The sequence below is a fragment of the Lactuca virosa genome, chromosome 2, assembly GCF_052849685.1.
Source record: "Lactuca virosa cultivar CGN04683 chromosome 2, Lactuca_virosa_CGN04683_v6, whole genome shotgun sequence".
Classification (NCBI taxonomy): Eukaryota; Viridiplantae; Streptophyta; class Magnoliopsida; order Asterales; family Asteraceae; genus Lactuca; species Lactuca virosa.
The window spans coordinates 65,510,092-65,582,180 of record NC_136427.1 but is presented as its reverse complement, the minus strand read 5'-3'; the positions used below and the strand labels follow the sequence as shown (position 1 = coordinate 65,582,180).

The 72,089-nt window shown below is 37.9% G+C and overlaps 1 protein-coding gene across 3 annotated transcripts; it reads left to right on the top strand.

Annotated features, from left to right (window-relative positions):
- The first annotated feature begins 39,449 nt into the window (after positions 1-39,449).
- On the top strand, positions 39,450-40,897 carry LOC145156368 (alcohol dehydrogenase 1-like). 3 transcript variants are annotated; one of them, XM_079075774.1, is made up of 5 exons: positions 39,450-39,867; positions 40,008-40,186; positions 40,272-40,354; positions 40,452-40,527; positions 40,837-40,897. In XM_079075774.1, the coding sequence occupies exons 2-5, from the start codon at positions 40,015-40,017 to the stop codon at positions 40,842-40,844; spliced, it is 339 nt and encodes a 112-aa protein (XP_078931900.1). In that variant the 5' UTR covers positions 39,450-39,867; positions 40,008-40,014; the 3' UTR covers positions 40,845-40,897. The 3 variants fall into 3 exon arrangements, with proteins under 3 accessions (XP_078931900.1, XP_078931898.1, XP_078931899.1); XM_079075773.1 differs by having other exon boundaries at positions 39,452-39,554; positions 39,668-39,867; positions 40,452-40,891; XM_079075772.1 differs by having other exon boundaries at positions 40,452-40,891.
- Positions 40,898-72,089: the final 31,192 nt, after the last annotated feature.

Genomic DNA, 72,089 nt, shown 5'->3' with positions numbered 1-72,089 from the left:
ACGGGAACGGGTAATCGGGTTATTGTTGATCGATGAAATTAATAAACTTATTTATTGTGGGTTGAAAACCCTATGTGCTCACCAAGCTCCCAAGCCTGGCCCACTCAGTTTCATGTATTACAGGTAGTGGCGCTCGAGCATAGATGTGATGTTTTGGATGAGGGATACGGATATAGGCCTGTAGATATGAAATAATGTAGTAAGGCTTATATTGTACTGTTTATGCTTTTGATCTGTATCGAACATGACATCCCGAGTGTTTTGATGAAATACATTTCCTTGGAAATGCTTTTGATAAATCTTTATCATATTTTTTTGGGACAAATTCCGCAACACTTTTATTTAAAATGTTACTCTGATTTTCAAACAAGCATAAACAAAATCGGTCTTTTCTGGCCGTGAAAATGGGGATGTCACAGTTGGTATAAGAGCATTAATTTAAGCGAACTAGGAATTTGTAGGATTTCTAGACTTAAACTTAGAATGCTAAGCGATGATGGTGAGATGTGAGCACTAGCTTATTTTAGGAATTATGCCTAAAATGCTTTTATGTGCCAAATGCTTTATGCCTTATGTGCTGTTAATTGTTCGGATCTATGGTCTGTTGCCGACCGGATCTGGAAACCTTATGTGTTTAGGATTCTAAACGTACAACTACGATATTAGAACTAACATGTAAACGTTTCGGAGTGATAAGGACGGTTTAAACGACTATCCTAAATAAAGATCTAAATTCACCTTATTCGGTGTATAGATCAAGATGGCAAGAACCCGCAGTGGGGCTGGGAATGCAAATGGGAATAGGAATCAACCCCTAGTGATTCAGCAAATACCTGTTGTAGCAGATGTTCCTGAGCCAATCACGATGGCCGGAGTGCAAGCGATGATCCAGATGATGTTGGATCGTCAAATAGAGGAAACCAGGCGTTTGCTCCAACAAAATCACGAGGAAGCTACCATACCAATCGTAGAGCCCGAGCTGAATGATGGGCCGTCTGAAGGAGGAAACTACAGTGGGACTGTTGGTCAAGCCAACCCACCTATAGTTAGGCAAAACCACCAGGATGGAGGAAATGACGGACGTGGATGCAAATACAAGGATTTTATGGCATCTAAACCACCGTGACTATCTGGAAGCCCGACGCCGGTGGAAGTCATGAACTGGATCTCTGAGATGGAAACGATGTTTGAGAGTTGCGAGTGTAGCAACAGGCAGAAGACCGCTCTCGCGGTTCCTCTATTGAAATCTGGAGTACTAAGCTGATGGAAGCTACTAGCTGATTCAATGCCCAAAGGAGAAGCGAGCAAGATGTCGTGCGAGGATTTTCTGGTGCAGTTAAAGATGCAATACTGCTCTGAGCAGGATCTTCTGGAGATCAACAACGAATTCCAGAATCTGGAGAAGGGAAGAATGAGCGTTACTGAATACGCTGCAAGCTTTACAGAGAAAATGAAGCTTGTTCCTCACCTCGTCCCAACTGAACTCTCCAAGGTTAACAAGTTTGCCCTCGGATTACCAGCGGACTTCGGTCCAATGGTCAAGAAAACAACCACTATGAAAGCCGGCATCTGGGCTGCTAAGAATGTGGAGACCCAGATACGAGAGAAGGGTCTGGAGAGAGCGGAGGTGGGAGAGAAAAGGAAATTTGATGGGTCGTCGAAATTCAGCAAGAAAAGCAAGTTCTCAAGGTCTGGCACGCAGAAGTCTGGAGGAGGTGAAGCCAAATGGTGCGACAAGTGCAAGAAGAAGCACCAGGGGAAATGTGACGGAGGAGTCACTAGTTTCAAATGTGGAAAACCTGGGCACTATGCCAACGAGTGCACGTTCACTAAGAAGGTCTGTTATGAGTGCAACGAGGAAGGGCACATTTCGAGAGACTGCCCGAAGAAAAAGGAGGCAGGAAGACCCAACATTCCACCGAAGCCGAAGGCAAGAGCCTTCCAGATGACGCTCGAGGCTGCAAAGGAGGCAGCAAACGTCGCTTCAGGTACCTTTCTTGTAAATGGATTGCCTGCCAATATACTATTTGATTCCGGAGCCAACTACTCCTTTGTGTCGCATAAATTTGGTGAGAAATTAGCATTGCCTATAGAAAAACTTGATAATGCCCTAATTGTGGAAGTTGCCAGTGGCAAATTCGTACCTGTTAGTAATCGTATTTAGAACATCGTCATCGACCTAAACGGAAATGAATTCCACGAGGCGCTGTTACCCATAGAATTGAACGGTTTCGACATTGTTCTGGGAATGGATTGGCTTAGCGCCAACGATGCTGAGATTCAATGCCGAAAGAAGATAGTAAGGGTAAACCCACCCGGAAGAGAGTCATTTATGGTGTACGGGGACAAACGCCGAGTAAATTCTGGAATCATCTCCCTGATAAAAGCCAGAAAATGTTTTTCAAAGGGATGTGCATCATACTTGACATTCGTAATCGATGCTAAGAAGGAAAAGAAAGAGGTGCAGAATATACCGGTTGTGTGTGATTATCCGGAAGTCTTTCCCGAAGATCTTCCCGGATTACCGCCTGATAGATAAGTAGAGTTCCGAATAGACTTGTTACCAGGTACAACACCAATAACGAAAGCACCTTACCGATTAGCACCGACGGAGATGAAAGAGCTTATGACGCAACTTCAGGAGTTGTTGGACAACGATTTCATTCGACCTAGTTCATCACCCTGGGGAGCTCCGATGCTATTCGTGAAGAAGAAAGACGGAAGCATGAGAATGTGTATAGACTACCGAGAGCTGAACAAGGCAACAGTGAAGAACAAGTATCCATTGCCAAGGATTGATGACCTATTCGATCAGCTGCAAGGTTCGAGCTATTTCTCAAAGATCGATCTTAGGTCAGGATATCATCAGCTGAAGGTGAGAGAGCAGGATATCGAGAAGACTGCATTCAGAACAAGATACGGACACTACGAGTTCTTGGTTATGTCATTTGGACTAACCAATGCTCCAGCTGCATTCATGGATCTGATGAACAGGGTTTGTAAACCATTCCTCGATAAATCCGTGATAGTGTTCATCGACGACATTCTCATCTACTCGAAAAGCCAGGAGGAGCATGGCCAACATCTACGAGAAGTGTTGGAAGTCTTGAAGAAGGAGAAACTGTATGCAAAGTTCTCCAAGTGTGATTTTTGGATCCGAGAAGTCCAATTCTTGGGTCATGTGGTTAACCAGGAGGGAATAATCATCGACCCATCAAAAATTGAAGTTGTGATGAAGTGGGAACGTCCAAAGAGTCCCACAGAGATTCGAAGCTTTCTAGGATTAGCCGGATACTACCGACGATTTATCCAAGGCTTTTCTTCGATAGTTGCTCCATTGACAGCTTTGACCCACAAAGGAGCTACTTATACATGGAAAGAGAAGCACGAAGAAGTATTCGAGAAGCTAAAGAAGAAATTATGTGAAGCACCGATTCTTTCTCTACCCGATGGAGCTGAAGACTTCGCGGTCTATAGTGACGCATCTGGAGTCGGGTTGGGTTGTGTTCTGACCCAAAGAGAAAAGGTGATAGCATACGCATCTTGACAATTGAAGGAGCACGAAAAGAACTACCCCACTCACTATTTGGAGTTGGCAGCGATAGTTTTTGCTCTAAAGATATGGAGGCATTACCTCTATGGAACGAAGTGCAAACTTTTCACTGATCATAAGGGTCTCCAGTATCTCTTTAATCATAAGGAATTAAACATGAGACAACGACGATGGCTAGAATTACTCAAGGACTATGACTGTGAGATACTTTACCACCCCGGTAAGGCAAATGTTGTTGCTGATGCCCTCAGTCGGAAAGTCAATCTTGAAAGGTAAAGGCCAAGAGCGTTGAGAATAGAAGTTGTCTCGACGATTGTGGAAAGTATCAAGAAAGCTCAAGAAGAAGCTTCAGAAAAGAATGACCGGAAGGAAGAACGTTTGGGAAGGACGTTGGTATTCGGTACAAACCGTCAAGGACTGAAGGTATTCCAAGATCGGATTTGGGTACCTAAGACGGGAGGAATAAGAGATCTTTTGATGGAAGAAGCTCACAAGACCATGTACTCGATTCATCCCGGTAGCACAAAAATGTATAGGGACCTAAAACCCTACTACTGGTGGCCGACGATGAAGCTCGATGTTGCGAAGTATGTGGCCGAGTGTGTAACATGTGCGAGAGTTAAGGAACAACATCAGAAACCATATGAGAGTTTAGAACCCTTACCTGTACCCATGGGTAAATGGGAAGACATCACCATGGATTTTGTGACTAAACTACCCAGGACGAAGAACGGACACGACATGATTTGGGTGGTCGTGGATCGTTTCACAAAGAGTGCACACTTCATAGCTGCCAACGAAAGGTGGTCTATGGATAAGCTTGCAAATGCTTACGTGAAGGAAATTGTGAGGCTTCACGGCGTTCCTCTAACGATTTTATCGGATCGTGATAGTCGTTTCACGTCAAGGTTTCGGAGAAGTCTACAAGAGGAATTGGGTACGAAGTTGTGTTTGAGTACGACCTACCATCCGCAGACTGATGGTCAGAGCGAAATAACGATTCAAACGCTTGAAGATATGTTGAGAACATGTACCCTCGAGTTCCAAGGTAACTGGGATGAACACTTACCTCTGGTAGAATTTTCCTACAACAATAGTTTCCACTCGAGCATCAAGATGGCACCTTATCAAGCCTTGTACGGACAGAAGTGTCGTACGCCGTCTTGTTGGATTGAGGCCGGAGAAAAGCAGTTTATGGGCCCCGAGATAGTCCATGAGACTGCTGAGAAGCTGAAAGTGATCAGGGAAAGAATGTTAGCAGCTCAGGATCATCAGAAGAGCTATGCTGACAACAAAAGACAACCGATGACCTTCGAAGTTAGGGATTCGGTTTTGCTTAAGGTCTCACCGTGGAAGGGACTTATAAAATTCGGAAAACGAGGAAAGCTAAGTCCAAGGTTTATTGGACCGTTCAAAATTCTTCAGAAGATTGGGAACCAAGCTTACAAGCTGGAATTGCCCGAAGAACTCGATGGTATTCATAACACCTTCCATGTGTGTTATCTGAGGAAATTCACGGGAGAAGTTCCCGACATAATTACGATCTCAGAGTTAAGTATGGATGAGAACAAGAGGATGATTGAAGAGACCGAGGCAATTGTTGACCGTAAGACTAAAAAGTTACGACGCAAGATGGTCGACTTAGTGCTAGTCCAATGGAAATATTCGAATGGGCCGAATCTCACTTGGGAAACAGAGGATGACATGATGAGTCGCTATCCGCATCTGTTTGCTGAAGCATGATTACGGGACGGAATCATCCTAAGGGGGAGAGAATTGTAACGCCCGAGTTTCGGGGCTAAGCATTTTAGACGATGTAATAGTCTAGGTCAACTATTGTAACTCTTTTGATGTAATAAAGATGAAATATTTGAGTATTTTGTGAATTATGTGAATTTATGTGCTTATTATTTAATTATAAATGTATAATTAATAAAGAATAAAAATAAGCGTCAAAATTAAAGTATGATATAAGACCGATATCCTTACATAAAGTTGTAGTGGTCGAAACAAGGATTCCGGAGATATAAAGAACGCCGAAATCCGAGTTATAACGAAGAAGTTATGACCCGTCGAAGTTTCACGACGGAACCGGCACGACACCGGGAAACGTAAATAGTGAATTTACGATAAAGCGATTTTTAGCCTTAGCGATCTAATCGAAAGTCGTAGAAAACGTTAAACCGAGAGCGTCCATAAAAAGAACACCCAAATCTGACTTCGTATGAGGAAGTTATGATTTTTCGAAGTTTCGGCTTAGCAGTGTACAGCCCGAAGTTCGAATATTAGATCGAGCGGTTTTTAGCCGACACAACCTAAACCAGAATCGAAGATCTCGTTAATAGTAGCATAACGATAAAAAGGCAGACGAAAACGGACGTCGGATGAAGAAGTTATGAATTTTTAACGGACCAATCCTGTCCCGGCCTGTTAAAAATATAACTTTTAAAATAAATCAAAATTACCCGACGGAGTCTAAACGAAAGTTGTAGAGTACGTTCCCGCCTACGCGTGGATATAAAGAACGTCGACAACGGAGCTCGTATGTGAAAGTTACGAAAATTTAAAACTGAGAGTGCAATTTGCGAAATCTGATGCAAGACGTGATGACGTGGCTCAATCCTAGCCGTTTCTTGCTCCCCACGGTCTCGCATCTGATGAACGCCACGTCGCCTCGCCTTCACCCTACGTCTCGTGTCCAAGGCTGGTACGCCCAGCGTACCTTCGGACCAGACCCTCTTGCGAGTGCGAGCCAGCTGGATCCGAGCTGGTGACCTTATCCGAAGTTACGCCCCGCGTAACTTCCTGAACGCCCCGCGTAGATCCGAAGTTCGACCCCTATAAATACCCTGCGAGGGCTGCCGAGGAAATCACACCAAAACTCATTCTTTCTCTCACTACTTTGTCTCTCTAACCCATTTTAACCCCCTAAACCCTAGGAAAAATCCCTAGCACCCTAAGGAAGCCCCGAGGCTCCCGGAGTCTTGAGAAAAAGGGTCTTTCGGTTCGGAAACGCTGCTCCGAGCAAAGCCCGGTTTTCTTAAAATCTGTTGTAGGTGAGCTACGCCTACGCAATTTTTAATATAACTTTTAAATAATTATAGTAATGTTATTAGGTCCTTAAAATAATTATTTGGGCTATTATTATGAGTTATATTGAGTGTTATTTAACGCTTATATAATAATAATAATAGCTAGACTATTAATTAGTCACGGTTAACGTTAAAACTAAACTCTAGTAGTACTGATACTAGGTTTTGGTCAAGGAAAAATTGTTTTGAGATAACGAAGTGCTGTTCAAGTACCGAGTCACCACCTAATCAGGTGAGTGCATAGTTACTTTCATCTTACACATAGATATGAAGTATTTTATATAAATTACGTGCTATGTGTGCATATTATCTGAATACTTGCTGTCTATGTTGGATGAATGATTTTATACACGTTTTTCATGATTTAAAATGTATATGTATTTTATATCTACAAAAATGTTGGGGTAAAACATGGGTAGATGTAATAAGACGATGTGTGATAAAATGATGAGAGGCCTCGATGTTGTTGGTGATCCAGTCATCTAGCGGAGTATAGATGACGACCACAGACTTTTCTAGACAGTCCAGTGGAATGCTAGCAGGCTCGCAACCTGTAGGTGTTTGTGAACGATGTGTTCACCGGTGTACTCCATCCCCCTCATGGTTGCCTTTAGGACATTTATTGCTGAGGAACCCCCTTAGCAGTAGTGTCCATTCCGATGATGATCCTTAGGCTAGGTCCCTTATGATAGGTGTTTAGGGACGTAAAGTGAGGATAACGGGAACGGGTAATCGGGTTATTGTTGATCGATGAAATTAATAAACTTATTTATTGTGGGTTGAAAACCCTATGTGCTCACCAGGCTCCCAAGCCTGACCCACTCAGTTTCATGTATTACAGGTAGTGGCGCTCGAGCATAGATGTGATGTTTTGGATGAGGGATACGGATATAGGCCTGTAGATGTGAAATAATGTAGTAAGGCTTATATTGTACTGTTTATGCTTTTGATCTGTATCGAACATGACATCCCGAGTCTTTTAATGGAATACATTTCCTTGGAAATGCTTTTGATAAATCTTTATCATATTTTGTTTTGGGACAAATTCCGCAACACTTTTATTTAAAATGTTACTCTGATTTTCAAACAAGCATAAATAAAATCGGTCTTTTCTGGCCGTGAAAATGGGGATGTCACACACGGTCCATGATCTCTACTGGTTCTTCCACAAAGTTGAGGCTCTCATTGATCTCAATTTCATCGAGTGGGATAACAAGAGTCTCATCGGATAGACACTTTTTCAAGTTCAAAACGTGGAAAGTAGGGTGTACGTTACTAAGTTGTTGAGGTAGTTTGAGTTTGTAAGCTACAGGGCCAATCCTAGCAATAATCTCAAAAGGCCCTATGTACCTTGGATTTAGCTTCCCACGCTTTCCTAAGTGTATCAAGCCCTTCCAGGGTGAGACCTTCAATAGAACACGGTCACCAACCTGGAATTCCAAAGGTTTCCTTATCTTGTCAGCGTAGCTTTTTTGTCGGTCTCTAGAGGCTTTCAATTGTTCACGAATTTGAACAATCTTCTATGTCGTTTCCCGAATGATTTCCAGACCTATGAGAGTGCTGTCAGGCACTCGTCCTTTAGCTAACTGCGTATCACCCACTTCAGCCAAGCACAGAGGGGATCTGCACTTTCGGCCATAGAGGGCTTCAAATGGAGCTGCCTCTATGCTTGTGTGATAACTGTTATTGTAGCAGAAATCGACAAGGGGTAAATGAATATCCCATGCCTTTCCAAAGTCTATCACACAGGCTCGCAACATATCTTCCAGAGTTTGAATAGTCCTCTCACTTTGTCCGTCGGTTTGCGGATGGTAGGCTGTACTCATGTCTAGCCTAGTTCCTAGGGAACTTTGTAGCGACTTCCAGAATCTTGAAGTGAATCTACTATCTCTATCAGAGATAATAGATATGAGAACACCATGAAGTCGTACAATCTCCCTAATGTAGGTTCTTGTTAGTTTCTCCATCTTGTCGGTTTCTTTGATAGGCAGGAAGTGTGCGGACTTGGTTAGCCTGTCTACGATCACCCATATGGTATCGAGACCACCCGTTGTCTTGGGAAATTTGGTTATGAAGTCCATTGTGATCCACTCCCACTTCCATTCAGGTATTTCCGGTTGTTGTAGTAAACCTGAGGGTTTTCGGTATTCGACCTTAACCTTGGCGCAAGTAAGACACTTACTCACGAAGGTAGCAATCTCTGCTTTCATGTTAGGCCACCAGTATAACTTTTTGAGATCCAGATATATCTTATCTGAACCTGGGTGAACGGAATATCGAGTATTATGCGCTTCGGTCATGACCACGTCTCTGAAACCACCGAGCTTCGGTGTCCAAATCCGATCCATGAGGTACAAGGCTCCGCCACCCTTGACTTCCAAGTTCTTATCCATCCCTCTAAGGGATTCACCCGCCACATTTTCAGGCTTCAAGGCTTCTAGCTGAGCCTCCTTAATTTGTGTGGACAGATGTGAATGGATAGTCATAGTCAATGATTTGACTCTACGACCATAGTATTCTTTCCTACTTAGGGCGTCAGCTACTATGTTGGCTTTACCGGGATGATAACGAATTTCGCATTCGTAGTCATTGAGTAGCTCGACCCACCGTCGTTGTCTCATGTTGAGCTCCTTCTGGTCGAATATATGTTGAAGGCTTTTTTGGTCTATAAAGATAGTGCTTTTCGTACCATACAGGTAGTGTCTCCAGATCTTCAGAGAAAATATCACTGCTCCTAGCTCAAGATCATGTGTGGTGTAGTTGACTTCGTGTGTCTTAAGTTGTCTTGAGACATAGGCGATGACCTTCCCTGGTTGCATAAGAACACAGCCAAGCCCTTGTTTGGATGCATCGCAGTAAACCACGAAGTCTTTTATCCCTTCTGGGAGGGTTAATATCGGTGCGCTGCACAAGGCTCGCTTCAGTGTTTGGAACGCCTTCTCTTGTTTCTCTTCCCAGTCAAAGGTCACACCTTTCTGGGTCAATGTAGTAAGCGGTTTCGCGATCCTAGAGAAGTTCTGAATAAACCTGCGATAGTAGCCAGCGAGACCTAGAAATTGACGAATTTCTGTAGGCGTCTTCGATGCTGACCAGTTCTCAATGGCCTTTATTTTGGAAGGGTCCACGTGAATTCCCTCTTTGCTAACCACGTGACCCAAGAATTCGACTCTTCGAATCCAAAAGTCACATTTAGAGAACTTCGCATAAAGCTTCTCTGCTCTTAGGGTTTCTAAGATCTGACGTAAATGTTGACTATGTTCCTCCTTACTACGAGAGTAGATAAGTATGTCGTCGATGAATACAATAACGAACTAATCTAAGTAAGGACGGCACACCCGGTTCATTAATTCCATGAACACTGCGGGCGTATTGGTTAATCTGAAAGGCATCACTACAAACTCGTAGTGATCATAACGAGTTCGGAAGGCTATTTTGGGAAAATCTTCCTTTAACACTCGTAACTGGTGATACCCGGATCTCAGGTCAATATTGGAAAAGTAGTTTGCCCCTTGCAGTTGGTCGAACAAGTCGTCTATACGTGGTAGAGGGTATCGGTTCTTGACGATCAGTTTGTTTAGTTCTCTGTAGTCGATGCACATACGGAACGATCCATCTTTCTTCTTCACGAACAAGACCGGCGCTCCCCAGGGTGAGAAGCTTAGTCTAATAAAGCCCTTGCTGAGCAGTTCATTCAGTTGACCAGATAGCTCATGCATCTCGGCTGGTGCTAGTCGATAAGGCGATTTGGCTACTGGGGTAGCTCCTGGAACTAAGTCAATTCTGAACTCGACTTGACGTTGTGGTGGTAATCCTGGTAGTTCTTCTGGAAAGATGTCGGGAAAGTCACGTACTTCTGGGATGTTCTTTATGTCTTTCGTCTCTTGGCTCATATCGACTACATGAGCAAGGAATGCATGACATTCCTTTCGTAAGTACTTCTGGGCTTGTATACTTGAAATGATTCTAAGGTTCGTACCTGGTTTGTCGCCATATATAACTAGGGTTTCGTTAGACGGTAGATTAAGACGAACGACTTTCTCATAACACATGATGTCAGCACGATGAAGACTCAACCAATCCATGCCGATAATGACGTTGAAACTTTTAATAGAGACAGGCATGAGTTCGATTGGAAATGAATGGCTATCTAAAGTTAGGTTACATCCTATGTATATATAGCTAGTGCTCTCAGTCTTTCCGTTAGCCATTTCTACAGTGAATGGTTCTTTAAGTGCTCGTGGTTTTTGTTTAAGTAAGTGTGCAAATTTTTGGTTCACGAAACTCCTCTCCGCTCCACTATCAAATAGTATGCATGCATAAGAGTTGTCGAGGAGAAACGTACCAGTGACCACTGTAGGGTCTGCTACCGCTTTTTCATGGCCTTTCGCCAAAACCCTTCCCACTCCGCCGGCATTCCCTGCTTTTGGGCAGTTCCTTTTGAAGAGTTACCCATCACCACACCCGTAGCAGGCCTGGCCTGCTCCGGCACCAGGGACGTGGGTGATTGGCCTAGTCGGAGCTTTGCAGAAGCGGGCAATGTGCCCTTTCTTGTTGTAGTTTGTACACTACATTTCCCGGCAAGGTCCATTGTGGTGGAAGTTGAACTTGTTGCACTTTGGCAAGCTTCTCGCATACTGCTTCACTGACGCAGTGGCAGTAGGTGCTATCGTGGCATGAACAGCCACGACCTGCTGCTTCTTGGCAGAGTTCTGCGCGGCGTTGATTTTCTTCTTGTCCCAAAACTTCCGCTTGTTATCGGCGGTTTTGGATGGTTTTGGGACGTTAAGGGTTGTTGTTGTCGGTGTGCGGACTCCGTGATCGATGAGGCACTGTGCCAATCGTTTGGCACTGTCGAAGGTAGTGGGGTTTGAAGCTAAAACATTCCCCTGAAATGGAGGCACCAACCCCCAAATATACCTCTCGACCTTCTTTCCCTCAGTAGGGACCATTCCTGGACATAGAGCCACCAGATCACTGAACTTGGCGGTGTAGGCTACTATGTCGGAGCCCTTCATGGTTAGGCTCCAGAGTTCATGTTCAAGTTTCTGAACTTCGCCCCTCGGGCAGTATTCCTCAATCATAAGCTCCTTCAGAGCTTCCCAGCCCATTGCATTAACCACTATCAGAGTAAGTGACTTGACATGGCTATTCCACCATGTGAGGGCTCTGTCCGAGAAGGTGCAAGCAGCAAATTTTACTTTGCTTCCTTACGGACAGGAGCAGATCTCAAAGATCAACTCAGTCTTTTCGAACCATTACGACAGAGCAATGATCCCACCCCTTCCGCTGAAGGTTCTGGGTTTGCAGTTGGTTAAGTTTTTGTATGAACACTCCCTAGGGTTCCCGTGACTACCACCTTGGGTGGAGTTAACAGCCGTTCCACCTCCGCTCGTACCGGTGGTGTTGAATTGAGTTAGGGCTGCCGTAACAGCCGCAGCCACTGCAGCTTGGAGATCTGTTGGATCATATTGTGGAGGAGCTAGTGGTGGTTGAGTTGGATTTATCGGGGGATTAAGTCTCGTTGATCGACGTGGAAGCATCTTTCAACTGAAAGTTCACAAAGATGAGGATGATAATAAGCATTCAATAGTGAGAATAATGAGAGTGATCCATGGACTAAATCACCATAGCCCAACAATTAGAAGAGAGTATGATTGTAATGGAGATCTAACAATAGAAGGATGAAAGCATTTGGATAAAGATTTCCCATGAGATTAGTGTTGGGTTTTGAGCATTCTAACACTCCTAAGTGTACATGCAACCCTAAATACCTTGGAACTATTTTTTCTCTATTATACATGCAAATATGAATATTCCAAGGTATTATCCTAACTAGCATACAAAACATTGATTCATATGGAATAATACAAGTTAGAAGACATACCTTTTGATGTAGCTTGATTCCATGGAACTTAAGAGCGTAGTGCCTCAAGTGTGACACCTCAAATGGTTCACACAACATCAAATGCACTTGGAATAACTTAGAGAGAAATGAACACTTCATGAAATCGGCTATCCCTCACCATACATACATAGTATCCGATTTTCGGGAAGAATAATATGCTTATATAGTGTGTCACAATTAGGGTTACACCATGTAAACCCTAATTGTCATGACCTTTCATTTCCATGATCCATGGGTACAAAAACACCATGGAGCATCCTATGGGTTTTAGCCCAACTTGATAATCCATGGAGCATTAGCCCACTATACAAGTATGGATGATTTACACAATCAACCCATATATTTAATTAGTCTCCTTTTGATCACTTAATTAATTTCGAATTAATTCTTGATCAATACTAATTAAATAATCTTATTAATATATTAAACCTTAAGTGTTATTTCTCTCATTTTAGTCTATCCAAATGCATGATGCCATGCAACCCAAATAGACCATGCCAATCGGGTCAAGTACATACCAAATATAGTTATGGACTTTGACACTAATCCAACAATCTCCCACTTGGATAAGTCTAAAACTGTTATTGCGTATGACTTCAAAACCCGACTAGCAATCGTAGCTCTTAAAAGCTGCTGCCGTCAAACTCTGAACAAATCAATGACGCGTCCATCAGAGAAGGGATCATATATTCCTCCATTCTTGATATCATATGGACTGAGACATGGATTATAATCATTCTCTTTGTCCATTTGTTGTTTCCCGATTTCCGATTTATGACGACCGACTAATTGAACAAATCAAATCAGTCCTGGCTTGGCCAAGCACTTCGGGGTGTCATCACTAAATCATCGAGGGGCCCACAAATATCGCTTTTATCCCTTTAAGGGTAAAATGAATGGATAAACTTCGACTCATATGCTTGTTCTACTACTTGTTGAATCATACACAAAGGCACGTTTTATAACACCGAGTTACCAAATGCGTTTTCGTGCAATCAATGTATAACCAACTCATAGGCAACAAGTCATATCTCTAGGTTTGAAGAATATAAGATATTATCATCTCATGATCACTCATGATAAAATCCATGAAGTGATTCCAATGAGCGTGGGTTGAATCCAATACTCAGAACTTATGAGTACTCATGAATGTTGTAGCACCACTTGCTATGTCCCATACCTTGGACATCTACAATCCAGCTTCATGACAGTCTTGATTCATATCTAATTCCAACATATGATCGACTGTGGATAGTTTTAATAACTTAGTCATTCAGGAAGAACGACCTAGTTATTCTGGAAGTCAAAACATGCAAAGTGAAACACAAGAATAATCGAATCCAATATGGTCTCAGAACTTATGAATATAAATAAAACACCTTTTATTTATCACCATATTGATTAAACATTATTCATTGCATACTGTTTCAAACTATCAACTTTATACTTGAATTAAAACAATAGTTGTCCCATGCTCCAAGCATGTACACTATGTTTTCTAAACACTAGTCATGCCATACACCAAGTATGCAAGTTATGCCATACACCAAGTATACATACTAAGTTTGTCTATGATCTTTACTTTGTGAAATATATCGATTGAACATAATTCCAATGATTCTCATTTCACAGTCCCAAATCCTTACAGCAAATGCAAGAATTCCAAATTCATGCCATTTACCGAAATATTGTTCGATTTTAAACTTATATGCATTGATCCTCTTGTAATGATTATGCACAAAGTCACAAAGACTTGTCAACAGACATTACAGAGTATTCAAATGGAGATCAACTCCATGGAAACATCCTTCTTACATTAAGTTTTTCTAATCTTACACAAATTGAATAACTTCCACCTATGGAAACATTTCCATATTCCCATTTTGACTATCACTTCTGAACAATAGTTGCCTCTTTTTAGAATATGTCAATATGGTCCTTCCAAAATTAACAATATACTTCCAACTGTCCCTGAGCAACCAATCTTTGGTAAACCTTAGATTGTCCTCGACAATTGCTTAATCATTTTAGTCATATCCAATTCTAGACCTTTTCCCTTCTTAATGCCCCAGGCATTTGGAAAATTTTAGAAAGGGTGAATATTATAGCACATGCAATCGATCCTATATCCGAAGCATATGGGACAAGATTCATGATGTCTCACATAAAGACATGATACTAGACCAGTCCTTTTGCTACAATATTTCTATTTGCCAAGTTCTCATAATTCAGATTATGAAAAGGGATGCCGTAATCATAATCGAATTTTAGAACGCAAATAATGGACCCATATATAGAATTTCCTTATGTTGAGCCATTCCAACACAAAATTCATATATATCCTTGACTAAAGTTGATTAAAACCTCAATCTAAGCTTTTAGAATTGAAATGAAGTATAATTTCCTCTCCCTTAATTATAGCAAAACAACTTTTCAACCCCTGCAACTTCACAAATTGAAACTTTTGTTTTCTATAATTAACATTGCTATCTTGCAATAGTAATAATAATTATCATGATCCCACTAACATGATGATTATTAGCATAACACTTATGCTCCTACTAGCTTTGACATGTACTCAGAAATCAGCTGGACTTCTAGAAATCAATACTTTATTGACTTTCTTACCAAAGTTCGTATTTCTGATACGAGATGCTTTGATAAAAACTTTATCAAAAAACATACACCTTTCCTTTGATAGCACTCATGTGTGTCTAAAACAATTTCAGAACTATGAAAAGGGATGTCGTAATCATAGTCTCAGTTGTTTAGACCTTTTCCATTCCTCACAAGTCCAAGTTAGTGTGCCGGTTAACCACACACGCTCCACTAACGACTTTGAGAATGCAAATATCACAATTGCTATCTACTTAAAATCTACTTAGTGAAAGTGTTTCCTCACCATCATTTTTATGAATCGGAGAGAAACCTTATGACACTTAGATTTTATGGTGTATGTGTTCTTATCCATGTGAATTTGTCAAAACCATAATCACAAGACAAGGATAATGACAAATCCAAACTCATATGGAGTGAACTCAATCTTAATTTCTTGCCACCTGGCAGCACAAGGGCCTGCCATTGCTTCCAAGTTGTTATGCAACCAATTGAGAACTCTCAGAACTCATATGCAAAGCCAACTTTAACTGGAATGGGCACAGAAATAGAAATATGTCAACACGATAGGTTATAAACCTCACGTCGTGTGCTAGTGTCAAACTACAGGTTTTTATTCTTGATTAGATTTTCAAATTCTTTCAAGATCTTTAAGACTCCTACTGTCCTCTTGACATATAAGACTATCTTGCCAATATTCAAGAGATGGTGCGGATTCAAACACTTCACACAATTGGCCTTAGTTGGTCTTTGTTTTATCCAAAACATCACAGCTTACCAATTTCAAATGTACAAGAGTAGAAAACATTTTACTCTTACATTTGACAAGTATTATAAACCTTCTTTAAGATGTGTCACTCAAGTTACAATCTTGGAGTATGACTCTAAGACTTGTTTTGGAACGAAATAGGACTCATCTTCTTGATTTAACCATTTCAACAATTCATGACTCCTCTTCTTAGCCATAAGAATGCACTAAGATGTCCTTAGAAGACCAATTGTGATATGGTTCTTTAATCATTAAGATGATCACAAAACATGATACTAAAGTACTCTCTCATCTTTTCAGATTTGAGAAACTTTTATCTTTCTGCCTAATTTGATTCTTCTCATTCGTTCTGCCGTACATCGAAACTTTTCCAATGTTTCAGTATTATACTTAATCTGGTAAGTAAAACCATATTTACTAAACTTTAGTAAATCATGACGAATAGTCTTAATGATCTTTGTGGTGGACTTGATTAGTGCACATGAATGTGTACTCGATCCCTTAGTCTTTCACTTGACTCACATATACATGTGAACAAGGAATTAGTCTTAATTTTCCAAAGATGAAAATTCTCATTCATCATACTATACAACTTGCATGATTCCAAGTTTCGGTCCAATTAAAACTTGGGTGATGAGAATCTTTCCTTATTTGGTAAATTAGACATTACCACAAATGAAAGAAACAAATCCATTTTCCAATATTGCTATCAATGGAATCATATAAGCAACAATTTTTCACAAATGCCATTGTAAGGATACTTAGAATAAATAAAATCAAAAATTTTCCTTTTATTTTAAAACTTTGCGGAAACTTATCCTTACAGTGCAAAAGCATATGAAAAACTTGTTGTTATCTATTCCTAAGCAATATATCATAACTCCTAAGCAACAACTCAAAATTCTGATCACCAAACCATGCGATCGAAATCCATCTTCGCGATCAGAATCAGCATATACTTCCTTTAAGTTTCTTCACTTTTCTTTGATTCTTAAAACATCAACATGTGACCCAGTCACATCATGTAATAAGAATCTCAAAATAGAAACTTAACAGAGTTAGATAGTGGACTTTACCTGAAGTAGAGTCAAACTTTTGACTTGACCAACCTTATGATCTTTCAGGTAAATAGGGCAGCTTCGCAACCAATGCCCCTTCCTTTGGCAATATGAGCATATGGACTCTTTGAGAATGGTACACGAGACTATCTCAGACTTAGCCTTTCTCTTTACCATTTGGTCAACCGAGTTGACTATGGCCGATCCCTTTCCATTGGGATGAGAAAGCTTTTCTGGATTTTCAATGTTACCATTGTCAAAGTCCATGGAAGTTTGGGAAGTTGATCTTCTAATCAAATTTGCTTTACCAGTGCTCCAAATCATTGTTGATTCACCAGCACCTAGCAAGTAGATAAGATCATTAAGGATCATGTCATAGTCTGTTTCAAGGTAGTCCCAAAGGAAGTCACTATGTGACTTAGAAAGTGATTGAACATCCAACTTTCTTAAGACTTTGACACCCAACTCTCCCGGCTTGTCAATATGTGACTTCATCTCCAAGATGCGATCACACATAGACCTTGCTTGCCAATAGGGCTTGAGTGACCTTGAACTTGTGGGTAAGGGAGAATAATTGGAGGAGGTGGAGGAAGTGAAGTTCCAAGAGATTTGGGAAGATCATAGATGTCTGAACTAGACATCTTTTGGGAGATATTCAAGATAGTTGATCTAAAGTCCTTAATATAACACCCAATATGAAATATTAAGGCTAGGACCCAACACAATACTTTTATAACTTGGAAGAGGGATGTCGTAATCCAAGCTATAAAATATTTGAAGGTAGGCGAATAACGATTCACCAATTTCCACCATGAAAACGAAATAATTTAATTAGGTTTTACTTGGATTTGAAACTCCTAGATCTTTTGAGATTCATTGAACTGTTCAAAGGCATGTTTCAATCTCGAGTGTGCCCTTCAGGTTTTGTGACTGGGATGCCGAGGATCACAAAACAAGGTGTGAATAACCATGCAAATATACTTGGTACCCTTAATATTTACCTATCAATCGCTGTGCCGGTTAACCACACGCGCTCCACCGATACTATGATAAACATTAAGTTACCCTTTGCCTACCTTGTTAAATCCAGGTTAGTGTGCCGGTTACCCACAAGCGCTCCACTAACGACTTAAGCAAAGTGCAAAGTGTAATTTCATGGGTTAGCACCAAATTCACATTTTCCTAAGTAACTAAGATTGGGAATTTATAAAAGTTTATTTACTTAGTATTTATCATTAATACTTTTAATAAAGGGAGAATTCTACTCCTTGTCCCGCCCGTTCGGCTAACGACCCTCCACCAGTCAAGGAAGCGGTGGGTGAGAGTGGACACCCATTAAACTGCCATTTTATAGGCAGTAACCTTATACCCCCCTTATAGACCGGCTTCGTGAATGAGGCCTACTAACGGTAAGACTGACTTGCTCTTATACATACATATATATATATATATATATATATATATATATATATATATATATATATATATATTATTAACTTATAATACTATAAAGTATAAGGGTTGAATTTTAACTTTTAAAATTCTAAGGGCTTAACTTGGAATTAAAGTATTCATAAGGGAAAACTTTACAAATTCCAAAACTTGAGGGCAAGTTTTGAAACTATTCAAAACTATTCAATTCCATAACTTATGTGTTTAAAGTAGTTTTAATTCAAAAAACTCTTCAAGTTCCATAACTTGAGTACAAGTTATGGAAGTCTTTAAACCATTAAAAGAATGTGACTCTTCCTTATTCATAACTTATGGAAAACTTTATGAGTTTTATGAATCTTAAATGTGACTTTTCACATAACTTGAGGACAAGTTACAAAAACACATTTTAGAACCAACTCTTAGATTAATTTGGATTGAAAACAACAATTTCACATTACTTTTCTATTAATCTAAGCAACTCATAAGAACAAGATAATTCAATCAAACTTTTTCATGTAATTAGCCTAACCATTAAACTAATACAAAACATGAATCTATTGACAATTATCTTTGAAATTGGATTAGCATGAACATTACCACATCAAAAATAGGTTTATAAGTTGAAAAACAGCTTAGGGTAATGTTCCTAGTCCAATTCCAGCCAAAACAGTCGAAGATATGTTGTCTGGGGGTCCAAGTCGTCGAGTGCATGAACCAACTTGGCGAGTTGGATGAGTTTAGCCTTGGACTCGTCGAGTCCCTTCATGGACTCGGCGAGTCTGCTGTTCAGACAGCAACAAACTTTGATTTTTCAGCCAATTTTGCAAGTATAACAAGAAAACAAACCTGGCTCTGATACCACTGTTGCTTTTGAGCATTCTAACACTCCTAAGTGTACATGCAACCCTAAATACCTTGGATCTATGTTTTCTCTATTATACATGCAAATATGAATATTCCAAGGTCTTATCCTAACTAGCATACAAAACATTAATTCATATGGAATAATACAAGTTAGAAGACATACCTTTTGATGTAGCTTGATTCCATGGAGCTTAAGATCCTAGTGCCTCAAGTGTGACACCTCAAATGGTTCACACAACATCAAATGCACTTGGAATAACTTAGAGAGAAATGAACACTTCATGAAATCGGCTAGCCCTCACCATACATACATAGTATCCGATTTTTGGGAAGAATAAGATGCTTATATAGTGTGTCACAATTAGGGTTACACCATGTAAACCCTAATTGTCATGGCCTTTCATTTCCATGATCCATGGATACAAAAACACCATGGAGCATCCTATGGGTTTTAGCCCAACTTGATAATCCATGGAGCATTAGCCCACTATACAAGTATGGATGATTTACACAATCAACCCATATATTTAATTAGTCTCCTTTTGATCACTTAATTAATTCCAAATTAATTCTTGATCAATACTAATTAAATAATCTTATTAATATATTAAACCTTAAGTGTTATTTCTCTCATTTTAGTCTATCTACATGCATGATGCCATGCAACCCAAATGGACCATGCCAATCGAGTCAAGTACATACCAAATATTGTTATGGACTTAGACACTAATCCAACAGTTATATGTCTGTCAATATCACTGGTATTAAAGATGTAACAAGTTCGGGAAAAATGACCTTGGAGTAGGTCTTACATCGAAATGAGAAAATTTTGACAGCACAAAGACCTAACAAACTGAAAGTTCAAGGTCTTAACATAAACAGGAAATTTATACTAGAGTCTAAACATAGAACTAATTAATATCCAAAAGAGGGAGTAGAGTAGGCTCTACTCGCGAGGAGGGTTGTTCTGGTTGGTACTTGATTCAGCCCTGGATTCAGCCAGCTGCTGTTCCGTTTCCCATACACGCCTTTGCAGTGCCACCTGGTTCTGACGAAGATCCCTAGTCTCAGATCGATAGGCATTTAGTTCCACTTGTAGGGCATCAGTGCGAGACCTTTCAAAGTCCTGGTTATCGTTCAGATGATGAAGACGAACTGTGTTGACTCCGGAGTTAGCACGGATCTCCATGCCTTGGTCGAAGTTTTCCCTTCCCTGCTCAGCATTGCGAGCTACACAACGCACCATGATAGGAAGGACTTTGTCTGCTGAGCCTCCCTCATTCAGGTTGTAGAAGCTTTGGTCCCCATTGTAAGGAGGTGGTTGTCCCTGCTCGTTGCTCCACCTTCCCAAGTTCACCGCCCACAGAAGCGTCGGGCCTCGAAAAGCCGGACGAGGGTTAGGATTCTGAGCAACTTGGGGTGGATTATAGACCTCGGTGTATGAGTCGGAGTCTTCATGATCATCCTCGTTCTCTTCAACAGAATTCTCCTCGGGGTCTTCTTCTGCTGGGACCACCGGGTTCTTTTCTTCAGGCTCTGCATCAAGGCATCCACCGTGCCCTTTATCGGGAAAGTACGGGTCGCCAGGGAGATGGAATCCAGCCATGTTATCTAAGCGAGAAAGGGGTGTAAGAAACATATAATAGACGTACTACTTAAGATAATTATAGGATGATCCTTACCGGTTACTTCAATATTTGCGTAGTGCATACCAGTCATATGTAACCAAGATAGAATAGACCTTCGAATAAGTGACCCTAACTCTAAGTCCACAACCAAACAAGGAAAAGGAAGTAAAGCAAATATCATAGATTCTAAGTCTATAACACCTTAGTCACATATAACCTTAGCGTATCCACTCAGCAACTATTGACCTACTAGTAAAGACCTTTTAGTTTTCACATAAGTAATTATAGTATCACAAAATACTCCTATAGTATTTTAAGTTTATGTTATGTTCTAAAGTTTTCATTGTAGTAGTGTTGGTAAGTTTTTAGACTTGCTGCAACACCACAACTATTCCTAGGCACATGCTAATCACTTCTCGGAAAGATATAGTTGATCAGGCTATATCACTCCCAAATCTGATTATATGTCCCCAAGCATGCTTGTGTTGTCCAACAACCGCAATACTTTTGTTCGGTTCTAGTATGACACTGATCCTAGTATGAATGCTTGTATGTATTCTTTTAGTAAAATATTTTATTATTTTAAAAGTATAAACTCTTGGTCAGAGTGTTTTAATCCCGATGTGTTTATAGTTGTATATCTTTTATGGGTTGATATACTCAATTCACTATAAACAAAGCTCTGATACCAATCTGTCACACCCCCAAACCAGAACGGCGGAAACGTTCGGGGGCGGAGGACGTCATGTACAGTATCGTAACAATGCACAATAGTAAAACAAGAAACAGCATCATCCATTTCATTAATAATATAATTTAATACAAGTGTGTTCTGTGTAAAGTTTGAAAGACACCAAAATGTGTAATCAAAACAAAAGACGAGTCTTGAACATGCTCCGTCTTCTCAAAACCTGGTCCAGTGTACCTGTCTACTGGTGACCTGAGAATACAAGTTATTTTGAAAGAGTAGATCAGCATTTAAGCTGGTGAGTTCATAAGTATTTTAGTGTCACATGATTTCATTAGTTTGATGAAAATGTTTGTATGTGTTTTGATGTAAAAGTTTGTAAGTGTTTTGATGTAAATGTTTGTATACTTCCTAGAAAATCCTATATTTTCTACTAAAATGGAAAGTAGTCTTCTACCAAGACCCTACTGTTTTGTATGTTTGTTCATTTGTAAAAATGTATGTTTTCCCAAGTTTATGACTATCTTTACTAGAAAATAGTTTGCATTACCTTTTATGTGAGAATATCACTATATGAATGTACTGGGAAAATGAAAGTGTACAGTAGTATTGTATAAAGTAACTACAGATGTACTAACTACCTTAAAATCAATAAGTTAAATTAAGATAAAATCTGATGAGGTTATAACCATGCTCGATTGACTAGTATAAAACACGACGATCAAAAGACGTCGAAATGGTATGACATTTATCACCCGTAGACCTGCAGGTCCAACTGTAGCTAGCAGCGAGGTGTAGGATGGTCAATCCCGTATAGATCTATACACAAACTCATGCTCTCCCTCCAGGAGACTCTGGTTACAAAACGTGACACAACAGTATATTACTATGCCATGAAGTAGTGGCTCACATTAATGTTATCTTGTTCTTGTATCAGTATGTAGGTTCCTTCCTGTTCTAGTTATAGTATGTATGTTCCTTTCTGTTCTAGTTATAGTATGTTCCTTCTCGTTCTAGTTATAGTCTGTTACTTCTCGTTCTAGTTATAGTATGTTCCTTCTCATTCTAGTTATAGTATGTTTGAACTGACTCATGTAAGTTTCATTGATCTAGAAATAGTAAGTAGTAATCCTCTAAGCTATACCTATTATAGTTTACTAGTATGATTGTTTGACTGTTACTGACGTATAGAAAAGACTCAATTACTCACCAAGAAACTAAGTTAAGAATGAACCTTAAAATGGGTTTAATATTCACATATGTATTTAATAAGTATAACTATGATTTAACCGACATTCGGACTAGTGATCCTACCCCGAGCCCACAACCAAACAAGGAACATGAGTTAAGGTATCCAGCAATAATCCTAAGTCTGTTAAAGCATACTTATACGTAAATAGATAGATGAATATGATTTGATATAAAAGAAGTTTATAAAAGCTTTAAAAGAGTTTTCAACAAGTTTTGAGTATAAGAAATCCTTTTGGATGTTGTTTTCACATGTAAATGATTAACACAATTTCATTGTGTTCTACTTGCATTCCCCCCTAAAAGCATTTAAAAAGCATTTAAAAGTGTAGTTGTAGGGGTATGAACTCACCTGTAGTGAGTGATTCGAATGAAAGATCGATATAGGATGTGAAGTATGCCAAGTGAAGTCTCGAGCACAAACGGATCCTATTAAGCATATAATGACACATATATGTATACAACTAGTGTATATAACAACTAACTTGAAAGGGAAACAACCTTAGGAACTAGGATACACTCTTAATGGAGTGTTAGAATCACATATGATTGAATGAAGAGAGTTCACGGCCAAACAAAGGGATGTTCACGGCCTTAGAAGGGTTCACGGCCATAGAACACATGATGTGTTCATGGCCCAACCTTGATCTTATGAAGTGTTCATGGCCGTGGAAGGAGGGTTCACGGCCAAACTTGCATCTAAGAAGGGTTCACGGCCCAATGAAGGGTTCACGGCCGTGAACTCTTGAAGATTCATGCAAAGTGGTGTTTATTTCATAGGGAATCAAGTGTTTCTAATGGACAAATAAGATGATGGATGAGTTACTTACTTATTGGACGCCTTTAGAGTGTTCACGGTTGAAGAAAGTTGAGAGAGAATAGGTGTGTTCATGGCTAGAGTTGAAGAAGTTGAAGGTGTTTCCGGCTCGATTGCATCTCAAAGAACTCAAGCTAACACTTCCTAACACACAATCCTTGAGTGTACTAGGCTTAGAACTCTCAAACAGACCCTCAACAAGGCTAAAAGATAGCAGAAACAAGTCTGACTTTTGATTGAATTGATTGACTTTAAAAGAGAGAAATTCGGGTTGTCACACGGAGGGAGGTGGTGTGAATACACACGTATTTATATTTATATATGAATATTAGTCACCCTCCGTCGGCATGGTTCGCCGGAGCGTTTTGCGGCAAAAATAAATGATTAGCTAAGAATGATTCCCTCATTGTCAATATTTTTTATTTTCTCAATTGAACTTATATATATATATATATATATATATATATATATATATATATATATATATATATATATATATATATATATATATATGGTTAAAATGAAAACCGTAAGAGAGAGTTTGGGATTACTTTATAATCTCAAAAGTCCTTTTTGTAAATGGACTTTTAGTAAAAGGACTTTTTTCAAAAGCAATTTCTTAAAATTTGTTTGGATTAGTTTTTCAGGGCAAAAGCCAAAAGTTATTTTTAAAAAATGTTTGGCTTAACTTTTACATTTAAAATGACTAAAAAAGACATGCTTAAAAGTCTTTGGGTAGTTATAATGGGTATAAATGCAATTTACTTACTAGAATGTTGAAAAGTAAAAAAAAAAAGGACATTTCATAACTTTTGAAAAAACACATTTTTTTCATGGCAAAAATTTGGTTTTAAAAAACTTTTCCACTTGTCAAATATCTTTTGGACTTTTTTGACTTTTTGGAAAAGTTATAAGTCCAAAAACCATTTTAAAAGGAATGCCAAACACTCCTAAATAAAGTTAGAACCTAAGTGATGAAACAAAGAATCGAGTATTGAATTAATCAGAGTTGAATTCAAAGTATGAATATGAAATTTGGACACAGAATGTAAATATGATCTGTTTGGCTCTATTACGCTTTCAAGTTTTACAGAGTACAAGTGAATATTCTGTAAAGACTTCGTTTCTAAGACTCTAGTAAACACTCCTATATATAGGAGAGAAAAGCGTACAAAAAATATACTAAGGACTAAACATTAAGTTTCGAATACAATGCCTTAGTAAAATACATTACAAAAATGTTCGAAGACACCAACACATACTTCGACTAATTACAATATTTCGACCCTTACAATCTCCCCCTTTGTAATCAAAGTCGAAGTCTTCAGTTTGTAAGAAGTGTGATGGAGTACAGCAAAACTCTTCGAACTTCTGTGTACCATGAGATGACCTTCTTCAACTCCTTCTTATCTCCTTCATTGTTTTTCTTGCAGTGATTCATACGAACAATTAAGTTCGTATATTGAGATGTAGAGTATCTTTCCACTTCGCTTGCCTGGAACAAGAAGCGCTTCGCTTTCCCAGCTTTATCTTTTCCCGCGAAGACTAACCCAAAAGGCTTTAGACAGATTTCTCCATCAGCATATTTCTTTAATTCAGTCTGAGTCTTCGAAGGAGCCATTGGGGCCTTTATCTCCATTCCCTTGGCAGTAGCCAACTCCACATCAGTTAGTGCTAGGCACTCATAGTAATTTTCGATAAAGATCTTGATGTGAGCAACTCCAAGCTTGAATTCCTCAGGCTCTGTGTTCTAAAGATAAGAGAATGATTTGTCTTTCAAAAGCAATGCAACTTGTATAAGGTCATACAAGTTCATCAATGGAAAATCTGCAATTGTAAATTCGCAAATATTTCCATTTGCCCTGGCCACCACATACTTAATGTTTTGGACTGTGTTTTCGAAAACCACATCCTTTTTCATACTGATCACCTTCTTGATTTTGATCAGTGACCATACCTCCTCAGGGGCTTTTCCAAGTACAGCATGAAAACGAATTTTCATGTGTGTTCCTTCATCTTTTTCCTTGAAATTCCCTTCAGCCTTGAACTGTGGCATGATAAACATCATTTTGTTTATCGGGAAATCCAACTGGGATACATCAGTGTTCGTGATCACATAACTCTGCTTTGGCTTCTTTTCGAATGAGTACATGTGATTGAAAGCAACCTTGGCTTCGATTATCTCATAGTTATAATGTTTTGTTGGATCACCTTTATTCATCCCCTTCGGATCACTAGCCCTCTGAGTCATGATACTTTGGATGAGCCTCATTTTCTCCAGTTCAGCCTCTGCTTCCGCCTTCTTTTCATCTTTTGATTTTTCGACAAGAATTGATTTCCCTTTGTCTTTTGAAGCCGGTTTTTCTGTTACTTCTTTTGGTTTCGAACCACTCCCACCAGTTTCCAATGGTTTACCAATCACAATTCCTTTCGAAATTGGTCTTGCAGTTGGCATTGTTGTTACAATAGTTGAAGTCACTGGTTCAGCAAAAACTATCACCAGTTTTGTTGAAGGAATGTTCGAAGGAAATACTTTGCCCACCACTTTCGCTTCTTCTTCACCTGACTTCCTTTCTCCCCCTTGCACCCCTGTAAAAATAGGAGGGGAAGTTGTTGTGGGAAGAAGACTTGAGATGCAAAAAAGTGGTGCAAGCTGCTTATTGAGAATGGCTTCGAACTGAACGAACTTCTGGGATAAAAATTCGGGAGTAATCAGTGGAGACGAAACTGGCTTTGTTGAAATCTCCTTTAACTCCTTGAGCAGCTTTATCATTTCCTCAAAACTTGCAGTTTCGGAAGTTGAGATTTGAGTAATTTGAGGACTCAAACCTTCATATAACTTGACAAAACGAGTGACTGCATCACAAATGATATCGACCTTCTGATTCACTGATGCATTATCATGATGTACAGCTGCAACTTCTTTTTGCATTTCTTCTCGGAGTTCATGAATCTGCTTGTTAACATCTTCTCTTACCTTCTTCACTTCTTGAACAAAAAGAATATTTCGTTCTTTTGTTATGCTTTTTAGATTCTTAACTTCACCCATAAAATCAGATCGTTGATTTTTAACACGAAGTTCATTATTCTGATCCGTGTAATCAACCTTCTCCAAAATGACTGACTCTGAAGCTTTCACCATTCCAGAAACTTTGCTGATTATTCTTGATTCCAGCATCTTTAACATAGTATCGATTTCCAGACTCGATACTGATGAAGCTCCTCCAACATCGGCTTGGGATTGAATTATGGAGTTCAACTTCTGATTAAGAATTTTATACTGCTTCATTGTCATCAGCATATGATCAGGAAATTCTTCTTCATCTTCATGAAATTCCAAATCTTCGAATGTACCTCCAAAGCCTTCATTGTCTGTTTCTGTCTCCATATCAATGTTTTCGTGAATAGGCGAAGGTGGTTTTGTTGGGTCAGTGGATTGAGAAGAGAAAATGGAAGTAAATGGTTGATTTATGATCTGTTCGAAGGTAGGTGAGTCTGTGGTTGATGTAATGGGAATTGTAGATGATGGTGTGACAGAAACAATTATTTCGAAAGGAGTACCTTGATATACATTCTTCGAACCTCCTTCACCCATATTGACATTTGTATTCGTATCAGATACGTGTACAGGGATGCCTGAAGTTCGAACCTCCTCAAAAATTGATTTGGCAATCGAAACTTCGGGTGGTATGACATATGTCTTCTCAGGAGTTGAACTTGTAATGAGATGAGTAAACTCTGGGGTTTCGGGTATCGTTTCATCGTCTTCTGTGGACTCAGTAGATACAACAAGTTTTTGAGTAGACTTCTTCTTCTTCGTTTGTGACAAGTGTTTTGCCATATCCTCAGCTACTCGTTTCTTTGACCCCGAAGAAATAGGAGCTGGTACTTCACGAATAAGCACACCCTGATGAGTAATTTGAGGTTTTCGAACCATTTTCTGTGAAGGTGACTTGCGTTTGCGAAGAGATTTCATCTTGATTCTTCGAAACATCCCAGTCTTCGAAGGAATTATAATATTCTCTTGAGTTTCTTCAACAATTGGCTCAATCACCTGTGTTTCATCAACCTTCTTCTTTGGAGACTTGGAGGATTTCAAATCCTGTGTTTTCTTTTCAGAGGAAGCAGGATCAGCCTTCTTCGACTTTTTGGACTTCTTCTCTTCCCTAGGCAACAAGATTCCAGTCAGAATATAAGAATCGACCGTTTTCAGATATGCTACCAAAACCGGATTCGTAGGATCAACCCGTTTAAGCATTGCATCTGGAATCCGAGCAACACTTGGAAAAGTATCAGCATCATCGACAACCTCCTTCGTATAATGATAAGATTGAAAAGTAACCTTCTCTTCTTCATTTGATACTAAAATTCCTTCCTTATTATAAAAATACTGTAAAATAAGGCTCCAATATCGTGCACACGAAATGCCATGAACAGCATTCGTATGTTCTACACCCTTTTGGAATTCCTTCCATAATTGTGTAGAAAAATCTGCTTCAAGATCATAGTAGAGGCCTGCAACCATAGCATACACCTCCATCCTTCCTTTGTCTAAGCCAACGGTTCTTCCAGTCAAACATCTTAAAAAGATCCCAAACAAGAAATTCCATAATCGTGGAAGTCCAGACTTCTTAAAATCACTGATTTTTGACAATGGGGGCTGATATCCCATTTCATTAAACATATGGACAATTTGTGGGAATGTGAATTCAACAAAAGGAGGCGAATTCGGAATTGCAAGAATCTGACAGAAAAGTTTCTTGGATAACCTAACCTTTTTATCATTCACAAGATGGAAAGTGATTGTATCTGAGGCTTTGTTGTATGTTGCAGTGGATTCTGCTTGAGAAAGCCAGGATATTGGAACTGAAAAGGAATTAAACATCGCCGTGGATAAAACAGAGTGTTTCAGAGCAACGATGAGCATCTTCAATTCCTCGGGATATTGAGAAACTTCACCATCCACATAATAATTAGTGGATTGAATCTTCATAACTGGTGCGGATGAAATATCTTCAATGGAAGGATCGACATGAGCAGAAGTCGCCATTGTTAGGTTTTGAAGAGAATGATGAACAAAGAATTTGTGTATTTTGCTTTTTGATCGCGTAAACGGAGAATTAACCCTGGAATCCCCTTTTATATGTAACCCTGAATTTTTGAATTTGAAGCGGGATGCATTTAATGAGATCCGACGTGGCATCTTAAAAATCGGACCATTACTGCGTAAAGATAGCCATGCGTCAAAAAGTAGCTGTCACATCACCTAGAAAACCGGACATAATACCATACGTCATCTATACACAGCCTGTCATTACCCCTCCAAGAGAATTGTAACCGTCAGAACCCTTCGAATGGAAGCAAGGCTCTTTCACTTTTGGGATAAAAAGCGAAGTCATATGCCAGATGTTCGAAATCATCAGCCTGAGTTGGTATTACTCAGAACCTCAAGGATTTCTTGTGTGCAATGTTCCAAAGAAAGTTAGACAAGAAACAAAGAAATAAAAATTTTGGGATTTTGTGATGTCAAAAATTTAATTTGACACGAAGGCTGATAAACCCCGGGCAAAGGTTGCTTCGTTTATCATCAAGAGAGATGATCAACAGCTTGTGTATGTTCCCGTGAATTACAATCGAATACTTTTGGATAAGTATCAAAGGGCTTCTTTTGAGAATGCTTCGTGGGTAGGTTCAAAATTTCGTTACATGTCAACCTAAACATAAGGTGATAAAGTGTAACAGAAATTACTTGTTTGACCAGTGTAGTTAGTGACAAGTTGCTTTGAGAAATTTTAATCATGACTAGGACATTCGAATGAAAATCACACGGAAATCATATTCAAGAAAAAAAATTATGTACTGGACCTTGTTGGGTAACAAACATCATGGGTTTCGAATGTTTGATCAAGACCACGCATTTGAAATGAATATGATTTGGAGTTTCGAACTTTGGTACCGAAACAAAAGTTTCGTAAACATCTGGAACTTAGTTCCCCGTCAATTCCTTAATTTTGCAAGAAATTTGGGTTTCACGATCATCACGAACTCATGATGTTAGATCATAAACACAGAGTTTTGATATATCTAAGTCTCGACGGGTTTGATCAGAGACCTCTCGGACATATGTCTTTGTGTGTGATCGTGTAAGAACTTTATTGATGAAAAAGATTGGTATAAGACACGAAGTGTACCTCTATTATGATATTGGACCAAACAGAAAACTCTTAACTCATTTTGAGAAGAGTCAGGTAGCTCAGAGACTAATGTGAATATAAACCTAATTGGGAAGAAATTTTCGTATGAAAAATTTCATTAAGGCTTTCGTACACACACATTGAGTCATGGAGGCTTTTGGGCAACATGCAGCAGCATGCTTCTAGGGACAACCTAACTAATTCAAAAAAAATTATGAATTCATAAAAAAAATTTACCTGACCCTAGTACGGCATGCTTAATCCCCTCTGTATTGTGATCAATATCTGCAACAAAATACTAAAAAGAAGTACAAATCAAAATATTTTTGTGGTTTTGGATTTTTCGAAAATAAAGACATAATAAACGAAAATCGTTTTGAATGTTGGAATTTTTCGAAAATTTTAAGAATAAAGCTAAAGAAAATCTTTTTGGATTTTTGAATTTTTCGAAAATTTAAGAACAAAACAAAAGAAACTTTTTGGATTTTTTTTTTTTAATTTTTTAAAAAGTTGAAAAAGATACTGTATTTGTTGCAAACAGCTTCTTTTATGAGTAACAAATGTACGAATTCGAAGCGGTCGAAGCGTTGACTATGAACAGTAACCACTAACTCAACGCTTTAAAATAAGTGACAAACGTGCGAATTCGAAGCGGTCGAAGCGTTGACCAGGAACAGTAACCGCTGAATGCTGAATGACTTTGCGTTATCATTTATTCAGTGCCTCTGATTCATTCATTGTCACCCATCAGTTTTCTTTTTCGCATGAAACAGAATTTCCATCGATCATTCCAAGCCCTTATATTATTCTCACAAATGACTTTTCATCCAAAGGTTTCGTGAAAATATCAGCTAACTGATCAGTTGTTTTCACGAAATGTACTTCAATATTTCCATCCTCCACGTGATCTTTAATGAAATGATAACGAAGAGCTATGTGTTTAGTCTTCGAATGCTGCACAAGATTATGACAAATTCTTATCGCACTTTGAGAATCACAATATAATGGAATCTTTTTCATATTAATTGCATAATAACGCAATTGACTTTGGATCCATATTATTTGTGAATTGCAAGCATCATCAGCCACATATTTTGCTTCAGCTGTGGAAATTGACACGCATGTTTTCTTTTTCAACTGCCAACTTACTAATTTGCCATCAAGAAATTGACATCCACCACTTGTGCTTTTTCGATCAAGATTACAACCACCCAAGTCTGCGTCTGAGTATGCTTGTACGAAGAATCCTGTTTTCGAAGGATACCACAATCCTAACGAAATTATTCCTTTAAGGTAACGAAAAATATTCTTCACAGCAGTGAGATGTGGTTCGCATGGATTAGACTGATACCTAGCACAATTACACACAGAAAACATGATATCAGGTCTACTTGCTGTAAGATAAAGTAATGAACCAATCATGCTCCTATATAACGTTATATCAACAACAGGTTTGTCTAACGATGGTGTTAACTTTATGCCTGTTGCCATTGGTACACGAAGCTTTGTGCTATTCGTCAATCCAAACTTTTCTAGCAGATTTTTCGTATATTTTTCCTGATTAATGAAAATCCCTTCTCTGCTTTGACGAATATTCAATCCAAGGAAATTATTGATTTTTCCCATCATGCTCATTTCAAACTTGCTTTTCATCAAATCTTCGAATTCTCTAGACAAAGCAGGGTCAGTCGAGCCAAAAATAATATCATCAACATAAATTTGAACAAGCATAAGATGATTCCCCACTTTCTTTCGAAATAATGTGGGATCAACAGATCCTTGTTTAAATTTAGATTGTTTCAAAAATGATGTAAGAGTTGCATACCATGCTCGTGGTGCTTGTTTTAAACCATAAACTGCCTTATCTAAAACATAAACATGATTAGGATATTCTTCGTTAATAAAACCAGGGGGTTGTTCCACGTAAACAGTTTCTTCAAGCTCTCCATTTAAAAATGCACACTTCACATCCATTTGATAAACATCAAAATCTTTGTGAGATGCATAAGCCAGAAATATTCGAACCGCCTCGAGTCTTGCGACAGGGGCAAAAGTTTCTTCATAGTCGATTCCTTCTTGTTGTGAATATCCTTTTACAACAAGTCTGGCTTTGTTTCGAACAATGTTTCCATCTTTGTCGGTTTTATTTTTGAAAGTCCATTTTAACCCGACAATCGAAACATTTTCAGGTTTAGGAATTAATCGCCAAACTTTGTTTCGTTCGAATTCAGACAATTCAGATTGCATTGCAACAACCTAATCTGAGTGTTCCATTGCATTCTTAACTGTTTTTGGTTCAAATTTAGATATGAAAACATTGAACATGCAAAATTCTTGATGAATATTCAGTACCTCATTCTTTGCACGAATCTGAGCTCTTGTTAAAACTCCTTCTTGTGGATTCCCAATAACTTGATCCTTCGGATGATCTCTTGTCCATTTTTCCAATGGTGGATATGCTGGATCAAATTCCAAAGGTGCATCTTCGTACATTTCATCATTTTTTGAGCCTGCAATTGAACAAGCATCATCAATATTATGCTCCCCCTCACCATCAAGCTCCCCCTCAACAACATGCTCCCCCTCAACATCAGCATTCAATCGTTCTGTCTCCCCCTTGAAAGAATGATCTTCATCATTTAGAGTATTCGAATCCAAGTGCTCCCCCTCCACTGGATTATTTTGCTTACTTTCGCCTTCTTGAGGATCTGATGTTGTATTATCAGTAAGTTTCGTAAATTCGGGTATGTGATTATCAGGAGCATGAATTTCAGCATCGACTGCATGATCTGAAATTCCAAAAATCAAATCATAATCAATATCATCCATTTGTATAGATTCAGATTCATTGTGAGGTTCTTGTAAAATTGGATGAATTGAAAATTTATGCTCATTTTGTTTAACATAGTAATCATCAAACGTGAGATTGAAAGTTTCTTCCATTTTTCGTGTCCGCTTATTTAACACACAATATGCAACAGAATTATGTGAATATCCAAGAAAAATCCCTTCATCAGCTTTTGCTTGAAATTTCGAAAGATGATCCTTGAGATTCATAATAAAGCACCTGCATCCGAAAACATGAAAGAATTTCACATTTGGTTTACGATTATTCAGAATTTCGTATGGTGTAATATTAAAACGACGATGAATGAACGATCTGTTTTGAGTGAAACAAGCAGTTGAAACAACTTCAGCCCAAAGATATTGAGGTAAATTCGCATATGCCAACATGGTTCTTACTGCTTCGCATATTGAGCGATTTCTTCATTCTACAACACCATTTTGTTGTGGTGTGTATGGAGATGAAAAATTATGCGAAATCCCTTTGTCCACTAAAAATGAATCAAGAACATTGTTCTTAAATTCAGTTCCATGATCACTCTTGATTTTTCGAATAGTCTTCTTCAACGTGATTTCCATCTTCTTGATAAAGTCAATCATGATTTGTGCAACTTCGGATTTAAGCCTGAGAAAATAAACCCACGTAAATCTTGAAAAATCATCAACAATAACTAAAATGTACCGTTTCTTGTTAAGAGTTAAAACAGTCGAAGGACCACACAAATCAATATGTAAAAGCTCCAGTGGTACAACAATTTTCGATTCAATTGTTATTGGATGACCTTGTTTATGTTGCTTGCCAACTTCATAAGTTGCACATAAAGAATCATTGTCAAATTTCAGTACAGGTAAACCTCTTACCAGATCTTGTACCACAAGTTTATTGATGTTTCGAATATTGAGATGTGAAAGTCTTCGATGCCATAACCAGCTTAGATCAGATGTGGCTTTCGAAAGAAGACATACAGCTGGTTTGCCAACAATTGGATTGATGTCCAGAGTGAACATGTCACCTTTCCTTTTAGATTTCAGTAATATTTCGTTTGTGTTAACATTCGAAATAACACTTCCTTCTTCGTTGAAAAGAACTTGATTGCCAGTGCCCACAACAAGTTGAGAAACACTAATCAAGTTATGTTGAAGACCTTCAACATATGCAACACGATTCACTGTGAATTGTCCATTCGTGATTTTCCCATATCCTTTGACTTGACACTTTTGATTGTTCCCAAACTTTACTACTCCAGCATTTTTGAGACTTCGAAAATCTCGTAAATTCTCCTTCTTCCCAGTCATGTGACGAGAGCAACCACTATCAATGTACCATTTATTATCATATTTCTCGTCACACAATACCTGCAATTAATGGAAAAATTTAGGTACCCAAAGCTTTTTGGGTCCTTGGAAATTAGATTTCAATTTCGAATGTAATGTGGAACTTTTAACCCAATCACAAACCTTGGTTTTGAGACTATCGATTAAGTTTACTTCATCATCCAAAGGAACCGAAACATAAGTGTTTGATGGTTTCGAATGTTCACTGACATTACCCTTCGCATTTTGAGTTTGTGACTGGTCTCCAAGCTTTGACCATGATGTTCGAATCCTTGGATGATGAACTTCCATTCGAAGAAGTATTCACATATTTTTCAAATGCATCATGAATTTGCTCCTTTGAATATGCATTTGACTGATACATTTTTCCTTTTCTTTCAAGCCAATGATCAATGTTCTTCTTAGAAGTCATTCCTTTTTCTCGTGATGTTTTCATAGTTTCTGTTTTTGTGTGATTAGGAAAATTTGGCTTTTGAGGTACAAAATCAACTTTGGGTTTTGTTACAAAAGAGTAAGCATATGATGAACCAACTTTTGATTTAAGATGTTGTTGTTGAAAAACTTGTTGATTTGAATTAGATTTATTTGAAAATGCTCTTGATTTAGAAATTTTCGAAAACTTTGTTTGCTTATTCACTTCAGACCTTGTATAATTTGATTGAGATGATTGTTGAGTTTTTGTTGAAAAATGACATCATCTGTGCATTTGAAATTTGGATAGACCACTGTGTTCGTTTCAAGATAATGTTCACCTTTTTCATTCATTACTTTTTCGAACTTTTGTGTATCACCATACACTTGATCAACAACTATTCGTGGAATTTCTTCTTCCTTTGAGGATGCCTTTTCTTTCGAAACTTTCTCTATTTCTTCATCATCACTATCATCAGTTTGGCAATCTTTGAGATCCATAAAGTTCATTTCACAAACTTTCGAAGTTGAGGGTATATCAGTTTCATTTTCAACCATCGAATCCTTACCTTTTTCTTTCCCTTTAGATGTTGAAGCAACATTAACAACAGACAACTGAGAACAATCAACATCTTCAAACTCACTAATTTCACTAATATTATCAGAATTATCTATAATATCAGCAAAATTAGATTGAGAATCAGACGTTGAATTATCAGTCTTTTTCAAAATTTGAATTGGTTCAGATTTAGTTAAAGTATCATTCACAATGTTAACTAATTCATTCGCATCAAGATATTCATCAACTTTGACTATTCATTATCTATACTTATCATTCGGAACTTTGTTAAAATCAGCTATTTCCTTTTCACATTCATACGAAATGTTATCTACCGTAGCTCTTTCATAAGCTAAAAATGGCAGCAATTTTCTATGTTGTTCTTTACTGATTTCGCATGAATGATGAAGTTCAGTTCATTTCCCATACAATCTTTTAGCAGAGTTACAGTAAATGTTCCTCTGGGCTAACAACAGTTTATTATCACTAGACAAATTATCCCTATCAACCATGATATTAGTTATTTGAAGTTCTAAACAATCTATCTTAGTGATTTTCGAATCTAATTTCTTCTGTGTCTCTAGCAACTGCATAGACAGCTTCTTAGCCTCATTGCTAGCAGATACCACAATCGAATCAAAGTAAATAACAGTTTCATCGAAAGATACTAATTCAGAATTATAAGCATGTACTGGAATATTGAAAGATTCAAGAATATTTCGTACCTTTGTGGTCATCGGAGATTTGTCAGCAGCTTTTGATATGAAACATCTCCCACGCACTTCGTATACCTCCTCATCTGATTCTTCCTCCATCTTTGCAAACATTGCCCCGTGGGTCGGATTTCGCATCTCCTCATCATCTGATCCAGATGACCAGATTTGATAAGTACCTTCTTCATCCTCATTCGCACCCTTTGCAACCAGAGACAAATTTTTGGCTTTAGCACGAACCTCCTCCAGCTTCTCAGCATAGTACGCCTCATCCTTGACCTTATTCTTCCTTTCATCCTTCTTTCGAAGCATACAGTCATTCGCAAGGTGATTAGCACCGTTGCAATAATGACAATCAATCCCAGCATCTCCCTTTAACTTCTTCTCTGTCTTTCCCTCAACAGGCTTCGTATCTTTCATCTCTTCCTTTTTCTTCTCATCCCCATCACTTTTACTCACATAACTCCCTTTTGTCTCAGATAACTTTGCCTTCGAATTGAAAGGCTTTTTGAAGAACTTTTTCACACGATTGTTTGAATAGAAAGCAATTGCCTCATCATCTGAGTTCATGATGAACCCTTCATCTTCATCTGAAACGTCTTTCTCAGCTTCTTTTTCAGAGATCTTCGAAACCAAAGCTAGTGGACCTCCCAAACTTGCCTTCGTTTCTTCAGCTATTTCGTTCACTTCGCTTTCATGAGTCTTCAGTTGATTGTATAAGTCATTCAAAGTTGACGTATCAAAACTCTGTTGATTCTTAACCATCATGCTCACACTACGCCACTCCTTATGAAGTCCCATAACAAAGATTAGATTGAACTCCATGGCTGACCTGGTGATACCATATCGATTGCATCGATATATCAATTCATTAAGACGATCGTAATAAACTTCAATCATTTCACCATCTTTCTGTCTGAAGTCCTTCAGTTCCACTAAGCATTGCTTCACAGAGTTAACTCTTGTCTTCTCACTTCCCTGAAATTTCTCCTTGAGAGTTCCAGATTTCCTTTGCAGTTGTACAACTCCTCACATAGTTGTACACAACTGGAGGCAAAGCTCCTCTTAGCTCTCTTACACACCTCTTCTCCAGCTTTTTCAGACGATCAGTTTGATTCTCAACTTCAGAATTTCCAGAAGATGATCCAATTGGTTGAACATTCGATGGTGGATTGAGATTGCCAGAAATGCAATTCCACAGTTCTTCATCCAATCCATTTAGATAATCCTGCATACGATCAGCCCATTGATCGTAATACTCAGGGATGAGCATAGGAATTTTGGTGGATGATCCTAGAAGATGAGAAAATGAAGTCATGGAATTCAGATTGAAAGACGCCATTGATGTACGGAAAAATTCTTGAGAATTTTTAAGAAACTTTGAAAATTTGACAACAAACTATTTGATTCAAATCAAAATCACTATTAGAACACTCGATTCAATGAATTAAGTGCAGAATCGAATCACAGACTAAGATCTAGACAATTTTTCACTTTCAAAAAGTGCGGAAAATTTTGAATCAAAAAGTTGATTCAAAAACCTTTTTAACAAAGTAAAAATCAGATCAGAGATTATGATTCCTGCTCTGATACCAATTGATGAAACAAAGAATCGAGTATTGAATTAATCAGAGTTGAATTCAAAGTATGAATATGAAATTTGGACACAGAATGTAAATATGATCTGTTTGGCTCTATTACGCTTTCAAGTTTACAGAGTACAAGTGAATATTCTGTAAAGACTTCGTTTCTAAGACTCTAGTAAACACTCCTATATATAGGAGAGAAAAGCGTACAAAAAATATACTAAGGACTAAACATTAAGTTTCGAATACAATGCCTTAGTAAAATACATTACAAAAATGTTCGAAGACACCAACACATACTTCGACTAATTACAATATTTCGACCCTTACACTAAGTACATCACTTTTATGTTATTATTTTGTTATAAATTTTGTATATACAACTTTGCTATTATTATTAATGAATATATATTAATAACAACACATTAATTTTCACATTAAATTTACTAAATTACTATATATATATATATATATATATATATATATATATATATATATATATATATATATATATATATATATATATGCAAAAGTTGAACAAGGACCTATAAACCAATCTTGTCCGCTAGAAATTAAATGTTCAAGGGCAAAAAAAAGACGCATATTAAAAGGTTGGATGCACGTGCACGCGAATATAAGAAAAAACTCACTTCATTTTTTTTCGTTTTTTTATGACTAATCTTTTATCGAAAAAAATCGAATATACCGAAATTCATAATTTTTTATCTTCTTTCTATAGACATCCATATTGATATAAAAAAAATGAACTAAAAATCCTCACTTCTTTTTGTTAGTTTTTTTAATATTTAAGCTTATTTTTTATCGAAAAAAATAAAATAAATAGATCAAAATTCTTACTTTTTGGTACTCTTTAAATGCACATTCATATGATTGTAAAAAAAAAAGAAAAAAAAAACCGAAAGTGTGAGTCGGATCTGCATACAATTTTTTTTTAGCATTCACATTGTGAATAAATTCACATTGTGAATAAATTCACTTGTGACTTTTACAAAACCAATTTATAAGTAACTAAAACGTTAAAATATTATAAAACTACAAGGAAATATACTTCGATTCAAATCTATATTTCACAAAATTAATTTGTAAATGATCAAACCTGTTGATGTAGTAAGTTACATTTACATTGTGAATGCCAAAAACAAAATTATATGCGGAGCAAATTCACAATGTGATTTTGATGCAGATTCTGAGTCTAACCTACAATGTAAAAAAAAATACTTTTTTTACATCTATATGAATGTCTATTTAAAGAGTACAAAAAATTTTGAATTTGATATATTTATTTTATTTTTTCGATATAAAATAAGCGTATCAAAATGAAGAGAGTTTTTTTCTTTTAAAAAAAAACATTTCTTTTTTATATAGCAATTTGGATCTCTAATTAAAGAGGACAAAAATTTATAAACAACGGTATATGAGGTTTTTTTTATTTTTTTTCGTTAAAAAGGTTAAGCTATTTTTTTTAAAGAGATGACGTTTTTTGCTTTGACCCGGTGCATGTGCATCTAACCTTTAAATGTATAACACTTTTTTAAGCTTTTGATAAATTTTTCTCTAACAGACAAGATTGGTTCCTTAGTTCAATAGTTTAGAATGGTTTCTCATTGAATCCAAATCCATCTCTCTCTCTATATATATATATATATATATATATATATATATATATATATATATATATATATATATATATATATATATATATATATATATAGACGATCGAGTAAGAAATGTGTTTATGAATTTGATACGTGTGTCTTTGAATGTTTATAATAGTTTTTGAAAGATCTATAATATTTGCTAATAACATAAGATTCAATAAGGTTACAACTTTTATATATATATATATATATATATATATATATATATATATATATATATATATATATATATATATATATATATATATAGGTTGAAGTGTTCTAACTAATTATTGTGTGGATGTAATAATGATTGTAGACCAATCAAAATTTAAAAAAAAAAATAAATAAATAAAATAAATTAATAAGGAAAAACTAGTAATATTACACATATATTAAGTAATATCCAAAATTAGTCATGATGTCCCTTTATTTTAGGATCGGTTTTTTTTAATGATTTAAAACCCTACCCATCGATCCAAGCCCCCAAAAGACGTCGACATTCTTTTTCATGTTACTTCTCCATCGTCAGTCGCCTTCCTCTTTGCTCCTGTTGCTGGTTCTTCATCCTCATCGCCACTAGTATCTTGTCTTCATCGTCTTAGTTGCATTATCTTTCCTTTCACATCCCATTTCTCTCTTCTTCTTGACTGGATTGGGATCGCTCATAATGTATTCCTCATTGATTGGATTAGGGATGCTTTGTATTCATGGAGCATTTAGGGTTCCGCAAGAAGTGTTTGTTGAAGATCAGCAACCGGATATTGCCGTCGGATTTCTTTCATTTCTTACTGTGACCGCCGCAGCAGCCGTCGCTGCTGCTCCGCACATGCCACGCGCTCAGCCAATACCACACGTTTGATGATCGGGATGAAGTCTGATGCACATTTCTCAAGTGAGTCTTCCTTCTCTTTCAACACTGCTTACCTTTTTGCTTCTGTAATTTAATGGAATTTGATGTGCATTACGAATAACACCTCCATTATTGTACTCTGTAATCCATTTTCACCTGCGAAGATTGCTTACTTGTGATAGGGGTACAATGATAAACGATGGAAAAACAAGATTCTCAATAGATGGAAACCCGATTTACCATTTTCTTGGAACCTCAACTTTCAGTGAGTACACAGTTGTTCATTCTGGTTGTGTTGCTAAGATCAATCCTGATGCTCCCCTTGACAAAGTCTGCGTTCTTAGCTGTGGGATTTCCACTGGTTGGTTTCTTTATTTCGTTTCTGTAAAATCAACAAGTGTAAGCGTAACTTTAACTTATTTTGGTTTGTTTTTTTGGGCATGAAGGCATGGGTACAACCCTGAATGTTGCTAAACCAAAAGAGGGTATGATTGTTGCTGTATTTGGGCTAGGGGCTGTAGGGCTTGCTGTGAGTCGACTTTTGTTTCTTTCTCTATTTGTGTATTCAACTTGGCTAAATTATAGAAAAGGATTTGGATTTGTATTTTCTTTTGGTTCGATATCAGGCAGCTGAAGGAGCTCGGATTGCTGGGGCTTCAAGGATCATTGGTATTGACCTAAATGAGAGTAGAACCAATGAAGGTAACTCACTCCATGATCTACTTTTATGTGTTAAAAGAGTTGACTAATTCCTAACATACATCGATATTTCTCAAGTTTTTTTGTTGAATTCTTGAATGACAACTAAGAAGTTTGGTGTTACCGAGTTTGTGAATCCTAAAGATCATGACAAACCGATCCAAGAGGTTTTTATTCCTAGCATGAGATATACAATTCTGTCAGAATAAAGAAGGCCGATATTGTTTGGGTTGTAATACAAAATTCTTTGGCTATGACCATGTGGTATGCATTTTAACATAGAATTTAAAAATGTGTATTTTTTTTTGGCAGATACATGACCATTGAAGAATATCAAGTGCACTGGTTCAAGAATTGTATATATTAAGCATGTTATGTTCTCTTTGAGAATTTATTTCATTTTTATGAAATTCTATTAGAATAGTTATAGTTGTATTAAAATGTAAAAGATTATTAATTTGTAAAAATATGTATAAATCTACATTTATATATTTATGAATATACAAAGATCTTGTTATTTTAACAGCTGGTTCAGCAATCTTGTATTTGTTTAAGAAGTTCATTTAATCAAAATATGTATTGTGGCAGAAATATGTACCATGGCATTTTTGAAAAGTATCATTTTAACAGAATGTCATTCTGATAGAATAAAATCGGGTTAATTAAATTTTCCTTTAGAATCAATTCTTCCAAAAAATCAGGAATTTTCCTTTTTTAAATTTATCTCAATTGACTAAAATGCCCTTATAGTGAAATTAGATGATATTTTTCAATTATTTTTAATTCAATAATAGTTATTAATCACTTTCTTAAAATAACTAAAATGATTGGTCCACAATCATTCCTACATCCACACAATAATTAGTTAGAACAAAATAACCTAAGCTTTTATATATATATATATATATATATATATATATATATATATATATATATATATATATATATATATATATATATATAACATGACATGCTAGCTAATGAGATGGATTAAATCACACACTAACCTCCCATCACTCTCCTCAGAGTCGTAGGCTTACAAGGAGTATGGGATGTTGTTTGTCGTCTTTCCTTCTTTTACCCTATATTTTTCGTAAGACATCATGCTTTCATAAATTACTAGTATGGTCCATGCTACATATGTGTATGTATATAAAGAGAAGTATAACAAGACATTTGGCTAGTTTTTCTTCTTATTTTTCTCTCTAAAAGTAGAGAGTTCCTTGCCTCTCTCCCTATCCTCTCTCTTGCAAAGGGTTGTGTAGATTAGAGCATTTAATGTGCTTCCCGGTTAAGACTAATTTGGTAATAGTTCGTAGAGTTTTATGGAGTACTTAATACAAGAAAAGACTAACATCTTTGGTGGCTAACCTGTAACGCCCGTAGATCCGGGCTAGTCAATTTCGAGATAATAGGGGTCGAAAACGACTTTACGAAAAAAGATTATTTAGAATAAATAATCTTAACCATGTGGTAGTATATGTTACAAGGGTTCCGTACATATAAAGAACGCCGAAATCTGATTTATAACGAAAAAGTTATGACCCGTCGAAGTTTTACGGCAAAACTGGCACGACACCGGGAAGCGTAAATTGTGCATTTACGATAGAGCGACTCTTAGCCTTAGCAATCTAAACGAAAGTCGTAAAATACGTTAAACCGAGAGCATGCATAAAAAGAACGCCCAAATCTGACTTCGTATGAGGAAGTTATGATTTTTTCGAAGTTTCGGCTTAGCAGTGTACAACCCGAAGTTCGAATATTAGATCGAGCGGTTTTTAGCCTACACAAACTAAACGAGAATCGAAGATCTCGTTAATAGTAGCGTAACGATAAAAAGATAGATGAAAGCGGACGTCGGATGAAGAAGTTATGAATTTTTAACGGACCAATCCTGTCCCGGCCTGTTAAAAATATGACTTTTAAAATAAAGTCAAAATTAGCCGACGGAGTCTAAACGAAAGTTGTAGAGTACGTTCCCGCCTACGCGTTGATATAAAGAACGTCGAAAATGGAGCTCGTATGCGAAACTTATGATTTTTAGAAGTCGGAAAGTGAATTTGCGAAATCTGATGCGAGAATGATGACGTGGCTCGATCTGGGCCGTCGCTTGCTGATCACGGACTCGCCTCGGATGGGTGACAGCTGGCTCGCTACGCAGCGCGTACGAGAGGGGAACGCCCCGCGTTCGGATTCGCTTGGTCTCGGAATGATCCACGTCGCCCCACCCGGATTCGGACACTTGTCTGTACGAACGCACAGCGTAAGGCCGGAACGCCCTGCGTACGAGGTACGCCCCGCGTACCCTCGCAGGAACGCCCAGCGTACTCCGCAACTGGTGATTATAAAAGGGAGCGAAGGCAGCCCTCATTTCTCACTTCATTCCCACTTCTCTCTCTCTCTCTCTCTCTCTACTTTTTCTCACTACCCCCCAAACCCCCCCTAAGCCTAGGTAAACCCGCTAGCACCCGAAGGAAGCCCCGAGGCTCCCGGAGTCCCGAGAAAAAAGGGTCTTTCGGTTCGGAAACTGTGACATCCCCTAATTTCTCAGCCAGAAAAGACCGATTTAATTTATGCTTTTAAAATAAAGTCAGAGAAATCCTTTTAAAAGATGTTGCGGAATTGGTCCCCAAAACAAAACATGATAAAAATTTATCAAAACCTTTCTTTAAGAAAGTGTATATTTTCCTTTTATATCAAAACCTCAGGATGTCATGTTCCGATACAGATTAAAAGCATAAACAAGACATTATAAGCCTTTCAACAGTTATTTACAACTACTGGCCTATAATCCAAAAATCTCTCATCATCATTCGACTATGCTCGGGGTCCACTACCTGTAAGATAAAAAGCTGAGTGGGTCAGGCTTGGGAGCCTGGTGAGCATATAGGGTTTTCAACCCACAATAATAATAAACTTATTAAGTTCATCAATCAACAATAACGCTGATTACCCATTCCCGTTATCCTCACTTTACGTCCCTAAACACCTATCACAAGGGACCTAGCCTAAGGATTTTCATCGGGGCGACAACACTGCTTTGGGGGTTTCCCAACAATTTATGTCAAATAAGGCAACCATGTGGGGGATGGAGTACAGCAAATGAACACCCAAGCTCATTAACACCTACAGGTTGCGAACCTGCCAGCGTTCCACTGGACTGTCTAGAAAAGTCTGTGGTCGTCATCCATACTCCGCTAGATGACTGGATCACTATCACATCGAGGTCTCTCATCATTTTATTTCATCACACATCAACTATCTACCCATGTTTTACCCAACATATTTGTAGATAAAAATACATATACAGTTTAAAACTTGTATAAAATATCTATTCAACAGTCACCTCAATTAAACAATTAATACAATTACATATAGCACGTATTTTATAGAAAATACTTCATATCTAGGTGTAAGATGAAGGTGACTATACACTCACTTGATTTAATGATAATCGGGCAGCACTTTGTTTCCTAAAAGGATCGTTTCTAATAAAACCGAGAGTTTTATTGAGAAACCGGACTCTGCGAAGGTTGGGCTTCAAAACCGAAAAGATAAATTTCTCGGGCTTCTTGGGTACTTCGGGGCGTATTTCGGGTGTTTGGTATAGTAGCGGGGCTTTGGGGGAAGTTGGAATGAAAGAAATATTGAAAGGGGGTTAAAAATGACAAGTTTCCAAAATATACCCGGGAGGTCTCGCACCCTTCTATTTATAGGGGCGAGGCTTCTGATCCAAGGGCTGAGAAGTCTCCACGCGTCAGCAGATCCGAAGCGGAAGCACATGGCTCGCACGTGCGAGGGTCCTGGTGTAGCCTCCTGATTGGACCGAGGTCTACGGTCCGAGGGTTCGGTCGTGGCACACCATGCGAAGGTCGGACACCTCATGAGAAGGCACGCGTCGGACACCCATTGGACCGCACTTCGGATGCGAGGGAAGGCGACACGCCTCGCCAGGTGGCCTCGGTGACTCAACAGTCTCGGACACGTGGCGCGCATGCAGCGAAGGTGACGTGGCCGAAGTCCCACCATGCGAAATTTCTCGGATTTGGCATTTTTTTCCTTGATTTTTGTGCCAAAACTTCTAAAATCCATAACTTTCGCATACGGGCTCCGTTTTTGACGTTCTTTATATGCACGCGTAGGTAAAATTACGCTCTACAACTTTCGTTTAGACTTCGTCGGCTAATTTTGAATTTAATTTTTATATTATTATTTTTAACAGACCGGGACAGGAAATCCGTTAAAAATTCATAACTTCTTCATCCGACGTCCGTTTTCGTCTGTCTTTTTACCGTTGTACTACTATTGATGAGACCTTCGATTCTCGTTTAGGTTGAGTCGGCTAAAAATCACTCGATCTAAATTTGGAGTTTGTAGCTGTCTAATGCTAAGCTGAAACTTAAAAAAATCATAACTTCCTCATACGAAGTCAGATTTGGACGTTCTTTTTATACATACTATCGGTTTAACGAACACTACGACTTTTGTTTAGATCACTAAGGCTAAAAAGTAGTTTATCAAAAACTCACTTTTTACGACATTCGGCACAGTGCCGGTTTTGTCGCGAAACTTCGACATGTCATAACTTCTTCGTTATAACTCGGATTTTGGTATTCTTTATATATCCATAATCCTTGTCACGACCAATACGACTTTCTTAATAGATATTGGCTTTATCTAATATTTATTTTCGACGCTCATTTTTATTCTTAATTAATTAAAACACATAATTTTCACATAATATTCACATAATTCCTTTTCATTTCTTCAAAATGAGTTACAAAGGTTAACCTAGACTATTAAGTCAATATTAATGCCTAGCCTAGAAACACGGGCGTTACAGAAACGCTGCTCCAAGCGAAGCCCGGTTTTCGAGAAAACCCACTGTAAGTGAGCTACGCCTACGCTATTTTTAATATAGTTTCTAATTAATTATAGTAACATTATTAGGACATTAAAATAATTATTTGGGCTATTATTATGAGTTATATAAGAGTGTTGCTTAACGCTTATATAATAGTAATAATAGTTAGACTATTAATTAGTCGCGGTTAACGTTAGACTAAACCCTAGTGGTATTGATACTAGGTTTTGTCAAGGGAAAATTGTTTTGAGATAACGAAGTGCTGTCCAAATACCGAGTCACCACCTTATCAAGTGAGTGCATAGTTACTTTCATCTTACACATAGATATGAAGTATTTTATATAAATTACGTGCTACGTGTGCATATTATCTGTATACTTGCCGTCTATGCTGGGTGAAAGATTTTTATACATGTTTTAAATGATTTAAACTGTATATGTATTTTATATCTACAAAATATGTTGGGTAAAACATGGGTAGATGAAATAGTTGCTGTGTGACAAAAACAAAATGATGAGAGGTGATATAGACCATGAGCTAAGGGTGAGAGGTGAACCATGAGAGAAGCCTTTTACCTAAGTGTTGGCCCCGTCATCTAGCAGAGTATGGATGACAACCACGGACTATTCTAGACAGTCCGGTGGAACACTAGCAGGCTCGCAACCTGTAGGTGTATTTGAACTGTGTATTCACCAGCTGTACTCTAAAAACCCATTGACATGTATTGCGAGTGGATTCTCGGAAACAATACTGTCGATAAACGAGATAACCCTGGCGACTATGAGACTTAGTGCCTAAACCCTGGCGACTATGCGACTTAGTGCCTGTTAAGTAAACCCTGGCAACGATGGATTTCGTGTCGTTTCCTTAGGATGATCCTTAGGAATGAATTAACGAGGAATAGACGATTCTTAAGGTAGATCCTTGAGAGTAAAGAAGATAATGAGGATGGGTAATTGGGTTGATTGTTTGATGTTTAAACATAATAATTATATTATTGTAGGTTGAAAACCCTATGTACTCACCAGGTTTCCCAACCTAACCCACTCAGTTTATTTGTATCACAGGTGTCGATATGAAGTTACATTACACTGAGAGATTAAGGAGATATAAATCACTAGTAATAATGAATGTAAGTTCTGTTTATGCTTATTCTGTATTGACGATGACATCCCAATATTTTTAAATGATTAAAATACATTTCTTCGGAAATGCTTTGATAACACATTTATCATGTTTTTCTGGAAACAAATTCCGCAACATTTTTATTAAAAGAAGTACTCTGATTTTTTTATAAAGCATAAACAAAACCGCTCTTTTCTGGCCGTGAAAATGAGGATGTCACATAACCTTTGCTTGGTGGATACATATAAATGAGGTCTACTTTGGGTCTCTCTTTCCATATCCAACAACTTCCTAGCCTCCCCTCTAGGATTTAAAGTCTACAAAGATTGTTATTCTGTTTTCTCTATGGTTGTTTTAATATTTCCTTTGATTGTAATATGATCCTTGGTAGGAAATAAATTTAGTTTATGGTATTTATTTTAAATGCTTCTATTTCTAAACTCGAGTTTTTGAAACAAATTTTAAATATAAGCCCAACAATTGGTATCAGATCCATCTTCCAACCGTTGTTAGATATTTTGTTATTAAGATAATCTTGGTTTTTGGAGAATATGGATATTTAAAAAAAATATAAGTTCATACATATTTTATATGACAACTTTATAATTGTTATTTTATGCGACAAAAGTTTACAAACATATTTTGTCATTAAAGTTGTCTTAAAAAAAGAAAGGTTGCTTTTATATGTTAATGTATTTTGTGTGTACATAAACAAGTCATGAACGATCTGTGTTGTTGTATGTGTTGATTTTATAAAATTGAAATCTTTTATTTATTTGGTATGTAATTAAAAGCTAGTTTTCATCTTTGTTATTTTGTAAGTAATAGATTAGTATTTGATTAGTTTAATATTCATTTATTCATATGATATGTAATAAATAACTAGTTTTTATATTTGTTATTTGTAAGTAATCGATTAGTATTAGACAAGTTTATTTTATATAAAATGTAACAAGTTGAATATGATTGTTGTTTTTTAGCAATAAACCACTACAAGAAAAATACCCTTTAATGACGCGCAAACAATGACACTCGCTGATTTACGATACGCATTTTTGTGTGTCTGTAACACCGTAAATTTCAAAACAATTTTTCACTTTTAAAAATATAATTTCATTCATAAATATTCTCGAATTCCAATGTATCACATATCAAATCCATAAAAACACATCCCAAGATCATAATATATAAAACTCCAATAGTGTGTACTGATCATGCCGGCGCCTTCCCGCGATCCTCACTGGTACCTGAAACACATAACACAAAACACTGTAAGCATAAATGCTTAGTGAGTTCCCCAAAACACCACACACAACACGTATTAGCCACTCGAGGCTATAACTCTGCTTGACCCTCTGGTCAATGTGTCTCAGTGGGACCCTCCAGTCCCATAACTCTGTGGGCCCTCTGACCCTAACTCTGTGGACCTTCCGGTCCTAACTCTGTAAACTCTGTAACATACATAGCATAAATCACATAGAAATCACATCATGCAAAAGCATACAAAATACTCTGTCACATAACTCTAATTACCAACCTAGGTAAAGTATAGTGAGAAGACTCACCTCGAGTAACTCGGTAAACCTCGAACTCTGAAATACTGCACTAGCCTTCACCTAATCACATAAATAAATTCTCTAATTAATACAACTTCTAAAGGCTAGGCCAACTCCTCTCTATAAGTTCTCTAAGAAGGGTAAAAGACCATTCTGTCCCTCTAATGGCTCATAAGTCCAAACACTGACTAATCCCTAAAAGTCAACAGAAGTCAACAGTCAACATTGACCAGACTCGCCGAGTGCACTAGAGTGACTCGGCGAGTACATGCCTGCCTCCTTGTCCCTGGTCCTCACTTGACTCACTGAGTCAACCCTATACTCCCCGGGTCGTTACAGATCGCGAGTCACGGGGCAACCCGACTCGACTCGTCGAGTCCCTTATGGAATCAGCGAGTTCCTCCCATGGAAACTCTCAAAAGATCTCTTGAGGTCAGATCCGCTTCACCAAACAGTAGATCCATCCTTCTAACCTTCAAAAGTCACGTAAAGGTGCAACCTTTACGTGCATGCAACCCATATCAAGCCTCAAATGGAGAAATATCACTAGAAATGGCAACCTAGTCTCCAATTGCTTATTTGCTTGCAAAAAGCTAGAAGGTAGTGACTCTATGGACCTCTCAAGGTCTAGATCTGATATCATCAACACAAAGGGGACCTCATACTCACTAGATCTTATAAAAAGGGGAGGTAAAAACCCTAAAATCATGAAATCTATCATAATAATACGAAATAGAAGAGATTATACCTCCAGAGACAATATCTCAAGATGATTAGCTCCAATCCAAGCTCCCTTCACGTTCTAGATGGATCCTCTCTTCTTTCTCTAGCAAAAATCACCCCAAAATGAAGATTATAAGCCCTTTCTTGCACTCAAGCCTTCCTCACTCTCTCTATGGTTTCTCTGGAACAAGGTGGCCTCAAATGACGGCCATAAGGGCCTTTAAATAGGGCACAAGCCCCGAAAATTAGGGCTTCATTAAACAGCGCGGACTCGCCGAGTCCACGCATGGACTCGCCGAGTCCCTTCATTAAATCCAGGCTGGCAGAAGCGCGATTCCACTCGGCGAGTCTGAGCGCCTACTCGCCGAGTCCCTTTCTAAGATTCAACAAAATACTTAAAATAAGATACCTGGGTATCCGGATGTTACAACTCTCCCCCACTAGAATCAGACTTCGCCCTCGAAGTCCTGCTCGGCAAACAACTCTGGATGTTGCTCCCGCATCTCCGACTCCAGCTCCCAGGTCAGCTCGGACCCCTTCCGATGTTGCCACTGGACCTGCACCAGTGACACCTCCTTGTTCCTCAGAACCTTGATCTTCTGATTCCGAATCGCGATTGGCCTCTCCGCATAATTCAGGCTCGCATCCACCTGAATATCCTCCAGTGGCACCACTGCCGACTCATCGGCTATACACTTCCTCAACTGAGACACGTGGAAGGTATCATGAATCTGGCTCAACTCCGCAGGTAGCTCCAACCGATATGCTACCCTACCCACCCTCGCGGTCACCCTGAACGGACCGATGTACCGGGGCCCCAGCTTGCCCCTCTTCCTGAATCGGATCACTCCTTTCCAAGGAGATACCTTCAGGAGTACGAAGTCTCCCACCTGGAACTCAAGATCGGATCGTCGCCTATCCGCGTAACTCTTCTGACGAATCTGGGCCGTCAGTAACCTCTGTCTAACCTGCTGTATCTGTTCTGTCGTCCGAAGCACTATCTCATTGCTACCCATCACACGCTGCCCTAGCTCTCCCCAGCAAATGGGAGTCCGACACCTCCTCCCATACAACAACTCGAAGGGAGGCATACCAATACTCGAATGGTGGCTGTTGTTGTAGGAAAACTCAGCCAACGGCAGATACGTGTCCCAACTTCCTCCGAAGTCTAACACACATGCTCGGAGCATGTCCTCGAGCGTTTGAATCGTCCGCTCACTCTGTCCGTCCGTCTGGGGGTGGTAGGCGGTACTAAAATGCAATCTCGTACCCAACTCCTCGTGGAACTTCTTCCAGAACCTAGAAGTGAAACGTACATCTCGATCTGACACAATCGAGATCGGTACTCCATGACGCGATACCACCTCCCGCACATACGACTCTGCCAACCTCTCAGCAGAAAAGCTCTCACTGATGGCAAGAAAATACGCGCTCTTCGTCATCCGATCGACGATCACCCAAATTGCATCGACACCCCTCGCGGTCCTCGACAATTTGGTGATGAAATCCATGGAAATATGTTCCCACTTCCACTGGGGAATATCAAGCGGCTGCAACTTGCATGCGGACGCTGGTGCTCGGCCTTAACCTTGCGACAGGTCAAGCACCTCTCCACAAACCACGCGACAACCCTCTTCATACAGGGCCACCAATAATCTTTCTTCAGGTCCAAATACATCTTAGTGGCCCCGGGATGGATCGAGAACCTCTATCTGTGCGCCTCCTCCATCAAAGTGATGTGCGTCCCGCCCGTATACGACACCCAAACCCGACCCTGAAAGGTCACAAGCCTACGGCTATCGGTAACGAACTCAGGTACCTGCCCAATCACCCGCTCCCTCTTGCGGTTCTCCGGTCTCACGGCCTCTGCCTGGGCCTCCCGAATGGTGTCTAGCACCGGAGTCATCACTGTCAATCTCAAGCAAACATCTCGTATCGGGGCACTCTCCGCCCTACGGCTCAGGGCATCAGCTACAACGTTAGCTTTGCCTGGGTGGTACAGGATCTCACAATCGTAATCCTTTACCACGTCCAACCATCTCCTCTGGCGCATATTCAGGTTGGGCTGATCCATCAAATACTTCAAGCTCTTGTGGTCCGTATATATGGTACACCGAACCCCATACAGATAGTGACGCCAGATCTTGAGAGCGAACACCACAGCCCCCTATTGGATTAATGTCTAAGTCCATAACTATATTTGGTATGTACTTGACCTGACCCGGCATGGTCCATTTGGGTTGCACTTCACCGACACAATTTATATGGATAGTCTTTTGAGAATAGTATATTTATGATTTATATTAATATATTATAAGTTCTAATATATTAATATATAATTATATTATTTAATTAGTATTGATCAAGAATTAATTTATAATTAATTAAGTGATCAAAAGGAACTAATTAAATATGGACTCTTAGATATATATATATATATATATATATATATATATATATATATATATATATATATATGTGTGTAGTGGGCCAAGTTCATTTAGGTTGGGCTAAGTCTTCATGGATAGTCCATGGAGCTTTAACCCATGGATCCTAGGAAATGAAAGGTCATGGGTATTAGGGTTTAACCCTAATCCTCCACACTATATAAAGGGTCTTATGGTTCATGAAATTATGCTAGTGGCTAGTGTGGATACACTAAAGAGGGCAATAACCGATTTCATAGTGTGAGCCAAGTATCCATATTCTCTAAAGATTTTCCAAGGTGTTTTGGTGATTTGTGATTCCACTTGAGGCTTCCACACTATTGGGGCTAAGCTCTTAAAGCTTAAAGACATCAAGCTACATCAAAAGGTATGTCATCTAACTAGAACTTTGTAGTATAGGTGCTTCATAATATGCTAGTTAGGATGAAACCTTGGAATATTTAATATTTGCATGTATAATAGAGAAAACATAGATCCAAGGTTTATAGGGTTGCATGTACACCATAGGAGTGTTAGAATGCTCAAAACCCAACAGTGGTATCAGAGCCATGGGTTGTTTTCTGTTATATTGATGCAAATGTTTTATTTTCAAAGTTGGAAAAAAAAAAGGAAAAAAACATGACGTTTGTCAAATTTTAAGATAATCACTTGTTTTTGTGAAAAACTAATTGTTTGTAAAATTTGAATCATTTGCTATATGAGTTGAATTAGGTCAAATTTAGTAAAAGATAAAATGATATGATTATTTTATTAGTTTTAAAAGTTTGATCTAAAGAGTTTTTTGAAACCTCCATAAGTTATGGATATGAAAAGGTTTTTAAAAAACTGATTCAAAGTTTTTTATGGAGTTACAAAACTTAGTCTTAATGTTTTAAAGAATTCCATAACTTGTTCTTAAGTTATGGACCATGAAAAGTTTCATCATAAAACAAGTATTTAACTCCATAAGTTATGGAATCCAAAAGTTTTCAAGAGTTACAAAACTTGCCCTCAAGTTTTGGAATTTGGAAAAAGTTTTTTTTATGATAAAAAAAAAGAATTGAATTCTAAAACTCTTGGGTTCATAACTTAAACAATTAATTAAATGGTTTTAATTTTGAATTTAATAATTGGAATTATGATGTTTTTATTGAATAATTCAATTAACTCTTATGGACTTTATTAATAGATAATTAAAGTGTTTAATTAAAAGAGAATTAATAATTCCATAATGACATGGTTTAAATTTATTTAAATTAAGAGTATAGTTTAATTAATAGATTAAACCACCAAGTATTTTAAATGTCTAAAATACACCCTTATACTATTATAATATTAAAAGTTTAATATATTATATGTATAAGAGCAAGTCGTCTTACCATTAGTAGGCCTCATTCACGAAGCCGGTCTATAAGGGGGGTATAAGGTTACCGCCTATAAAATGGCAGTTTAATGGGTGTCCACTCTCACCCACCGCTTCCTTGACTGGTGGAGGGTCGTTACCCGAACAGGTAGGACAAGGACTATAATTCTCCCTTCATTATAAGTATTAATGATAAATACTAAGTAACTAAACCTTTTATAAATTCCCAATCTTAGTTACTTAGGAAAATGTGAATAAGGTGCTAATCCATGAAATTACACTTTGCACTTTGTTTAAGCTGTTAGTGGAGCGTGTGTGGTTAACCGATACACTAACCTGGACTTAACAAGGTAGGCAAAGGGTAACTTAATGTTTATCATAGTATCGTTGGAGCGTGTGTGGTTAACCGGCACATCGATTGAGGGGTAAATATTAAGGGTACCAAGTATATTTGCATGGTTACTTCACACCTTGTTTTGTGATCCTCGGCATCCCAGTCACAAAACCTGAAGGGCACACTCGAGATTGAAACATGCCATTGAAAAGTTCAATGAATCTCAAAAGAATCTAGGAGTTTCAAAACCAATTAAAACCTAATAATACATTTCGTTTATCTTGGTGGAAATTGGTGAATCGTCATTCACCTACCTTCAAATATTTTATAGCTTGGATTACGGCATCCCTCTTCCAAGTTATAAAATAGTTTGTTGGGTCCTAGCCTTAATATATCATATTGGGTGTTATATTAAGGACTTAAATCAACTTTACGTGAATTTCTCCCATTGTTGATGTCTGGTTTAGACAACAATGATCTTCCCAAACCAAGCTTTCCTAATGAATATGACTTCCCGAGTTTGGCTCATGGAAGTCATACTTCTCTTCCTCCACCTCCTCCAATTATTCTCCCTAACCCACAAGTTCAAGGTCACTCAAGCCCTAATGGCAAGCAAGGTCTATGTGTGATCACATCTTAGAGATGAAGTCACATATTGACAAGCCGGGAGAGTTGGGTGTCAAAGTCTTGAGAAAGTTGGATGTTCAATCACTTTCTAAGTCACATAGTGAGTTCCTTTGGGACTACTATGAAACAGACTATGACATGAACCTTAATGATCATATTTATTTGCTTGGTGCTGCTGAATCAGCAATGATTTGGAACGATAGTAAAGCAAATTTGATTAGAAGATCAACTTCCCAAAAACTTAATGGATAGTGACAATGGTGACACTGGAAATCCAGAAAAAGCATTCTCTTCCCAATGGAAAGGGATTGACCATAGTCAACCCGGTTGACCAAATGGTAAAGAGAAAGGCTAAGTCTAAGATATTACCATTACCAAAGGGTCCATGTGTTTATTTTGCCAAAGGAAGGGGCGTTGATTGCAAAGCTGCCAAATTTACCTAAGGATGTTAAAGTCAATAAGTTTGACTCTACATCAGGTAGAGCCCATTATCTAACTCTGTTAAGTTCTATTCTGAGATCCTCATTACATGATGTGACTGGGTCACATGTTGATGTTTTAAGAATCAAAGAATAGAGAGAAATCTTAAAGGAAGTATATGCTGATTCTGATCGCGAAGGTGGATTTCGATCGCATCAGAATTTTGAGCAGTTGCTTAAGAAGTTATGATATATTGCTAAGGAATAGATAATAATAATTTTCCATGTGGATTGTAAGGATAAGTTTTTCCGCAAAGTTTTAAAATAAAAGAAAATTGTTTAATTTTATTTATTTGAAGTATCCTTACAATGGTATTTGTGGAAAATTGTTGCTTATATGATTCCACTGACAGCAATATTGGAAAATGGATTTGATTCTTTCATTTGTGGTAGTGTCTAAATTTACCAAATCAGGAAAGTTCCTCATCACCCAAGTTTCAATTGGACCGAAACTTGGAATCATGTAAGTTGAATAGTATGATGAATGAGAACTTTCAAGCATTGGAAAATCAAGACTAATTACTTGTTCACATGGATGTATGAGTCAAGTGAAGGACTAAAGGGATCGAGTACACATTCTTGTGCACTGGTCATGTCCACCACAAAGCTCGTTAAGACTATTTGATTTACTAAAGTTTAGTAAATATGGTTATACTTACAAGTTTAAGTATAATTCTGAAACATTGGAAAAGTCTCAATGTATGGCAGAACGAATGGGAAGAATCAAATTAGGAAGAAAGATAAAAGTTTCTCAAATCTGAAAAGATGGGAGAGTACTTTAGTATCATGTTTGTGATCATCTTAATGATTTAGAAATCATATCACAATTAGTCCTCTAAAGGTCATCTTAGTGCATTATTATGACTAAGAAGAGGAGTCATGAATTGTTGAAATGGTTAGATCAGGAAGATGAGTCATACTTCGTTCCAAAACAATTCTTAGAGTCATACTCCAAGATTGTAACTTGAGTGACATATCTTAAAGAAAGGTTTAAAACACTTGTCAAATGTAAGAGTAAAAGTGTCCTACTCTTGTACATTTGAAATTGGTAAGTTGTGATGTTTTGGATAAAACAAAGACCAACTAAGGCCAATTGTGTGAAGTGTTTGTCTTGATAAAGAATCTGCACTATCTCTTGAATATTTGGCAAGATAGTCTTATATGTCAAGAGGATAGTGGGAGTCTTAAAGATCCTAAAAATAATTTCAAGAACTAATCAAGAATAAAACCTGAGGTTCTTCACTAGCACACGACTTGAGGTTTATAACCTATCGTGTTGACATATTCTGTGCCCATTCCAGTTAAAGTTTGCTTTGCATAGGAGTTCTGAAAGTTCTCAATTGGTTGCATAACAACTTGGAAGCAATGGCAGACCCTGTACTGCCAGGTGGCAAGAAGTTAAGATTACATAAGTTCAGTCCATATGAGTTTGGATTTGTCATTATCCTTGTCTTGTGACTATGGTTTTGACGATTCACATGGATAAGAACACATACACCATAAAATCTAAGGGTCATAAGGTTTCTCTCCGATTCATGAAAATGATGGTGAGGAAACACTTCCACCAAGTAGATTTGAAGCAGATGGCAAAAGGTCTAAACAATTGAGACTATCATTACGGCATCCCTTTTCATAGTTCTGAAATTGTTTAGACACACATGCATGCTATCTAAGGAAAGGTGTATGATTTTGATAAAGTTTTATCAAAGCATCTCGTATCAGAAATCTGAATTTTGGTAAGAAAGTCAATAAAGTATTGATTTCTAGAAGTCCAGCTGATTTCTGAGTACATGTCAAAGCTAGTAGGAGCATAAGTGTTATGCTAATAATCATCATGTTAGTGGGAGCATGATAATTATTGTTAGTGTTGCAAGTTAGCAATGTTAATTATAGAAAACAAAAGTTTCAATTCGTGAGGCTGCAGGGATTGAAAAAGTTGTTTTGCTATAATTAAGGGAGAGGATATACTTCATTTCAGTTCTAAAGGCTTAGATTGAGACCTTAATCATCCTTAGTCAAGAATATATATATATGAATTTCATGTTGGATTGGTTCAACTTAAGGAAATTCTATATATTGCGTTCTCAAAATTCGATTATGATTACGACATCCGTCTTCATAGTCAAATTTTGAAAACATGGCAAATAAAAATATTGTAGGAAAAGACTGGTCTAGAATCATGTCTTTATATGAGACATCATGAATCGTGTACCATTTGCTTTGGGTACAGGATCGATTGCATGTGCTATAATATTTGTCATTTCTAAATTTTTCCAAATGCCCAGAGGCATTAAGAAGGGAAAAGGTCTAGAATTGGATATGACTAAAATGATTAAGCAATTGTCGAGGACAATCGGAGGTTTACCAAAGATTGGTTGCTCAGGGACAGTTGGAAGTATAGTGCTAGTTTTGGAAGGACCATATTGACATATTCTGAAATGAGGCATCTCTTATTCAGAAGTGATAGTCAAAATGAGAATATGGAGTTGTCTCCATAGGTGGAAGTTATCTGTGTAAGATTAGAAAACTTAATGCAAGAAGCATGTCCAAAGCAATGTACTTTGAATATGAGACTTAGTTTCTATGCAGTTGATCTCCATTGGAATACCTTATAATGACTGTTGACAAGTCTTTGTGACTTTGTACATATTCATTACAGGAGGGTCAGTGCATATAAGTTTAAAATCTAAACAGATTTCGATAAATGATAGGAATTTGAAATTCTCATATTTTTCGATAAGGATTTGGGAGTGTGAAATTAGAATCATTGAAATTATGTTCAATTGGTTTATTTCACAAAGTAAGGATCATAGACAAACATAGAGTGCATACTTGGTGTATGGCAAAGCTATTGTTTAATTCAAGTATAAAGTTGATAAAACCGAAACAATGAATAATGAGTAATCAGTATGGTGATAAATAAAAGTGTTTATTTGTATTCATAGGGTTTGATACCATATTTGATTCATTTATTCTTGTGTTTCACTTTGCATGTTTTGACTTCAAGAATAACTAAGTCGCTCTTCCTGAATGATTAAGTTATTCAAACCATCCACAGTCGGTCATATGTTGGAAGTAGATATGAATCAAGACTGTCATGGGTTGGTTTGTAGAGGCCCAAGTTGTGGACAAAGTGGTGCTACAACACTCATGAGTGCTCATAAGTTCTGAGTATTGGATTCAACCCGCGCTCATTTGAATCACTTCATGGATTTTATTACGAGTGATCATGAGATGATAATATCTTATATTCTTCAAACCTAGAGATATGAGTTGTTACTATGAGTTGGTTATACATTGATTGCACGAAAACGCATTGGTAACTCGATGTTATAAAACGTGCCTTTGTGTATGATTCAACAAGTAGTAGAACAAGCCATATGAGTCGAAGTTTATCCATTACTTTTACCTTCGGGATAAAAGCGATATCTGTGGGCCCCTCGATGATTTAGCGATGACACATGTGAGTGTTTGGCGAAGCCAGGACTGATTTGATTTGTTCAATCAGTCAGTCATCGTAAATCGAAAATCGGGAAACAACAAATGGACAGAGAGAATGATTATAATTCATGTCTCAGTCCATATGATATCTAGAATGGAGGAATATATGATCCCTTATCTAATGGACAAGTCATTGACAATGGTCAGAGTTCATTGACAAGATTAGAGTTCGACAGCGCCTTTAAGAGCTACAATTGCCAGTTGATTTTTGAAGTCATACTCAATAATAGTTTTAGACTTATCCAAGTGGGAGACTGTTGGATTAATGTCTAAGTCCATAACTATATTTGGTATGTACTTGACCCGACCCGGCATGGTCCATTTGGGTTGCACTTCACCGACACAATTTATATAGATAGTCTTTTGAGAATAGTATATTTATGATTTATATTAATACATTATAAGTTCTAATATATTAATATATAATCATATTATTTAATTAGTATTGATCAAGAATTAATTTATAATTAATTAAGTGATCAAAAGGAACTAATTAAATATGGAATCTTAGATATATATATGTGTAGTGGGCCAAGTTCATTTAGGTTGGGCTAAGTCTTCATGGATAGTCCATGGAGCTTTAACCCATGGATCCTAGGAAATGAAAGGTCATGGGTATTAGGGTTTAACCCTAGTCCTCCACACTATATAAAGGGTCTTATGGTTCATGAAATTATGCTAGTGGCTAGTGTGGATACACTAAAGAGGGCAATAACCAATTTCATAGTGTGAGCCAAGTATCCATATTCTCTAAAGGTTTTCCAAGGTGTTTTGGTGATTTGTGATTCCACTTGAGGCTTCCACACTATTGGGGCTAAGCTCTTAAAGCTTAAAGATATCAAGCTACATCAAAAGGTATGTCATCTAACTAGAACTTTGTAGTATAGGTGCTTCATAATATGCTACTTAGGATGAAACCTTGGAATATTTAATATTTGCATGTATAATAGAGAAAACATAGATCCAAGGTTTATAGGGTTGCATGTACACCATAGGAGTGTTAGAATGCTCAAAACCCAACACCCCCAACTCCAGGTCATGAGTGGGATACCTCGTCTCATGAGGCTTTAGCTGCCTCGATGCGTATGCTATCACATGCCCCCTCCGCATAAGCACTGCACCCAACCCTGATATCGATGCGTCACAATAAACTACAAAATCCTCCATTCCCTCTGGAAGGGATAACACCGGGGCTTCGCACAACCTCTGGCGAAGAGTCTCAAACGAGGCCTACTGCTCAGGACCCCATGAAAAAATAACGCCCTTCCGGGTCAACCTGGTGAGAGGCACGACGATCTTAGATAAATCTTTAATAAATCTCCTATAATAGCCGGCCAACCCCAGAAAACTCCTGGTCTCGGTGGGGGTCCTCGGCACCTCCCAGCTCATTACCGCCTCAATCTTGGCCGGATCGACTAATATCCCATTCTGATTAACGAGATGTCCCAGGAACTGGACCTCTCGCAACCAGAAATCACACTTGGAGAATTTGGCGTAAAGCCTCTCCGATCTCAAAACTCTGAGGATCTCCCTCAAATGCTCCTCATGCTGCTCTCTGGATCTCGAATACACCAATATGTCATCGATGAACACGATCACCGATCGATCCAACATCGGTCTACACACCCTGTTCATGAGATTCATGAATGCTGCTGGTGCATTGGTGAGCCCGAAGGGCATCACCACGAACTCGTAATGCCTATAACGAGTCCTGAACGCCGTCTTCTGGATATCCTCATCTCGCACTCTCATCTGATGATATCCAGACCTCAGATTAATCTTGGAGAACCAAGACGCTCCCTGCAACTGATCGAACAGATCATCGATCCTCGGCAATGGGTAACGGTTCTTGACCGTTAACTTGCTCAACTCCCAGTAGTCAATGCACATCCGGTGTGAACCATCCTTTTTCTTGACAAAAAGGATCGGCGCTCCCCACGGCGAGCTACTCGGCCGTATAAACCCTTTTCCCAGCAGTTCCTGAAGCTGCGAGGACAACTCCTGCATTTCTGGAGGTGCAAGGTGATAGGGCGCCTTGGCGATAGGCGCTGCCCCCAGAACCAAATCGATACGGAACTCCACCTGCCTCTCGGGAGGCACACCCGTCAACTCCTCAGGGAAAACATCCGGGAACTCACGCACTATCGGGACCTCATTGACCGACCTCGGTCTCTCTGCACCTACTCTCGTATCCACCACATAAGCTACAAACCCACTACAGCCATGCTGTAGACTCTGCCTCGCTCTTGCGGCTGAACAAAATGCCGACCCAGAATGGGTACCCTCGCCATAAACCATAAGAACTCCCCCACTAGGGTCTCGTATGGTCACCAGCTGTCGCTCGCAGTCGATAACCGCTCCAAATCTGCTCAACCAGTCCATGCCCACGATAACACAGACATCTCCCATAGCAATTGGGACCAAATCAATCGGAAACTCAACGCCGAAGATCTCGAGTACAGATCCTCGAATCACATCAGTGGCATACACTGCTCTCTTGTCAGCTATGGAAACTCGCAAAGGTCGATTCAACGCCTCTCGACGAGTACTGATGTGCTGACTAAAGGCTAGCGACACAAAAGACCGACTCGCACCCGAGTCAAATAACACCAAAGAAGGTACAGAACACACAAGAAATGTACCTACGCATAACACAATATAAGCATAACACCACAATCCAAAAATAAACAGATGAAAGAATACATACCAGCCACGACATCGGGCGCTGCGCGAACCTCCTCCGCTCTCAACTGGAAGGCTCTCCCGCGAGCCTTTGGCGCCTCGGCCTTCACTGGCCGACTCTCCGTAGCTCGCACGGCAGCAGGGACAGATCCTTGAGAAGCTCCCTGAGCTGACCCTCGCAACTGCGGACACTCTGCCTTCCGGTGTCCGGTCTGGTTGCAGTGAAAACAAACTGCGAACCCCTTGGGGCAATCCTTGGCCATGTGCCCCTCCTTGCCACACTTGTAGCAAGACCCTGCTCTACAAACTCCCTCGTGACCCTTGCCGCACTTGCCACAAGTGCGGCCCTTCTGGTTCCCTGATCTCGAATCGGCGGGCTTGGCCCGCTTGGCTGCCAGCTGGGACTGTGCCGGTCGCCGATCTCTCCCCTGAGACTCCGCCTCCTCTCTAGCCTGAGTCTCTAGCTCTATCTCCCTCTTTTGGGCATTTGCCTGAAGCTCAGCAAATGTCCGGTATGACGAGTTCGCCACGAACTCTCGTATGTCCCTCCTCAGAATACTCAGATACCGACTCATACGTGCTTGCTCGGTAGACACGTGCTCAGGGCAAAACATCGCCCTCTCATGGAACATCCTGGTGATCATAGTAACAGACTCAGTACCCTGCTTGAGGGTCAGAAACTCCTGGGCCAAACCTTCCCTCTCCACCGGGGGAACGTACTCATCACGAAACATAGCGGTGAACCTCTCTTAGGTCACTGCGGCAGACTCTGCAGGTGTGTAGTGCCCTGTCACAAACTTCCACCAGTCCTTCGCTCCCAAGCGAAGCTGGTTCAGCGCGAACCAAACTCTCATATGCTCCGGACAAGAACACGTATAAAAGCATCCCTCAATATCAGAAACCCATCTCATCGCAGCAATCAGATCCTGCGTCCCATCAAACTCTGGTGGCTTCGTGTTGCTGAATTCTCGGTACAGCAACGAGTCACCCCCATGCGGCCTGGCACCAGCGACGGCTGCGGTGGCCGCAGCAACAGCAGCCTCAGTGAGAGCAGCGTACCGCTCATCAAAAGTCTCGATCAACGTGGTCTTGATAGACCCGAACATCTCTGGTATCTCAGCTCGGATGGCCGCGACCACCTCCTCGTGAATCAGCCTACGGATCTCCTCATCACTGGTACCACTGGTGCCACTGCCCCCTGGGTGATGGCGTGTCCCAACCATGATGTCTCTGAAATACAACACAAAAGGAATCAGAGACTCGCTCGAGTATATTCGCACTCGATACTTGACCCTACTTGTTCTCTTAGTACCCAAAGGATTCTTACTTAGAGTGCGCACTGCTCCGGTGTCTTCAGTAGTACGGGCCCTATACTACCGTCCACACCGCATCAGTATTCACCCTAAGTCCTCCTCCTTGGATCCCAGGTCACCAGTACTCCATATCTCACTAAACTCAGGCTACTCTCTAGTAAACCACTCATAAGTTCCTCGCTGCTACCTACTTTCTCTCGAAGCATCTCATAGTAGCAGTAACTCCTAGGCTAAGGCATCACAGATCAGGCCACTCTAGTCCTAATAGTAATACCTAGCCTACTCTATCATGCATATCATATCATAACATATCTTATAACACATAATGTAAGGGTATTTTAGGAAACCACCGTTCAGGCGCTAGCTGATCGTACACACTGCTCTGCTCTGCTCTTTTCAAAATCTTTTTACTCTTTTAGAAAATTTGTTTATTTTATGAAAACTTTCTCAATTCCTCAGTTTGAGTTCAGATTCATCCGAAGATGCACCCGAATCCCTCAAACCAAGGCTCTGATACCAACTTGTAACACCGTAAATTTCAAAACAATTTTTCACTTTTTAAAATATAATTTCATTCATAAATATTCTCGAATTCCAATGTATCACATATCAAATCCATAAAAACACATCCCAAGATCATAATATATAAAACTCCAATAGTGTGTCTGATCATGCCGGCGCCTTCCCGCGATCCTCACTGGTACCTGAAACACATAACACAAAACACTGTAAGCATAAATGCTTAGTGAGTTCCCTAAAACACCACACACAACACGTATTAGCCACTCAAGGCTATAACTCTGTTTGACCCTCTGGTCAATGTGTCTCAGTGGGACCCTCTAATCCCATAACTCTGTGGGCCCTCTGGCCCTAACTATGTGGACCTTCCGGTCCTAACTCTGTAAACTCTGTAACATACATAGCATAAATCACATAGAAATCACATCATGCAAAAGCATACAAAATACTCTGCCACATAACTCTAATTACCACCCTAGGTAAAGTATAGTGAGAAGACTCACCTCGAGTAACTCGGTAAACCTCGAACTCTGAAATACTGCACTAGCCTTCACCTAATCACATAAATAAATTCTCTAATTAATACAACTTCTAAAGGCTTGGCCAACTCCTCTCTATAAGTTCTCTAAGAAGGGTAAAAGACCATTCTGCCCCTCTAATGGCTCATAAGTCCAAACACTGACTAATCCCTAAAAGTCAACAGAAGTCAACAGTCAACATTGACCAGACTCGCCGAGTGCACTAGAGTGACTCGGCGAGTACATGCCTGCCTCCTCGTCCCTGGTCCTCACTTGACTCACTGAGTCAACCCTATACTCCCCGGGTCGTTACAGATCGCGAGTGACGGGGCAACCCGACTCGACTCGTCGAGTCCCTTATGGAATCGGCGAGTTCCTCCCATGGAAACTCTCAAAAGATCTCTTGAGGTCAGATCTGATTCACCAAACAGTAGATCCATCCTTCAAACATTCAAAAGTCACGTAAAGGTGCAACCTTTACGTGCATGCAACCCATATCAAGCCTCAAATGGAGAAATATCACTAGAAATGGCAACCTAGTCTCCAATTGCTTATTTTCTTGCAAAAAGCTAGAAGGTAGTGACTCTATGGACCTCTCAAGGTCCAGATCTGATATCATCAACACAAAGGGGACCTCATACTCACTAGATCTTATAAAAAGGGGAGGTAAAAACCCTAAAATCATGAAATCTATCATATCAATACGAAATAGAAGGGATTATACCTCCAGAGACAATATCTCAAGATGATTAGCTCCAATCCAAGCTCCCTTCACGTTCTAGATGGATCCTCTCTTCTTTCTCTAGCAAAAATCACCCCAAAATGAAGATTATAAGCCCTTTCTTGCACTCAAGCCTTCCTCACTCTCTCTAGGGTTTATCTGGAACAAGGTGGCCTCAAATGACGGCCATAAGGGACTTTAAATAGGGCACAAGCCCCGAAAATTAGGGCTTCATTAAACAGCACGGACTCGCCGAGTCCACGCATGGACTCGCCGAGTCCCTTCATTAAATCCAGGCTGGCAGAAGCGCGATTCCACTCGGCGAGTCTGAGCGCCTACTCGCCGAGTTCCTTTCTAAGATTCAACAAAATACTTAAAATAAGATACCTGGGTATCTAGATGTTACAGTGTCCTTAAAAATAATGTCAGCCTTCCAAAATTTGAAGGATAGAGGACACGCATTTTTGCGCACCCTAAAAGTAATGTCCAATAAAAAAAACACGGAGGGCACCTCTCATAAAAAGCGTGTCCTCTACAAATGTCACTTTATAATTTTTACTAAACGCGCGTTTCTGGGACTCCTTGATAGGTAAGGGGGAAAATGAAATCCCCCACAATTTTGAACACCCGCCTTCCCTCTGTACTCTCTACACCCGCCAGATCGACTTCATTCTCTCCCTTCCTTCTCTCTGCAAACCCCTTCCTCTACGATCTACTTTTACTTTCCTTCTCTGTGCAAACCCTAATCAAACATAACGCATTTGCAATGGTAATATCTTCTTTCACAAAATAGACGATTGGCCGAAGAACTCGGGCTTTTGATGAATCGGACATCACCAACAACGATAGCTACCCATCACAATTTGTGTTTTCTCTCGGACTCCACATTTCCAACATCGCACCACAACAGCGCCTGCACCTGCTGCTTCTTCTCTATCATTGGGTTCTGGTTCTGGAAAGCTCTCTCTTTTTGAAGCAGAAGGCACAATCTCAGCTTCTTGGAATTGTTTGTTCTATTTACTGAAGAAAGAAGAACATAATCAAGTAACATTCCGAGCTGCAAATGGTGTAACTACTGCTCTACCATTTTTGGTCTTCGATATCCATCGTCCAGGTGTCCTTCGTGTCATATCATGTTTAATCATTGAAGATTCTTCACAGTTAGGCTAAATTTAAATCTAAATCTTTGCATAATTTTCCAACCTTTAATCTTTAGTTACGTTTCTTATTGACTAAAAGTTGTATATTAATTAGGTTCATTCAGAGGAACTGAGCATGCTGGTTGAAGTATCAAAGAGTGGGATGCTTACCAGTTCTTTAGGATCTCAATATCGCCTTCAATATGATGCAAAATGTGATGTTTTTGGAGCTTTATGGAGGGTTTTAGGAGCTAATAGTTCTGCTCATAGAGTATTTGGTGAAGCCACTGGGTTTCTCTTCTCCTAACAACACTTCATAGTTTCCAGGGAGATAAATGGCTGATTGAGCGATCGCTTCTACCAGTTTGCATGAAAGTTTTCACTTATTTATTCCGTGTAACAACAGCTGGGGAGATAAAGGGCTGATTGAGCCATCGCTTCAACACCAGAATTACCCCTTCCTCTATAATGTTTTCTTCCTGATAAAGAGCGGATATATAATGCTGGTGCTTTGAAGGTCCAGATTCGTTCATTGTTGCTCTTTACTCCAAAATTACAGCTGGAGTTGCTGAAACTTATCGAAGAACTTGCTTCAGCTGGACCTTTTAATAAAAAAAAAACCTAACATCTTCTGGTAATTAACTCTGTCTATATATTTTAAAAGTTGTTAGAAGCAATCCGTATCTTATCTTTGCTATTTGTTTTTTTCAGGTTGTGTGGAGCTTCTTTTGGAGACAATATATCCTTTCCTTTCGGGTTCATCCTCTCTACTTTCCCATGCTTTAAAGATTATTGAAGTACTCGGGGCTTACAGGCTAGCAACAACATAACTTAGAATGATTATCAGATGTCTTCTGCAAATGAGACAGAGGAATCCTGGTCATATTCTTGTTGATATGATGGAAAGAATAGTTGTGATGCAAGATACAGCTTCAGAAAACGTTCCACTTGCACCATTTATAGAAATGGACATGAGAAAGATCGGATATGCATCGATTCACGTGTCATTAGGAGAAAGATCATGGCCTCCTGCTGCAGGCTATTCATTCGTGTGTTGGTTTCAACATCGCAATTTCCTGAAATCAAATTCAAAAGATGTTGAATCTTCCAATACCGTATTTTCCAAAAGGAATACAAGTACCACGGCCCCACAAGTTCTACGGTTGTTCTCAGTTGCTGCAACAGATGGTGGTGACACATTTTATGCAGAGATCTGTCTTCAAGAAGATGGGATATTAACCCTTGCAACCAGCAATTCATCTTCATTGTCTTTTTCAGGGTTAACTAGATGTTAATGAAGACCAATGACATCACCTTGCAGTGGTACACAGCAAACCAAATGCTTTGGCTGGACTATTTCAAGCCAGTGTTGCATATGTGTATCTTAATGGGAAGTTTAGACATACAGGGAGGCTAGGGTATTCCCTCTCTCCTGCTGGAAAGTCTCTACAGGTAACAATTGGGACACCAATAACCTTCTCAAGGGTCAGTGATTTGTCATGGAAGCTACGAAAGTAGAAGATGGCAAACATGTTACACTAGAATATTACTATATCATCTTGGGAGATTTCTTAAGAATCTTATATTTGCTATTGTGGTAAGTGCTAAGGATAGTTAAGGGAATTTACATGTATATCCATAATCAGTTTTATTGCAAGAACTCCTAAATTGTTTCTACAAATCTAACTATTTTGACCCTAATAATCAAAAAACTAATATTATAATGAGTTTTGACTAGGTTGAAGAAACAAATCCTTAAACAAGAATTTTTAAGGACTCTTCCATAATGTTTTTACCTACAGGAAACCATCAGATGTGTTGTTGGAAGCAGTATCCAGTGGTCGAGTTTTATCATTATATCAAGGCCTTGGAACAAAGAACTTACAATCTTTTATAGCATAATTTGTATACTTTTATGGATACAACTACTTTAAAAGATTGTATCAAATTAAATACAACACAAAGTCAATTGGAACAAAAGCAAATTTGATTCTTGCAGCTTCTGGAAGTGCTTGTACTGCCATCATTACTCAGGTTACAAACTAATCAATCATCCATCCCCTTTTTTCTCTTTTTCTTTATCCTCATCCATGAAAAATATCCACAGAAGGCTTGTCAAGTCGGTGTAACAAACACAGCTTAAGCAACTCCAACAGATATGGAATATATGACAACAAACCGGCAGCAGTCTTCACATTAGAGAAGAGAGCAACCACTAGAAAGGCCAGAGAAATTTGTAAGTTTATATATATGAAATAGAACACAAACTGGATGCTGTAGTCAATCAATGTTAAAGAGCATTAGCTAAGTAAATTAAAATAATCAAAATAAAAAATGTAATTCAATGTTAACAGAGGAAAATATATAACTACATTAATTATCAGGGCATTGTACTTTGAAAAATCTACCTGCTTATTGCCGAATATTAAATTCTTTTGGAAAGTACATTATTGCTAATTCTTGCATTTAGCCGAATATTAAATTCAGATCTAATTTGGCTACGTTGAATGCTAATTTCTCTATTTGTTGTCTTTAAATTTCTATTCTAAAAAATTGGTTATAAGTGAGTCTATTCTAAATTTATTCTTTCAGCTTGCAGTTTTACAGAAAAATTTACCATATGTCCATAACATTTGGAAGGAGTTCATATGGGCCTTCACAAGGTTGGGAGACGTGGGGTCCGCATGTGAAGCTTTACGACATCTAGTGGATTTAGTATTCAGGGGAGGATTCAATATCAAGGAAAATGCTGAGGGTAGTTAATTTGCATTATTTTATATTATACCCCTCATATTTCCCCAAATTACCCCTTCCTCTATAATGTTTTCTTGTTTTTGTGTATTTTGTGCATCAGGTAAAGTTGATGGAAGAAAGGAATATGAAGCCACTTGATTCAAATCTTGCAGCATTATCAGCAAGATGCAGTAAAGACTTGGAGTTGAATTTGGCTGAGTCATTCTTGAGTGAGATGGGCCAGTGTACAACTGCTTACCCTTATAATCAGCTGCTTGGAGCATGTGACACACTGGTTAGTAACCATATATCACACAATTTACATTAATTATTAATTACACACTGGAGAAATTTATGTCTGTTTACTTTAATCATGCAGGATGAACCTGAACGTGGGATTTAAGGTTAGTTAAATAAAAAGCTATTATAAAAGTAAAAGAACAATCCACTTGTTTAGTTAAAGAAATTAAGATGGTTATAAATACTTAAAAATATAGTTTTGTTTGATTTACAAATTACATGTGAAAGCACTTGGATCAGAAGGGATGATAAGTGAGATTGAACATTACTTGCGTGTGGCAGAAAACCAATTAACTACTCTAGGAGCTCCAATTTACAACATAGTCTTGCATTCACTTGTTGAGGCTAAAGAGGTAAATTCTACTTTCAAAAGTATATCCGATTATACAAACCATTTTTCACTTGTCTTTCCCATTGAGTAGATTTTCAAGGATTGTCATTGTGATTGTCATTGTTGATAGCTTTACAGGTAATATTTACCATTTGTATGGGGTTATTCTTGTCATTGTTGATATCAGGTAATTCATATTGTAGTGTATTTATTCCAAATCCCACATTCTTTGGATGAAGAAAAGGGTAATTTAGTCTTTCACACCCAACATTCCATGTTTGATTCTTCAAATAATTATATTAGCATATTAATTTTTTGACTTTTATTTGATCAGGTCACAAGAATTATCGGAGCAGGGGTTCATTAGTCTTAATAGAATTATGAAAGGCAAGATGCAACTTTACTTAGTTGGAATTTGATGTATAGAGTAGATTAGATGCAAATTTATATATTGTAAGAAATAGAATTGTATGCCATTAAATTTTATGCAATGGATTGTATTTTTTGTATATGGTATATTATTTCTATTATGAGACATTAAATGCAAATTTAATTTAAAAATTAATATAAATATATTTTTTTAAACATTTAAATTTACGATACGCAAAAATGTGTGTCATCTTCATTTATGACATGGCCTTTCTTGACAGGGGTTTTAATGATACAAATTGCGTGTCATAAATGCATGTCGTAAATGCGCGTCGTCTATAGACGACGCGCAAAAGTGTGTCGTCTCTCGTTATGACAGGGCCTTCCTTGACACGTATTTGCGCGTCGTTTGAGCATTTTACGACACGCATTGCGCGTCGTAAAAGGCTGTTTTTCTAGTAGTGTTGGGTCAAAAATATGGTTTATACTTTGCTTTTCTAAGCATTTATTGTTTTTATTATTTGGGCCGAAAATAGTATAGGATTAATTGTAGCTTGGACCGAAAACCCATGTGTTTTCGGTCTAGCATTGGATTATTTGTATTTTGGGCTTGACCTTAGGTCCATATATATATAGGGTGATGAGTGCATGTGAGGGTAAGAGCCAAGGAGCTTAAGTGTGTGTATTCTAAGGTGTGAGAGAAACAAGAGAGAGAAGTGTGTGTGAATCTTGTGTATTGTTCATCATTCCAATCTTGAATACATCATAGATTCATCTTCTTCTTCTTCTCCTTCTCTTCTATTTTGATCTGACATCATCCAATTGATTGGGATTCCGCACCATCAATTGGATCTGATTGATACACAAGCAGATTTGGGGACTTTCAAGTGGTATCAGAGCTTGGTTGTATCAATCAATTTTTTCAGATTTGGAGCTTATTTGATCTTATTTTGAAAGAAAAAAATTCAAAAATCAAACAAAAATCCAAAAATAGTGTTATATTCCGTTTTATTTCTTGTTCAGAGAAATCAAAAATCCAAAAATATTTTTGTTTCTGTTTTTATTTTTCCAGAAAATATAAAAAATCCAAAAATATTGTGTGCTAAGTTTTTCTTTTAGTTTTGTTTCGTCTTGAAAAAATGAATTCAGATGTAGATGAGACTCATGGAGACTGTATCGAAGATTTTCTGAGCCAAGGCTTTATCCGTGATCATCGAAGAATTCTCACTCGAAGGAGCAAGAAATGAAGATTATTCTTTCGACATTCAATCTTTCAACCCCAGAAGCATGGTGAAGCTATAATTGAAGATTATGTGACGGATTGCATTGAAACCTCCTCAATCAGTCTGCTGCTATCTTTGTACCTGCTAAAGTGATCCAGAAGATTATTTCTCTCTGTTGGTTCTCTCTGAAGATTCTCAAGCTGAAAGCGCTATTTTTCAAGAATCAGTACATGAAGCTTCCTCACCCAATGTGTGTTCAATGTCAAATTTTGAAGATAAGCCCAACTGCTCTAGATGAAGTCATTCATTGAAGATTCATCAAGTTCATCTTGAAGTTGTGAAGAATTTGAAGATAAATGTTGAAGCCAAGCTCACAATGAAGATTAACAAGAAAAGCCAGCTACCTTTTTAGGGGGAGCTTGTTGGGTCATTTAGAAAAGAAAGGTATAAACCAAGGGGGAGATTGTTGTGTCAAAAATATGGTTTATACTTTTCTTTTCTAAGCATTTATTGTTTTTATTATTTGGGCCGAAAATAGTATATGATTAATTGTAGCTTCGACCGAAAACCTATGTGTTTTCGGTCTAGCATTGGATTATTTGTATTTTGGGCTTGGCCTTAGGTCCATATATATATATATATATATATATATATATATATATATATATATATATATATATATATATATATATATATATATATATAGGGTGAGGAGTGCATGTGAGGGAAAAAGAGCCAAGGAGCTTAAGTATGTGTATTCTAAGGTGTGAGAGAATATAGAGAGAGAAGAAAGTGTGTGTGAATCTTGTGTATTGTTCATCATTCCAGTCTTTAATACATCATAGATTCTTCTTCTTCTTCTCCTTCTATTCTATTTTGATCTGACATCATCCAATTAATTGGGATTCCGCACCATCAATTGGATCTGATTGATACACAAGCAGATTTGGGGACTTACAAGTAGTGAACGGAGTCCATGATTCCATAAAGGTTTTACGACTTTTATGAAACCTTGAAGTTTTTTTTACAAAAAGTTGTCAAAGCAAGTTGGAGGATAAAGAGTAACATGATGATGATTTGTTCCATTTTGTCCCTTTAGGAAAGGACTTGGTATTTTTCTGATGACTCATAAAAGTTTTATTAGATCATAGCTTGTTTTGTACAATTATACATGCTTGTGATGTTTATATTTATGTTGTAGTTGTTTAATATGATTTCACATGCTTAATAATATTTTGAACATTAATTACATCACATGAAGTTTAGTGTTCAAAGTTTGACCTATAAACATAAGATATAACAAATTATGATTTTAAAATAGGAACATTTTTATAATTTTATAAGAACATTAATTAGAACACTTTTGAAATATTAATTTTATATGTTTAAAATGGCGATTTTAGAGATTTTATGAAACTCCGGACCTTATATAATAAAAGAGGTGTTTTATTAAAAGGTTTCTAAATATTTCTTTAGCGCTCAAAAATCAAACCTTACTATAAGATATTAATTTTAAAATTTGATCGTGTTGAAAAATATAAAATTTGACTTCATGAAAGGAACATTGTTATATAATGTGATTTTAACCAAATGGTACTACGGCTTATCGGATGTGTGTATTAACCATGATGTTACATGCTTTTAAACTAGAATCATAAAACATATAAATACCCCTTATAAAAAGAAAGTCTATGTCGTCCGCTTTGGAAACACTCAAACGTCACATGTATAAGCTCGTGGGATAAAAGATACCTAACAACTTGTATTATCTCTTGTGGGATAAATGATATATAACCGCTAGTTTTATGTCAGTTCTACATGTCTTTCAAATTGGATGATTCGATCGAAATCTTTTTATGAAAAAGGATACCTAGGCAAAAGATATTCAAGGCATAGATGAGATCAAATATGTCTATAAAAAATGTTGTTAGCGATTCCATAACACTATGAATTATGTATTAGAATAATATCATCATATTATATTATAGAAGAGACATATTTCCTATCACTACATGCATCTGAAACCTCCATGAACTTTTAATTTCCAACTTAATATAATTAATCTTTTAATATAATATATGTTATTAAATGCAAAACATTATTTTATTATCGATAGAGTTTTAAAATGTTTATTATAATATATTTATTTTTTTTATTTTAATATCTTGTTAAATCAAAAACATATATCACACTTTATATATATATATATATATATATATATATATATATATATATATATATATATAGATTCAAAATAATATTTATCAAGATAATTAAAAATATTTAAATATCATAAATATAGAGCGAACAAGTCAAATTGAAAAAACAAAATCGAAAACTATTTTTTATTATAATTCATTTATTTTAAAATAAAAGCTTTTTAATTAATTAATAGTAATAATTACATTATATTAACTTATAAACAATGGTTCATATGTCAATTAATCATCTCCAACGAAATTAAAATAAATCAGTACATAAGTAATTTTGAAATTATTCAATCATAACGTTAAATTTTAATACCAAATCGAAAACCATGTTTAGTTTTATTTAAATGCAAACTGCGGGTAGATGCTATTGTACGATGTTATTATATATATATATATATATATATATATATATATATATATATATATATATATATATATATATATATATATATATATATATCGAAGTAAGTTCAAATAAAAATAGTAAATAGTGTGAGAACGTAAAAAC

Bases quoted from the DNA above. Each gene is read 5' to 3' on its own strand.
- LOC145156368 (XM_079075772.1), top strand. From the start codon at position 40,015: ATGATAAACGATGGAAAAACAAGATTCTCAATAGATGGAAACCCGATT. The intron at 40,187-40,271 runs GTTGGTTTCTTT...TTGGGCATGAAG, and splicing joins TAGCTGTGGGATTTCCACTG to GCATGGGTACAACCCTGAAT. The intron at 40,355-40,451 runs GTGAGTCGACTT...GTTCGATATCAG, and splicing joins TAGGGGCTGTAGGGCTTGCT to GCAGCTGAAGGAGCTCGGAT.